The 68,753-nt window shown below is 33.5% G+C and overlaps 7 protein-coding genes across 7 annotated transcripts; 3 read left to right on the top strand and 4 right to left on the bottom strand.

Moving 5' to 3' along the window:
* Positions 1-40: 40 nt before the first annotated feature.
* Positions 41-941, bottom strand: Actbeta (inhibin subunit beta). The gene has a single exon (XM_013306590.1). It carries the CDS (start codon positions 767-769, stop codon positions 41-43), a length of 729 nt encoding a protein of 242 aa, XP_013162044.1. The 5' UTR covers positions 770-941.
* A 10,549-nt stretch (positions 942-11,490) lies between these two features.
* Positions 11,491-18,506, top strand: TTLL15 (tubulin tyrosine ligase-like 15). Its single transcript, XM_013306811.1, has 7 exons — positions 11,491-11,595; positions 12,928-13,685; positions 14,296-14,458; positions 14,814-14,900; positions 15,647-15,870; positions 17,022-17,238; positions 18,376-18,506. Exons 1-7 carry the CDS (start codon positions 11,566-11,568, stop codon positions 18,484-18,486), a joined length of 1,590 nt encoding a protein of 529 aa, XP_013162265.1. The 5' UTR covers positions 11,491-11,565; the 3' UTR covers positions 18,487-18,506.
* Positions 18,507-18,627: 121 nt separating this feature from the next.
* IntS11 (integrator complex subunit 11) lies at positions 18,628-20,961 on the bottom strand. Its single transcript, XM_013306809.1, has one exon. The coding sequence runs from the start codon at positions 20,628-20,630 to the stop codon at positions 18,843-18,845; it is 1,788 nt and encodes a 595-aa protein (XP_013162263.1). The 5' UTR covers positions 20,631-20,961; the 3' UTR covers positions 18,628-18,842.
* A 602-nt stretch (positions 20,962-21,563) lies between these two features.
* Positions 21,564-26,601, top strand: Gmd (GDP-mannose 4,6 dehydratase). The gene is made up of 6 exons (XM_013306459.1): positions 21,564-21,922; positions 22,177-22,371; positions 24,808-25,048; positions 25,318-25,550; positions 25,712-25,927; positions 26,279-26,601. The coding sequence occupies exons 1-6, from the start codon at positions 21,854-21,856 to the stop codon at positions 26,408-26,410; spliced, it is 1,086 nt and encodes a 361-aa protein (XP_013161913.1). The 5' UTR covers positions 21,564-21,853; the 3' UTR covers positions 26,411-26,601.
* Positions 26,602-28,255: 1,654 nt separating this feature from the next.
* Positions 28,256-35,377, bottom strand: LOC106113817 (uncharacterized). The gene is made up of 8 exons (XM_013306812.1): positions 35,157-35,377; positions 34,854-34,955; positions 34,356-34,451; positions 33,853-34,071; positions 30,559-33,151; positions 30,124-30,276; positions 29,654-29,803; positions 28,256-29,125 (listed from the first exon to the last, which is right to left on the bottom strand). The coding sequence occupies exons 1-8, from the start codon at positions 35,229-35,231 to the stop codon at positions 28,938-28,940; spliced, it is 3,576 nt and encodes a 1,191-aa protein (XP_013162266.1). The 5' UTR covers positions 35,232-35,377; the 3' UTR covers positions 28,256-28,937.
* A 150-nt stretch (positions 35,378-35,527) lies between these two features.
* On the top strand, positions 35,528-40,372 carry LOC106113824 (uncharacterized). Its single transcript, XM_013306823.1, has 4 exons — positions 35,528-37,285; positions 37,358-37,415; positions 37,546-37,590; positions 37,872-40,372. Exons 1-4 carry the CDS (start codon positions 35,888-35,890, stop codon positions 38,525-38,527), a joined length of 2,157 nt encoding a protein of 718 aa, XP_013162277.1. The 5' UTR covers positions 35,528-35,887; the 3' UTR covers positions 38,528-40,372.
* A 1,644-nt stretch (positions 40,373-42,016) lies between these two features.
* Aven (Apoptosis and caspase activation inhibitor) lies at positions 42,017-44,892 on the bottom strand. Its single transcript, XM_013306472.1, has 5 exons — positions 44,693-44,892; positions 44,473-44,606; positions 43,986-44,197; positions 42,573-43,245; positions 42,017-42,207 (listed from the first exon to the last, which is right to left on the bottom strand). Exons 1-5 carry the CDS (start codon positions 44,713-44,715, stop codon positions 42,110-42,112), a joined length of 1,140 nt encoding a protein of 379 aa, XP_013161926.1. The 5' UTR covers positions 44,716-44,892; the 3' UTR covers positions 42,017-42,109.
* Between the last annotated feature and the right edge of the window lie 23,861 nt (positions 44,893-68,753).

The raw sequence follows: 68,753 nt of genomic DNA, 5'->3' as shown, positions 1-68,753 counted from the left end.
GGCGGGCGTTGGCGGGCGGCGCGGCGAGTTGCGCGGGGGGCTACGGGCAGTCGCACTCCTCCACCACCATCTCGGGCAGGTCGCGCTTGATGATGTTGGAGTCGGCGCCGAAATAGATGAGCGAGAGCGCGGAGAAGCGCACGGGCGCGCAGCAGGCGGCGCGCTCCAGCCGCGCGGCCTCCACCACCTGCGCGTGGTAGTTCAGGAAGGGCGCGCACGCGCCGCGACAGTAGTTCGCATAATAGCCCTCGGGCGCCACGATCCAGTCGTCCCAGCCCAGCGCCCGGAAGCTCACGTAATATGTCTGCCGGCAGCAACGGCCGCGCGCCGCCGCATCGCAATCGAGCGCGCGTCGTCGGCGCGCGGCCCGCGCGGCCAGTGTGAGGCGTAGCAGCGGGCGAGCTGCCGCCGCGCCGCCCAGCCGCAGCCGCACGCGCCCGGCACACCCACTGCAGTCGAGCAGCAAGCGCAGGGGAGCGCGTGCGCCCCGCGCCGCCCACTGCCGCGCAGCGCGCGTCACATCCAGTCGCTGCCACGCACGTCCTGCGCCGCGCGCCGCACCCGCCAGCGGGCCGACGCGTGTTTCGCTGCCGTTGCCCGCTACAGTGAAGGCCCAGAGCGTGAAGCGCGGCCGGCGAGAGCGCACCTCAGCACGCACCAGCAGCTCGGCGCGCGCCACCGCCAATCCCTGCTCCGATTCCGCCTCATGGCCTAGTCGGAACTCGATCAGTCGCTGCCCATTCAGTGTCTCTCCTGCGACAGATAACATAAGACAGATTATAGTTCATTTAATGTTAACGTCGGACCACAGTCCCACGAAATGTAGTGGCACTATAGGTCTCTACAGGTTTCATTCGGCTTATAGTCTACCTACGGGGTACGGCGAAATGACTCTTAAGAACCAACAATCACGACGTCAGAGTGAGAGATGTTACTAATCTATGCGGGGTGCACGTGGTGGGCGTCCGTGGCTGCAGACTCCGCGTGCGCGGCCGCCGTAGCCGCACGGCTTTGGGGTGAACCGCTCGAGCGACTACGAGGGTTCACGTTTGCGGTGGCCGCGCGCACGCCCGCTTCATCGTTTAACAAGTACCTAATGGAAAACCGACATCGTGATCATCGGTTTCTAAAATAGAAAGTGGTCTGTGTAAAACTTATGCTCCGTTGTTAGGTAATCCAGCTGGACGTATGCTTCCTCGTAGTACGGGCAGTTTTTTTCCTCCCGGATACTCAAAATCTGCGAAAAAAAGTGGCATGTGAATTGATTTTTTAACACAATACATTAAGATAACTAAATGCACCGACTACTGCGTCAACATTAATCAAATAACAAATTTGCCGCAAATTAAAAATAATGCAAACAACTTTAAGTAATTGCTTTAAAGGTTCGTTTGTCTGAAAATCGATCGAGGACACAGTGACAAGGGCAAGTCTTCTGACCGTCAAACGTTCGCTCTAAAAGTGTGAATGCACCTTTAATGGACTGCTTTTGATAATTGAAAATTCTAAATATATATTTTTGTCATCATCCATAATAACTACTATAACATAACTGTCTATGCAATTACTAAAAATCAAAATACGATGCACTCAGGTAAATAATATGACTGCGTAAAAGGTTGGTGGAAACACAAAACAGATAGTACACTACACTTTCAAACCTATAAAACTATTAAATGTAAGCTAAAATTCATTGAAAAATTCAGTGTGTACTAGCCCTTATCCGCAAAACGTCAGGCGATAACGCCAACACTTAGTAAATGGACTCAACCATGATCATTGCGGACTGGACACGCGACGCCGCGCCGATACCACTAAGTTTGCGCCTTATGGAATGTGTGCCGCAAAATTAATGCATCCAGGTCAACTTAGGTGTTTTATAAACATAATTAGCCTCATAATTCGCTGTTAACTTAATCGTTAAAGCATTTCATAAATCAAAGAAAGTCCAACGTTAATTTTAATAGAAAGTAATAATATTTGATTTTTTATAAACTATAGAAATTGAAAGCAAGCTAATAATTTTTAACAGGAACATAATTTCATTAAATTTTTCAACAATATTTATTTTGGTCAAAGCATATTAAAATTATTAAAAGTACAATCTGATTAAGAAAATCGCAAAATGTTTCACAACACATTCAGATAATAAACTTTCTAAAGCCATTTACATCTTAATCAACTTATTTATGGAATCCATCTAAAGTACGCAAATTTGTTATTTTAAACATTAAATATATTTATATAATTTATATTTTAAGCAGTGTATTATTTTGAAGAATAGAATAGTGTATGTTTTAGTATAGACACAGTAGAGTTATTTATTTCGTCCTTGATGTATTTGGCGACATTTGTGAGCAATAAATGTCGATAATGTACGTAACACTGGCAGATCTAGGTTCCGTACTCAAATAGGCCTCACTCACATGTCGTCTAGATACAAATGACAAACATTTACTAACTGAAACAAATTTAGTTATATTAGTTTAGTTATATGACTCACTTATGTAAGTTTTATCTTACTAGCTATCGCTCGCGACTCCTTCCGCATGGAATTAGTGTTTAAGGTAGTTAGTTATTTTATATTGGTACGCTTCTTTGCAAAACAAACTTATGTTACTTGTCAGAAGGGTAAATTCGCATGCAATATAATTACTTAAGTTTGACTTAGAAGGGTTCTTAGTATATAAGTATAGTGTAAAAAGGGATTAAAGGTCTGGGTTAACTTACTCCTTAGTGTTTAAAGGAAACCTTAAAATATATTGTTGTTCCTGAAGGAAAGGCGAGTGACTGGATCAATCTCTGGGATACTTTTAATATTTTTAAACATGGCTGCAATTCGAAATAACTATTAGTTTTTCATATTGCATTATTTTTTCTTTATAATAATGGGAATTGCAAGGGGTTTGACAGAGAAGGGGATGCATAGTAAGGGGAAATATTCTCTTTATATACGTCCTCGGTAGATTAAAGGTAAGGCAACACATCTGCAATTGCGGATATCTATGGGCAGCGGTTACTACGGTATTTCAGCGAATCAGTCGCTTACTCCTTTGCCGCTTTATAATATTTAAAAAAAAACAAGTTGTCTATTTCTTATTTATAGGTTATGGTATTATAGGAAGTTTACGTTTTGATTTGGAACAGCATATAGTTGCGTGTTTGATTGTCATACTGTTGATTTGGAATTAAGAGATATAATTCAGTATTCAGAAGTCGCGACTTTGTTAGCAACTATGTATGTTAATAACGCAACATCACGCGAAAATTATTAGCAAAGTTCGTGTAACAAACACAATTATTTTACATACGTTTGTAATAAAATTATTTGTGAGAATCACCTTCTTACCATCATCGCTTTAAGTCAAAACTAGCTGTTAGCTAGCCCTCAACTACGACTGTGCGAAATTAAAAAATAACAGCCTATGTTATCTTCCAGGCTGTGTTCTATAATACATTTATGCGAAATACATTCAGCAGTTCTAAAGATTACTTCTAACAAACATCCATCCAAAAATTTGCATTTATATTAGTAAGTTTAGTATGTGATTTTAGTGTAATTTTAATACATTCACGATGACGATACTATGGCGATTATTACAAATATTCGTGATAGCCTCACAAATTGGAACTACAAATTTTGTTTTATTTACAAATCATGAAACCCTGAAATACTAGAATTAGTGCATTCCTACGAAACCATAAGCATTTTAATACATACAAATATTATTTGTATGTAAGTTTCGGCTGTGCTTTTACTTACAATGCTACTAATATAGTCAACATATAGCTTCGTATAATCAAGGGCGACCCCTACAAACATTGCTAGTCACTTTTGCATCATAAATTTTCTTCGATTAACTTTATTGTCGTGTTCTTTAGATATGAATGATATTAAGCAAATAATCAATAAGTTTTCTTGTCCTTTTGCAATTCTATACCTAAGTATGCAATATTGCAAAAGAGAAAAGATTTTGAAATATCATTAGAGACAAAATAATATTTTTATAATAGGAAAAATTGTATAAGATTGTACGCTCTCTTGTTTTTTTTTATTGCATTAGTATGTAAATAGAAAATATTTGTTTAAAATACATAAACTATTAAATCCACTAAAGTAATGATCGATTTAAATTATTATATAATATAATTTCCACTGTTCCTTTAATATTTTATAACGACTTCTAAAATGTAGTAATATTTAACTGTAATACGAATAATTTTATCTAAAGTCTTGTTTGAAAAGTTAAGTAAATATAAAAACTTTTTTCATATCTTATATCTTATTTATATAGAATAAAGTTTATTATAATTTAAAGGTCAATCGTAATGTATACATGTATTAATTAGAAGTGTAGTATGTTAATATGAAAGATATGCATTTTAACAATTTCCTAAAAGCAGTCGTATAATCGTTAGCCAAGCCTAGACTTTCACGATAAGAACAGTAATAAACCACTTTGAAAATTAAATATCAATTCTATGAAAGTTAATTCTCAATAAAAAAACTAAATTAAATAAGCAACATTTTAATATATTTTACAATAAATAAATAACTTCTTACCTTTATATCAAGTTGGAAAATTCTCGTCGAGGTTTTCGCGTAAAAAGTTGTTCATTTGTTTGAAGCAGCGTACAACCCTCGCTCTAAGGGTTGCGGATCGCGACTGGCTCGACTCAGGAAACTACCATCCCTTATATACACAGTCGGGGGTAAGTTTTTCTTTAGCCGTGATTCAGTTTGGGAAAACAGAGGGTGGGATGCCCGGATGACGTTACGAGCGGAGTCTTTTTTTTGGCGACGTTTCAAATTATTACAATTTCTATACTGGCAACTGATATGAATTTTTATATATAAAGAAATTAATTAATTATCTATATTAATCTTATATAAAACTAGGTGTCTTAAACTTATTTAGTAACCTATGTGTTCTTCCAGACTATGTTCTACATCTAATTATTATTCATTATGGAGTTTGCCTTTACACAAACATCCATCAATCCATCTATCCATCTAGACTTCGCATTTATAATATTGGTAGGATTTTCGTGTCACAATGTTAGTAACCATACTCCTCCGAAACAGCTTGACCGATTTTAATGAAATTTTATATGCATATTCAGTAGGTATGAGAATTGCCTACAGCTAGTGATAGATAATTTTCTTCAGTTTAACAGATTTTTCTTATGAACTTAATTCTTCGCTACTTATTGTATTTAAGTGTAGTTTTGGTACAACGTACTATGAAGGTTATTTATTCTAAGTGTAGTCTTAAGTATATTATGTAACTTCTACTTAATGTCCTATGTCCCCGTAGTGGGGCAGAGGGCGTCCACAGTGCGCCGTCTTTCGCTCTATCTTGGGCTCTGTGTTTGGTCTCGGGCCATGTCAGCCCGATTGTCTTCATGTCGGCAGGTACTGAGCACCGCCTAATTTGTTTAGGACGACCACGTCTTCTTGTTCCTAACGAGATCCACTCCAGAACCTAACTTTTTTTCCAGAGAGGAATGCTTTATGCATACTCCGCGCCCCGGGGGGGACGCGGTAGTTATGTGGGATTCTCCTCCATAGCGGAGGCATACACACTAAACCCCACTGTTCCTCCAACGCATCGGGACGGGACCACGGGCACGCTTTCGCTCTCGTCCGCGGACTCCAGAACCTCCCTGGGAATATGACTGGGATCCCGATGTAGCATGTGGCCGATCCATGACCACCTGCGGCCTTTTAATAATAATAATATGCAAAGTAGGAATAAATTCTACGTTGCATCACTCGATAAGAAATAAAAATAATTAGTAACAAAAAATGTTGTATTTACTTAATTTAACAAATAAGATACGAATTTATATTCTTAATTCCATATCTGTAACTTTTTTTTAAGTAATTGTACATAACATATTCCATATCATGTATTTTAAGATTCCGATCATTTTCAACAATAAATAACAAAGATAGCAACATTAATAATAAGTTCTAAAAACGGCCATATTGTATTCCAAAGGTCGAAGCTATCAAGGTTTGTTGGATGAGGAATGAACGATGATATACACACGCCATAAAAAGCAGTAGACCTTCGATATTCGTGTATTCTGCGATTGTATGTCGAAGAATACCTATCACTAGTATGCTTAATCTATACATCTATACATATAAATAAAATTGGCGTGTCTGTAATGTTGAAATAATCGCTTTTTACTACATGTATGATAAACCTAAATATTTTTTTTTTACAATTTTTATTTGTCTGTTTGTTCCGGCTAATCTCGGAAATGGCTGGACCGATTTTGACGGGACTTTTATTGGCAAGTAGCTTATGTAATAAGGAATAATATAGGCTACGTTTATTTTAGAAATATCTTACAATTTCGGAAAAAAAAAGTAATGCTGCAATGTCCCAGTACTGTCCAGCACCCGCGAAAGTATTTACGCGGACGAAGTCGCGGGCATAGCTATTCGTAAATCCAGTGAAGGTCTATGTGTCGAAGAATACCTGCCATTAGTGCGTTTAATCACAAACTATTCGAGTTGGGGGTCAATGACCGCACATATAATTTATTACACCATGTCAACCTTTGCTGGAATGCGAAATACTAAATTATTTTAAGGGTATGTACACACTGATCGTATTCAAAATTCGAACTCGATTAGAAAATGGAATAAATAATAGAGAGTTATTATGTTTTATATTTTATTCAATGCTTTATCTTTTTTATCGCTTTTTATATTATATCAACATCTATTAATAAAAAATTTGTCTCTACAGAATATATAAATTATTAATTAGATTTCAAAGTGTCTTAAATTTTAAATTAAACTAAAAAATAAAACTTTTTAATTGTCTGTGTTAAGTAAAAATAAAATACATTACTAAATACTCTTACTCCGTTCTAAATTAAACTTATGAAATCAAAATTATACAATTAAACGTACACTGTACGCACACCTTTATTACAACTTTTCCGGTTAAAATTTTTGAAGGTCACAAAATTCCTATAGAGAAAATGTTAAATAGTTTTCGTAAAAATTGAATCACGCATTAGCATATTTAGCGCTTAATAGTAATACAGTTGTGGAGAAATTTGTATTAGAATTTCATATTTTTAGAATACAGGAAACAACATAAGCCTTGGCCGAATATAATCTTTTGTAACCTTGAAGACGTTATGCATAAAAAAAAATATTTTGTCAATCCATCTCTGGCTTGACCAAAATGGCGGTACAAACTTTGGTCAAACGTTAATTCAATAAAATTAAATCGTTAACCTTATATACTAATTTATTTTCTTAGTAAATACTCGTCACTTACCGTGGGTTTTTGAGACCAAATCTCAACAGGAAACATATTAAACTGATATAAAAACGGCTAAACACTCACGTATATTCGTCCGGTGGCGGCACCGACTAGTTTCGAGCCCATCGGGGGCCCTTCATCAGGATGAGTGGTACTGGTATTATTTCACGGACACGGCCAGTCGCTCACACTAACTAGTCGGTGCCGCCACCAGACGAATATTAGGTGCGCAACTAAGTTCTCGCTGTTTGTCAGTAGATGGCTCTAGCAGTAAGAGCTGGTCGATTTTGACATATCCAAAAAAAAAGCGAGAACTTAGTTGCGCACCTAATACATACGTGAGTGTTTGGCCGTTTTTATATCAGTTTAGTATAATGTCTCACGAAAGTTTGAATAATTTAATGAAACATATTGTTATCTCTCTTTTGTCATTGATAATGACAAGGATGTCGATATTTTACTTCTTACTGGTGTGGATGGATGGATGTTTGTTAGAAGGTATCTCCAGAACGGCTGAATGGATCTTGCTGAAATTTATTATGGATGCAAAACATAGCCTGGGAGAATACATTGGTTACTAAATAAGTTATTTTTGCAATTCCGCGATGATGGAGTCGCGGGCGACAGTTATTATTTTATACAGATATTTTGGTCTCAGAAACCAATGGTTAGTGTATATTTATTGAACTAAACATACACTAAGGTAGCACTTAAGTGATACAATACAGATTTTAAATGCAGTAAATGTAATTTAGTTATTACGTATTTTATTTTGACGTAACGAAAGACCATAAATTACTAAACACGTGTAGAATCAATCATCCGCAAAGCTCGCCAACTGACACAGGAAGTTAAAGCAATGAAGGTTGCGCTACGTTATTCAATTATAACTTATTTTACTCTAAGTTAAGTTGCCAATTTAAGTTATCAATTTCATGACGCATTTAAAGATTAAATGCCACAGTAATCGTCGAAATATAGTAACTTAGATTAAGGATTGTCGTAGTATTATGTGTGTGATTTTCATTTTAAAGTGTTTGTATTACAAGTCGGGTTCAGTTTATTTAAAAGTTATTTTATCTGTGCCAAAAGTGACATGAATACATTGAATGGGCATAAGTTGGCTGGTCCAGGAGACAGGGAGAGCCGGCGCCGGGCGGGCGCGAGTTGCGAATTGTCGGATTGGCGATCGATGGACCTCCGAGACACCGCGGCGCCGCTTGCGTCGACAAACTTACAGCACACAATGGTATGTAGCTGTATTGGTTTTTTATGTTTCTTTTTAAAAGCTACAGTTTTTTGCCTCTTTTTATTTTTTTCACAATGTGGTAAACTTCCTAGCGCGAAGTAAACGTTACCTGCAGCCTTTTGTTACAAATTAAAAATTACAAATTTGACAATAGTAGTTTTTTACTAAATTAACTCTGAGATATTATTTATGGCTAGAAAGAATAGAATACTTAAGTTTTATCTTTCTTTAATATGATCGTTAAATTTAAATCTCTAGAGCTCTGCACGAACAAATGTCACTCTACCTTGTGTCAGATTACCTTACTTCTTACTAAAATTATGAATGCGAATGTGTGGATGGACTGATGCATGCATGAATGAATGGATCGATGGTTATTAGAAGGTACATATCTCAAACACAGCTGAATAGATCTCGCTTTTTGGCGTACTGTAATGAAGGTTTTCTTTAATTCCGCACAGATGGAGGCGCGGATTACAGCTAATATGGGAATAAAAGCAATAATCTCGCTAAATGAATAAAGCAGCTACGTACGTTTGCGCGCGGTGCACGCGGCGCGGCGCCCGCCGGCCCGTCTGCAACAACAGTAAACAGTCGAACTTGCCGCATCCCATTGTCTACGCCACATTATCTACGCCTGTTTACACTGACAATGTCTCGATACACAATCTAATACTATCGCTTAATTAAATTATTGTTACCACATTTTGCTCGCTTATTTAATTTCAGATTCAGATCTTACAGTATTTTAATATACAGACATAAAATTTAATATACAAATATAAAATGTGAATGCAAGTAACTGTAAACAAAAACCTTATTATATCATTTCGATTTAAAGCAAAAATTACGTAAACAGGGCTACGACAGAATCCATACATGGCTGCCATTTTGTTATTTTACATTTTTCGTTGTTAGGTAAAAATTATGAGATACAGCGAAGTTGAAAAAAAAGGTAACTAGTTTTATAGATTGTAACAAAAAGTGTTTTACCTAAAATATTACTTACGAGTTGTACTGCAAATTGTCTATGATTCAGAGTTAAGATTGAAATTAGTTATAGTTCTTTCTGTTTTATCAAGTAATGTCTCACTACATGTATTTTGGTGGAAACCTAAAGCAATACTAATATGTCTTAATGTAAAATATTTAGTATTATAACTAGATAGTGTGTCAAGAATGTCATTCGCTATACCAGACGATTGTGGTTAAGGCAAACATCCGTTGTAACAGAAACTATGCAATGGTAGAGCATTCTATTCGCATTCCTGATTGACTCTGTGTATACCTAAATCGGGGATGTCGATGGCTCAGTGGTTAACTTGACTTGTAATCTGCAAGTAATGGTTTCAAATCCCGTTATGTATTTATTTACATATGTACATCCGAGGTTATACAGTGAAGGAAAACATCGTAATACAAATATCTGAGAAGAAATTCAAAGATATGTGTGAAGTCACACATTGGGCAAGCGTGGTTGACTATGGCCTAGTCGCTAACTTAGTGTAGGCTCCGAGCCCCTCAGTGGAGACGTATAGTGAGCTGATGATACTTAAATATCATCACGAGTACAGACTATACATTTTTAAATAATCAAGTTTTTCTTTTTTTTAACTTAAGAATTACATTTATTATCTCAATTGACTTCACAGTATTTTTTAAGGTTCCGTACCTCGAAAGTAAAAAAACCCGAACCGTTAGTTTTCCATCCGTCTGTCAAGACTCTTATTCTCAGGAACGAGTAAAGGTATCAAGCTTGAATTTATTTACAGTATTGTAACAAAACGAATCCTTTATAATTTGAAAAGGCATTGTTAACTTCTTGTAATCTTTCATAAGACAGAAATAAATTATATTATAAGCTTGTACAATGACATTCAAAGTGGCACTTGTTAATCAAATTTCATGTAACAGTTATTTTCACTTTTCAAGTCTGTTAAATCAACACTGAGAAGTGTCTTTGAGAAAGGTGCGTGGGCGATGTGAAGTAAAATAGCCTTGAATATTCCTTCGCGAACCGAAAACTTTTTAAGTAAACGTTTTGAAGAAAGTGATGCTAAAAATAAGTTTAATAATTTAATAAAGAAATTCTTAGGTTTAACTTATTTGTTATAAGTTTAAATTTTATTTTACAAGTAATAAAATTAAGTATGGGTCTTATAAAAGAGATAATTACCTCGTCTAGAAAATACTATCTTAATTAAAAAAAAAACTTTGTTTCTTTTTTTATATTATAAGGTGGCAAACGAGCGAGCGGCCACCTGAAATCGCTGAAATAGCGAAGTGACCGTTGCCCATAGACATACGCAATTGCATATGCGTTGCCTACCTTTAATCGACGGAGGATGCACAGAAAGAAAATATTTTCCCTTTCCATGCATCCTCTCATCCAGAAAGTCCACTTCCACTTCCCATCGTTTCCTTTTAAGAAAAACGGTGGGAAGAGAAAGAGGACTAAATTAGGCCTCCCGACGCACACTCATCGGAAGAAACGCGAAATTGCTTCCACTTGACGTCTCTCTTCTATGTGGTCGTGGTATTTCGTCGGGCGAGCCGGGCCAATTCGTGCGAAGATGTTAAAGCGGGCTCTACAATGTTGGGATTCAAACCCACAACCAAACTTGATTTACAGTTTAGGTCTTAGTACCTATTTCCTTTAGCCTTGCAAATCACTATTATTATACTAAATTGTACTTTAGTTAAGTGCAAATCCACTGTTCGTCTGTCTCGCGCAATTAATCGCTTAGTGAAAATAGCCATTTATATCAAACCAGCTTAGCGGTACAGCCTACTTAACATCAACTGATGTGACCTTATGTTGGTATGCCGGCTGTGTACTAAGTTTTTAGAAAGTGTACCACGTCTCTCTCACACATTATTAATATGTTTGTTGTCTCTCTCTAACACCATACGGAGTAAAATCAGTGTTACTTGAGAATATGTGATGCGCGTATTGTTTTTCGCAAAGTTAAAAATAAAACAACAATACTGGCTGTTTTAAGTGTTTTTTCAATTTGAATTATGAATCGAAAAATGGATGAGTTGACTATGGTATGTTTTTTTTATTATATTTTTGTGACAGCTTGTTATTACGTACTTGAAGTAAATTTTTTATATAAAAGATGACATATCTTCATACTTGTCAATACTAAAATTTTAAACTAGTTTCTTGTGCAATTTTAAATATGTTTGATATGAAGTAAATCTTACTTCTTGAATGGATGGATCTTTATTAAAAGATATCTACGGAACGTATTATTAATAGTATTGTTATATCTAATGACATGTATTTACTATCCATTTACATAAAATATGTAATATACATAAATAGAAACATTTATCTTACTTCTTACTTATATTATAAATGCAAATGTTTAGATGGACGGATGTTTGTTTGAAGGTATCCCCAGAATGGATCAACGGATCTGGATGAAATTTAACGTACATGTAGAATATAGTCTGGAAGAATACTTAGGCTACTTACTAAGTTTTTTTTTATTCCGCGCGCTTAACGGAGTAGCTGACGACAGCTACTAATAGAAATTTCTTTATTATATTATGAATAAGACATTTTAAGTATTGAATTTTTGAATAAAAAGAGTAAATAAAATAATTTCTTATACTTTTTCATCAAGAGATTGTACAAAAATGTTAAAAATTAAAACACATGATAATTAGATTACTTGATAAAGTAAACTATGATTCATTGTTAATACTGACCGATAATAAGATTAATCTTATCTCTGGACCAAAGATAATGAGGTATTTAACATTTTTTTAGACTATAACCAATCTAACTGACCAATGCCCCATTTTTTTGTGTTAATAAAGAGATTTTTTTATATCATAAGGTGGCAAACGAGCGAGCGGGCAACCTGAAATCGCTGAAGTAGCGAAGTGACCATTGCCCATAGACATACGCAATTGCATATGCGTTGCCTACCTTTAATCAACGGAGGAGAGGATGCACAGAAAGGAAATATTTTCCCTTTCCATGCATCCTCTCATCCGGAAAGTCCACTTCCACTTCACACCTCACACCATCCTCCACTTCCACTTCACACCATATCTCCCACCCTTTTCTTATAAGAAAATGGTGGGAGATATGGGCCTAATAGACTCCTGGCTCTAAGCTACCTCCTCACCAATTTTCAATCATATCGGTAAAGCCGTTCTTGAGTTATAAATAGTGTAACTAACACGACTTTCTTTTATATATATAGATATAGAAATTTCTATGTGATTGTGAAACTAGTAATTGTTCCCTATTCGTTACATTTTCCGTTTGCCAATAAAATACATTAGTTTATTCTACCCTACTAATATTATATTTAACTTATATGTATCAAGGAAGAAAATAATAAATATCTTATTTATTTATAGGACACATCTCAAACACATGAAAAGGAAAAAAATAACAACGAGAATAATAAAGAGACAGATTCCATTCATGGATTATGTCGACATAAATATAATGAAAGAAATCGAAATCTATTTTTATTTATATTTATTATAGCAGTGTCTCTAGGGATGATTATACCAAAAATAAAATTAGATAATTATAAAATCTTAACCAAAGATTATAAAACAGACAGACGGAATTATTGGGTATATTCTGCATATAATGATGTAGATAATAAAAATGGATTATTAAAGCATGTCCATTTGGTTCTTGAAAGATTAGGTTATGAGAAAAGTTCTAACACTACACCATGGAGTCTTCTATGGTCGCATGATTACCCTTTCCGAGTGCTATATCCAAATTTACATAGGTTAAAACCAAAACAAATGGTCAATCACTTTCCCGGTACGGGATTTATAACTAATAAAGTTGATTTGGCAACTTCGAACTCTAAATACATACCGAAAGCGTTCAAATTACCCGCCAATAAAAAAGAGTTTCTTCAATACGCATCAAAGAATAAAGATGCATTATTTTTGGAAAAACACAATCAACACAGAGGAGTATTTCTAAAGAATGTGAGTGAAATAGACCTGTCAAGTGGAGAAAGTTTTGTGCAGGAGTACGTGCAAAAACCGTTTTTAGTAGACGGACATAAGTTTGATATTGGTGTGTATGTTGTTCTCACATCTGTCAATCCTCTAAGAGTTTATTACTACAAAGGTGATGTATTATTCAGGTAAATATGTACAGTTTTTTTTATACGTTAGGATATTGATGTCGTCAGAATATGGGATGCATCTAATGACATGACGATAGCTTTTTGCCATCTGAATCTTACTTAATCTATGTTTTCAAACTATTCCTAAAAACATCTGAATAAAAAAATGCGTAATTTATTCAGTTACATAAATAAACTCTCCTAATAATAAATTCAGCTAAGTTTTAATTAATTTTAGTATTAATGAAATTCAAGAATAAAAATTAAGGCCACTACGTCTGTTCGTTTAACAGTTTTTTTATCTAATTTATTAAAAAGTAAAAGTGGAAAAAAAATCTTCTTTATAAGCAAGATATAATTTTTAATATCATAAAGCTAATTTTCTAGAAGCGACCATGATTACAACAATAAAGAAATATCATTCATTCAGTTGTATAATAACACATCTAGCCACTAATAATAAAATTATACGTAAACAGTTGAACCTAGCTAAGTGAGAATCCTAGGGACCGCAATATTTTCCTCCTCCTTTATATAGGTTTCTCACTTATCCAGATTCGACAGTATACCTATCAACGATTTGATTACAAATTATTACTCTCTGCTGTAACGAAATTCTTTGTTTCAGATACTGTCCAGCAAAATACTATCCATTTGATCCCAAAGTATTAGACAAGTATGTAGTAGGCGACGATTATCTTCCAACATGGGAGGTGCCATCTCTCGCACATCCCTACACTGCGTTAGGGTTCACTATGAAGGAAGCCTTTGATACCTACGTCAGATCTAAGGTAAAATCATAAAACGGAGGGCTATGGACGACCTTGTTACATTTAAAATTAATTAAAAAAAGATTTAAATCCGATATGAGATTAATTTTTAGTAAGAAATCGAAATGGGATATTTTCTAAAGTAAGCTAAGGCATGAAACGGCAATAGATTAGTTAAAGATCACTACCGACCACGTGTAGGTTCGATTCTCGCCATTCGACATTTTAATTTTTACCTTGCTCAAAATTCACCCTTAGAAAGGTCACGAAAATTGTATATAATAAGCGTAAGCGCGTTAAGCGTTCAGCAAATACTGTTATTAAGAATTTCTTATTTATTTTGCTTGTGTATTAATTGATAATCAATTAATGTCAGGGTAAAGATCCGGCAGTAATGTGGGCTGAAGTAGAGCGAGCTATATCTGAAGTATTTCTCAACAAGGAACATCATATCATTGAGGCAGTGAGTATATGTTTTACTTGTGTTTCGTTGTTAATGGAATTTATCTGTTTGTTTACTTCATTTTAATTATTTTAAAACGTGTTATCCATATTATCGCAGTTTAATCAGTTAGTGATTTAAATGTTTATTTCCTTTTACATTCCCTCGTTTTTTTTGTCTTTTAAATACACAAAATCTGGATGACCGAGCTTTGCTCGGTATTTTTTTTTAAATTGTGTTTTTTGGAAATTATATTTAAGTACGAATTACTAATAAAATGATGAAATATGAATAATATTTTTCGATCTTACCGATAGAAAAAGTTAGGTTTATGTTTAAGTTGATTATCGATAAAACACGAATAAAATGACATTTTATAAAAATGATTCCTAGCTAGATCGATTTATCGCCCCCGAAAACCCCTATATACTAAATTTTATGATAATCGTTGGAGCCGATTCCGAGATTCCAATTATATATATACAAGAATTGCTCATTTAAAGATATAAGATTTACATTTAAATGTTCAAATCTTACTTCTTACTAATATTATAAATGTTAATATTTAGATGGAGGTTTGTTTGAAGATGTATTCGGAACGGCTTAACAGAGATCGTTGAAATTTGGCATAGATGTAAAACATAGTCTGGAAGAACACATATGCTAATCATTAAGTTTTTTTAATTCCGCGTGGACGGAGTTCCGGACTGCAGCTACAATTATAAATATAACGGTTAATTATGCCTTTTTATGTTTTTTTCTGCCAGCTAAAGAATTATCCATCGGGAGATAACTTTTTCGAGATGATGCGCTTTGATTTAGTCGTGGACGAGAATCTAAAGGTGTATCTTCTGGAAGCTAATATGTCACCTAACCTAAGCTCTGCTCATTACCCGCCAAATCAGCTGTTGTACGAACAAGTTTTGTATAATCTATTCTCTTTGGTTGGTGTTGCCAGTTATATGAATGGACGTGAAAATACAGATTTAAGGTAAAATGTCTAATTTATGTATCGATTAACATATTGTATGTGTGTTTAATAGTGTGCGTATGTTAAACAAGACACAGATGATTCAATCTGTGTCTCTATTAGTGCTGAGTAATTTCGCAATGATATCTGTGCCCTTCATATTTTTTATATAATGACTATTAAAATTACAATTTCTCTGCATATTATATGTCGACAAATCATTTATATAGATCATTGTTAAATTTTACTCATACCACTCATACCAAAAAACCGTGGATTCTTGAAATTATACAACATTTAACAAATGGTTGTACAAGTGCTCATTTTTATATAGTTTAATAGATTAGGGTAAGGCATATGTTTCATAGATAAGAATCCCTTAGTAAGAAACACCCAAAATATGTATTGTAAGGATCAATCGTTAAAAGTTTTATGGCTTCACTAGGTACGGATCTAGGATTTGTACGAAAGATTTATATTTATAAATAGCATTTACTTTTGGTGTTTTCCGTTGGTTTTTTTAGTCTCGAACAGTCCAACGGGTACTTACTTCGTATTAAATCTATATATATAAAAGAAAGTCGTATTATTAATAACACTATTTATAATTCAATAACGGCTTTACCGATATGGCTGAAAATTGGTGAGGAGGTAGAGGAGCCAGGAGATAGACATAGGATACTATTTATTCATTTTTTTTCGAATTTATGCCTTGAAGAGCTGCTTTTTATTTAACTTACTAATATTATAAATGCGAATGTTTAGATGGATGTGATGAGTATGGATAGATGGGTGTTTGAAGATATCTCTAGAACGGTTGAACAGATCTCGATTAAATTTGGTATACGTATAGAACATAATCTGAAAGAACGCATAAGCTGCAATAGTTAAGTTTTTTATATATCCACACGGACGGCTAGTATTTAAATATAAGAAAGTAGAAAACTTACACTGTTGAAAGAAAAGGTAAATTTTTATTAAAATTAAGTAAACATTACGACACTACTTAATATCAAACTTTGATAGTTACTTCGAAAAAGATCTATTTTCCCGAATTGCCGAAACATCGCTAAAACCGAGATAACAATGTTTTTGCACAGGTGTTAAGTCAAAGAAAACGCATCACAAATATCTCTAATAATCGTATTTAAAATGTTTTACTATTTTTTTAGGGGACAGTCCCAAGCAGAAAACATGGTGTCAGCACAGAAAAATATAGCGGTATGGAGTGACGAATGCAGCACAAAATGCAGAGATCGTTGTGAAATTTCACCAGTCTGTGGTCTATGCAGGCCTTGTCTTGGCGCCAAATTGAGAAAGAGTTTACTTAAAGCTCATAAAGAATTCTTACATAAGGGTGATTTCAAAAGATTATTTCCTCCTGAAATGGTAACATTCTTATCACGTACATGTCTGTTAATAATAGACTTTAAGTAGTGTCTCTAGTCCTGATATTATGCGAATATTTAGATGGATGGATGTTTGTTAGAAGTTATCTCCAGAATGGCTGCATGGATCTCCCCGAAATTTGACATAGATGTCGAACATAACCTGGAAGAACACATCTATTTTCACGCTTACTTAGTTTCGTTCTTAGTTCCGGCGACAGCTTATTTAAAATATGTTTACAATAGCCAAGGACAAATCACGAAATGAATTGCCGGTATTGAATTTGCCAGTCAACGAATATTATTATTTCTTACAATTATAACTGATTTCTCATTAAAACTTGTGTGGTAACCATTCTTATCAGTAACCTACAACTTGTAGACGCCTTATCAAATATTTACTTAAAAAAGTATATGTCAGACAGTTTATGTTCTGGGCAACAAATTGTCGCCAAAAAGATTATACTATGCTGACAATCTGATTGCTATACACCAGATATACGATTGCTCAATTCGATGAGTCATGAGATAAAAAAAAAACAATTAATTTCTAACCAAGATAATCTTACGATGTTAAATTAGTTTACGATTTTCCTTTCTAAGTTTTCGATATAAGATTTAATAATTGTAATTCTTCTGCGTCTATCTCTTTGTTCTTTGCTATTTAATCTTTTTTTTACGTTTTCAATTACCTTCAACCTTGACGTTGGCGAAATCATCGAAATTAAACGATGGGGTCCACTAGTAATTAAAAGAAGAATTGTCAGACCACAGATTTTTAGTAGGCGGTTTGTCAACCACATAAACTAAATCAAAACAGCAAAGTGTCATCCACATTTGCAGATGCGTTCCCTGTCTTTAATCGCACAGGAAAATGACATTTCACCTGTAATTCTATGCGTCGCCATGCACCGATAAATGTACCTCACATTCTTCGCAATAGTGGGATGGAAAAAATGTTTAAAATTAGACCACCGGAACGAATTGACCAAACGAAACGCGGAATTGCGTCCCCTTAACGCATGTTTTCTATGGTCGAGCCGGCCTATTCGAGCAACAAACGCTATTGCTGGCTCTACCACTGTTAAAATGTATTGGTTAAGCAGAACAGTGTCATAGCTCATAAATTTGATTTCAGGTACAAAAACAATTAACTACAGAGCAATTTAAAAGCTTGAATAAAATGAATCAACAGCAATATTTATGGTATCAAGGAAAATGTAACATCGACATCACTTGGTGTAAATAAAATATATTTGTAAAACAAATTATTTATTAAAAGTAACATTTATTTATCAAATTTAAAACAACGCTTTCTTATTCTATTACTATATGAAGTGTCTCTAGACATTTTGCAAAGACATCATCGCCACAACTTCAACACAATAACTCCATCTCATTCTTTCTCATTGAAACAACAAAGGAACCAACATGATTTAGTTTCTTGGTAACTGGCATTCAACTACCCATATGAACATATTTCTCAAGAATATGACAGATAAAAAATCTGATAAGAATGTCATACAGGGCTATAGTAGCACATCTTTAGGTTTCTTTAGAGCACTGTGCTAATAACCTCTGGTATACATCTGTTTGAGGTCTTTGTCATTGAACCATAGATTGAAGGAGTCCTAATATATAACTCCCCAAATCCTCATCCTGACTGGTCCATGACACATATATGTTCTTCGTATTGTCACTATCACCTTCAAACTTGATGAGAACAGATTCTACTGATATATTACCATCAGATATTGTAATAGACCATCCTTGTAATTTCTCTTCAAGTAAAGCTTTAAGTTTCTCCGCAGTTTTAACAGCTGGACCGCTATCTTCAAAACGGACTGTACTTGTAAAACGAATTACATGTCTATTTATGCCAATTTCATTACAAACTTCATCAATATCAAGGAATGAAAGTCTGTTATCCTTCACACATAAGATTCCATGAACGATTCTACGTCTTTTTGGATCTGGGGGCTGTGCGTTATATCTCACAGATTCAGCTTTAAGTAATCTTAAGGAGACATCAATAGGTATCTTTGTTGGAGTACTAATTATACTTGTCTCACCATTAGCTGGCATGTAACAATTGATTTTAAATTCTTTTTCAATTTTGTCCTTTAAAAACTCCATTTTTTGAGCCTCTCCATGTACAAGCAACACATTTTTAGGCTCACAGTACTGTATTAATTGCATTATACCCTTTGCATCAGCATGTGCTGAAAATGACATATACTCTACTGCCATTTTAACATCAACAACTTGACGATTCTCAAATTCGACTTTTTTTGCACCATTAAGAATTTTGTGACCAACAGTACCTTGTACACAAAAGCCGGGCATTATCAACATGTTCTGCTCATAAGGTGCCCATTTTTTAAATATATTCAAAGACAAACCTGCATGTAACATTCCAGGGGTGGCAAAGACAACCATAGCACCAGGGTTGTCTATGTATGATTTATCAAAAGGTTTTATGTGTTTAAAATCAAACATATTCCTTTGCACAAAAGTCTTTCTAATCTTTTGGTTGGTCCATGTTATAAACATTTTGTAGTAATTGTTTGCTTTCTCAGTTAGACCCAAGGCAAAGTAAACAGGGTACTTCAAATTCATTCTCTCCCAATATGTTTCAAGTAGAATACACAATTCTTGGGCCCTACCTAACGCAAACACTGGTATCAACACTTTGCCTCCTTTTTCAACACATTCATGTACCTTTTTAAGGAAATCTCGTTCACGGCAGCGTTTTGAATCACGGATGGTTGTTGCATAAGTTGACTCTGTTATCATTAAGTCAGGTCTGCATTTATCTATCCAAGCGGCTCCAAGATGTCTGTCTGGTGTCATGTTATAATCTCCAGTGTATACAACAGATTGATTGCCAACTCTCACCCAAAACATAGCAGCACCTAAGACATGGCCAGCATAGTATGCTTTTATTTCCAACTCATTGTCCACCATCACAGACTGATGCAATGTTACAGCAGTCACTTTCTTTATGCAATCTTTAATCATTTGTGATGTAAAAAAATTTGACTCTCCCTTCCTCTCTACGATAAGTTTCCTCATGTCTTCTAGCAGTATTGGAGCGATAGCTTTTGTAGGATGAGTCATGTAAATCGGTCCAGTATATCCAACCATTTCGGACATGTAAGGTAAAGCGCCACAATGGTCCAAATGAAAATGAGATATTATAACACAATCTATTTGACTTGTAATCGGACCTTCAGGAACAATGTACGAAAAATCCGGAAATCTACGTTCATCATTATATCCCATGTGCATACCACAATCTAACATAATATTTTTACCGCCCATTGAGAGAAGAATACAACTGCGTCCTACATCCTGACCAGCTCCTAGGGGGGTAATCTTTATGTCAGGCATTTTGATGAAGTGCCTTATTTACACTTTGTAAGTTTTTTGTCACGATCTTTGAATTACTTCCTATGGCGTAATCATTAAATTAAACACCTTTGTAAGTTGCCTTATCTCACGTCTATACTTCGAAACTATATTATAAATTTTTGAGAGTGAATCGTTCACTACATGGTATAGTTTAAAATAGAATAATTAAACAAACTATATTTGCATTACTTGTAATTACACAGCCAAACGAGTTTAACCAAGTTTAGAAACAAATTCTCCTAATTTTTTGTCCTTCTTTATCAACTCAGCACGCAGTTTATAAATCATGACATTGACAAATTCAAAGAGTATAAGCAAAGTATAAGAATATTCGTAAGTTCAATCGTTACATGTTTTTTGACATTTAAAAGACGATATCATACTGATAGTGATGTACAATGAACGTTAACATCGATGAAAATATTGATATGGAATTATACCTTTTGATGGATGCCTGTTAAAAATTTTAGTTTACAAGGATTAGAATTTACAGATTAAAAACATTTTTAAATTTTTCCTAAAAAATATACGAGTCTTCGATCTACAATACGGATTTGCATTAAATTAGCCACCAATTTAATTTTTAGTATATAGTTTATAGTATTATTTTGGTAGTTTAATTCATTAGTCATTTAATTACTGTAAGAATGTAAATATATTCTATTTATAGACGAAAGATTTACATATTTATAATGCGTATTGTTTAATAATGAGAAACACGATGTCATTGTCCATTTCATTTTTTAAATCTCAATATTATGTTTTTGCAAAACGTTTAAAAAAACTTCAATTATTTAAAAGCTTTGAATTAAAAATCGATTAAATTCAATAATTTGTGATTTGACATTACATGAACGACTCATTGTTTACCAATGACAAGTGATGACAAGAGAAGAGACAAGGACAAGAATTTTTTTGTTTATCGACTTGACGCAATTCAATCAATCTTGCTATTTTGCTTCAAATTAAATCAAATTGTATATTAAAAGGTCAATTTTCTACTAAATATAAAAAAGAATTATAATTGATTTTACAGAAAGCAAAGTTATCACATTTTTATTAGAATTTGAAGTGTAGTTCAAACAAGTTGTTAATTTCGTGATAAGCTTATCAATGTTTTACCGGCTTTTCCGGCGTAAGACGTGTTTTTATTGGGTTTAAGATTAAAAAAATATTTGTTATTTATTTAAAAATAAAATACCATGTCGGGCGAAAGTTCTAATTCTAATGGTGATAGAAAAGTGGCACTCATTACAGGAATAACAGGACAGGTACGTAAGACTTCGATAATTACAAACACTTCAAAATTTACACAGTATTATAAATGTGTACGATTTTCAACAATAACTGGCTGTACAAAAAAACCTTACCAGCATTAATACTCTCTCATGTAATAAACTCAAAGATTCAATTCGTTTTATTTTGAACTGAAATTTACTTTTTATCTCTGATGTATTAAGTAGCACAAATATTAATTTTTTTAGACACAAAATATTTATACACAATATAAAACATATTTTTTTAGGATGGTTCCTATTTAGCTGAATTTTTAATAGAAAAAGGTTATGAAGTGCATGGGATTTTAAGACGTTCTTCATCATTTAACACTGGTCGCATACAGCATCTTTATGGTCAGCCAGCATGCCATACTGGTGGGAAAATGCACCTTCATTATGGTGACCTCACAGACACTACCTGCCTTATTAGTATTATTTCTAAGGTAAGTTAACTTAAACAAACATTAAGCCTTTAACAATTAAGCTGTTTAAGGCCACTCAAAACCCGTAACTAATCTTGAAAAGATTATGGTTTTCTACTAAATGTCAGTGGAGTTGGCAATACTCGGATTTAAAAGTTGAATCCATGTAAATTTTTAGTACCGGATGGATAGTTTAAATATAGAATTACCTTACACAGTTAAATTCATGTAGAAATATGCTAAAATACTGGTATATAACATCTTTATATACCAGGTTGAAAATAATATTGGTAGTGATATATTTTGTATTTAATTTGTAAATATAACTAAAATCAATATTGCAAGACTGTTTGTATAAGTGTAAAAAACATGAAAATGTGATAAAATATTTTAATTAGATTGTCTATGCCTTAAATATGTAAAATCTCTTTTACATATGGTAATTACTTTTAATCTATTGTAAGTCAAATAGTATTGTTATATCTAATGACATATATTTACTATCCATTTACATAAAATATGTAATATACATAAGTAGAAACATTTATCTTACTTCTTATATTATAAATGCAAATGTTTAGGTGGATGGATGTTTGTTTGAAGGTATCCCCAGAATGGATCAATGGATCTGGATGAAATTTGGCATACATGTAGAAAATAGTCTGGAAGAACACATAGGCTGCTAATTATGTTTATTTTAATTCCGCGCGAACGGAGTCGCGGGCGACAGCTAGTTGTTTATAAATATTTCCATAAAAAAAACATAGACGTTACTACTTATTTTCTAGTATATTTTGGTTTGTTTTACTAAGTAATAAATGTTTTAGTAAATTTACCACAAAGAAAAAAATAAATGACATTCCAAACGTAATTCGCGCGCAAATAAAGATTTACAAAATGGCGGACTAAACACAAAGTTTTATGCTCCCATTGTAATACAATGTTTAGTATTGCATAGCGATAGTGGCGTTGTTTATCTTTTTTATTCGTTGTTACATCTGGCTCCGACATACGAACGTGATAGTTGTTTTGTAATTATGTTATACAAGCCGAGGTATGAACACGAGGTACGAGGTATGTACTCTCAAAGTAACTCTGTCTCGCTTTCACGCCAAAACTACTGAACCGATTAAAATAAAATTTGTTACACAGATAGTTTAGAGCCTGAGTAACTACATAGGCTATTTTTTAACGCGAAAAAGTATTGGAAATTTGTATGGAAGTATAATCATTTACACAGAAGCATAAAACTTATTTTTTAGGCTGTAAAAATGAAATGCAAAGTTTATAAAAGTTTTGTACCCTTGCAGCCTATAACACTAGGAAACAGGGAATAAATGTTTGTATCGGAATACGTAAAATATGTGATAAAAAGGTAACTAACACTAGCTATACCCGCGACTTCGTTGATATGTGTTAACGATTTCTTAATGTATTCGATTTAAGGCAATTCAGCGAACATCAAAAATGTATAGAACTGACAATACTGACTTCCGATATGTCATGTGATTGTCGTGGGTCCATTTCATACATTTTTAAAATTCGTTATGGAATCGTCGTAGTGTTTGAATTACCGACATTCTATAATTGCTATTAGATTTATCGCGTTAACTATCGATAAGATTATCAATACATAAACATTTAAAACGATTAGTAATGTTATAATTGAAAATGAAAACCTTTTAATTGAGTTCCAAGTATTACGATAGGCATCTGTATTTCATATTAGCTGTGCCGGCGTGAAATACAATATTTGAACTGCGCGTGGTACTGGACAGTACTTGGACATTGCAACATTACTTTATTTTTGTAAAATAAAAGTTTTTTTTTATAAAATAAACGTAGCCAAAGTTACTGCTTTTTATATCAGCTACCTGCCAATAAAAGTCCCGGCAAAATCGGCCCAGCCATTTCAGAGATCAGCCGGAACAAACAGACAGAACAGAAACAGAATTTATATATATGAACTAAAAAACGCTTATTTCAATATTATAAACTGACACTCCAATAACATTTATATGTGTTGTATTCATTTAATCAGTGCATGTAGATTCAAGGCGCCATTTTGTTCAGTAAATACTCAATAAATGCTCTACTTACGACACCAAACTTTACCGTTATTACAATGTCATGTACGAATAACAAATATACCTATTTTAAACAAGTTTCTATTTGACTTTCCAAATTTTTATTTTTAAAAACTATCTCGTCGCCTGCGCTGAATTAAAAAAGAAGCTTAATTAGTAGCCAGTTTGTTCTTCCAGACTAACTTCCACGTCTATGTTAAATTTCAGCGAGATCCATGCAGAGGTTCTGGAGCTATGTAGATATACCAAACATTCGCATTTATAATATTAGTAAATTATAACTTTCCAACAAAATATTCCATTTTAAATCGACACACATAAAGTCGCTGGCCACACCTAGTTAAAACTTATTTGAATAAGTTCTTTTCAGACACGTCCCAAAGAAATTTACAATCTAGGAGCTCAATCACACGTGAAAGTATCATTCGAACTGAGCGAGTATACAGCACAAGTGGATGCTCTTGGTACTTTAAGGTTGTTAGAGGCGGTCCGCGTGGTCGGCTTAGAGAAAGAGACCAAGATATATCAAGCCTCAACATCTGAATTGTACGGGAAGGTGATTGAAGTGCCACAGAATGAAAAAACTCCGTTCTATCCAAGGTCACCGTACGGTAAGTTTTGATTACCCACACATTTGATAGTTATTCATTTATTTTTTTGATAACGCGCGGAATTATAAAAAAAACTTAGTAGCCTATGTGTTCTTCCAAACTGTGTTCTACTTCTATGCCAAATTACAGCGAGATCCATGCAGCCGTTCCGGAGATACCTTCTAAGAAAGATCCATCCATCTAAACATTCGCATTTCTAATATTAATAAGAAAACTTGATTCATGAAATTTGTCAATAACTACTACGAAGTACTTTAACACATTTCCAGCATGCGCGAAGCTTTATGGTTATTGGATAGTGGTGAACTACCGCGAAGCGTACGGTATGTTCGCCTGCAATGGAGTTCTTTTTAACCATGAAAGTCCGCGCCGAGGAGAGAACTTTGTAACTAGAAAGATTACACGAGGCGTCGCCAAGATAACACTAGGTCTTATGTCTTGTCTGGAACTAGGCAATTTGGATAGTAAACGAGATTGGGGACACGCGAAGGATTATGTAGAGGTGAGGTATTTTTTACATATACGCTTTTAATGACGTTTTTTACTATTTTTATTTAGTGGATGTAATCATCAATCAAAGGTCTTCATAGTCATTTAAAATTGAGTTGCGTAGTCGTCGTAGAACATATTAGCAACATCAAGAAAATAACCTAAACATTTTAGGCGATGTGGCTGATGCTGCAACAAGAGCAGCCTGAAGACTTCGTGGTAGCGACGGGTGAGGCGCACAGCGTACGTGAGTTCGTGGAAGCTGCGTTTGCTCACGTGGGGCGCGCGGTGCAGTGGCGGGGGGAGGGGGTGGACGAGACGGGACACGACGCTAACACCGGGGATATACTCGTTAGAGTCAACCCGAAGTACTTCAGGCCTACTGAAGTTGTGAGTATACTCAAAATCACATCGAATCATGTCATAATAAAGTCTGTACAGTCTAGTGCATAGAACAAGTATTTTCACGTCTACTTTAAAGCTAGCTCTTGATAAATAAAGACGTGCTAAGTAAAATTTAAAGCTTGATTCAATCGTCAGCTTTTATTTGCGCAAAAAATGGACTCTTAAGTGTTTAATATTTTTATAGAAATTCATTTAAAATTAAACAATGCAAAATGGATTTCATATCATTATAACAAAAAAATAGGTTTTTTTTTATTTTTTCTTAGCTTTACATGAAATTCTACTTATTTATTCTTATGAGACTATCAATAGTGGCTAATTAATACGAACTTTCAGGATCTCTTGCTGGGCGACTCCAGTAAAGCTAAAGAGAAGTTAGGTTGGACCCCCAAGGTGACCTTCCAGCAGCTCGTCAAGGACATGATGGACGCCGACCTGGACCTCATGAGGAAGAACCCGGAAGCCTAATATGGATTATAGATGTAATATTTTTTATTTATCGTCAGCGCTTGAGTTGGCACGTCGAGCGGTAGAGAAATAGAGTTATCGACGTGTCAACTTAAATGCTGGACACTATTAAGTGTTATTGAATATAATATAAGGATATCTGTTTTATTTATATTAAAATACTTTTATTTAGAAAAAATCATGAAAATGAAATTATGTTTAATGTTGTAACCGAATGGGTTTTAATTTTTTTTTTCTAAATTTAAATTTTAGTTTTTTTTACTAATATATTTTGAATTATTACACAATGTTGGCTTCCCGTTTTTTATAACTACGTAAAGAACAGTAGTAATCCCAAAGAAAATTAACTTTGCTTGTTAAAGTGAACTAAATATAGAAATTATTATATACAAGGAATGTATTTTATAATTACAATAAACTTTATTTTAAGTAAGTTTATTTTATAATAAGTAATATTATTAGCACAAAATATGTTTATGTTTTAATAAAATAATGCGATTATGTATATATATTATGTATTATAATAGGTTATCACAAGTTTTTTTGATTTGCAACTTATTCACCGATTTGAAAAAATTTAAAACATATAAAAATATGCACTTGTTTAGATATCTTAAAAATGGCCAGTAAACATTAAATTTAGGTTTCCTTATAATTGTAGCAAAGATTATAATCAACAACCTGATTATCCTTGAAAAAATTAAGTTAATACTTTCAGGGCTACCGAGTCGCTTAAACTCGGAATCAAAAAATGTTAACATCATTGAATGTGTTGGCAATATGACATCTACTTGCCCGTTTACTTATGTAATGTCTGCAGATTACACTACTAAACATGTGTAAATCACCATCGCCATATACCACATTTACCATTGGTTTCTGAGACGAAAATCTATGTATGAAATATATCGTCTTCCCTGTCATCTTAGAAAAAACATGGATGTTTTAATCGGAGATTTTGGTCTCGGAAACCCACGGTTATTCTAATTTTGTTATTTTTTGCTTTGTTTATGAACATTCCTTAAATGTATTTCTTTTGAATAATGTCATATATTTCATCATCAGCTCACTATACGTCCCATCGAGGGTCTCGGCCATAGTCAACCACGCTGGACAAATGCGGGTTGACTTCACACATATCTTTTGAATTTCTTCTCAGATATGTGCAGGTTGCATCACGATGTTTTCCTTCACCGTAAGAACGTCGGATAAATGTACATGTGTAAATCGGAAATCGAAAAACACATTGGTACATGGCGGGATTCGAACCCAGGACCTGCAGATTGCAAGTCAAATGCTTGACCACTGAGCCACCGACGCTCTATTGTATTTATGACATATATAGATTATTTATTTATGCATTATCATTTTATAAAGCAATAAATATTTTATTCGTTTAATTTTTTTTATTGAAAGTCCTTTGATATTAAGTAAATTAAAACAAAAATATTGAAAAATAAAACTACAGTAAAATCAAAAGTATATTTATTTACATCTATACAAAACTCTAACATAATATTGAATATATTTAAACGCCATTATGACATTTGAAGCGCGCGTTTGCACTGTCGAAACATTGACATGTTTCGTGTAATTCCACAGTGGGACAATATTCTTCATTTTAAAGATAATAATAATAAAAAAAATTGAAGTAGATAACACCTCGGTGCATTTTTAAATTATTAAATAAAACGGGCATTAAAATAAAAATAGAAAAATTATAATATGGCATGACGGGCAAATTAAAAATTAAAAAAAAGAATTTAAATAAAAAAAAAATAATTTATAATTAAAAAATATCTGTAAATTTTTGCTGAAAGCAATTATTTAAATTATAAAATTTTTCATCTTTATGGCTCATTGGGTATTATTAAATTAAAATTGTCATACTTTGATTTAAAAACACTGTCGACAAACGTTAACATAAACTTAAGTTTCCACTGCTGCAACTCAATCTCTTTAGTAGATAAAAACGTGCTTTTCTACAAGTATTTCAGTGAAAATTCAGATTAGATCTAACCAGCGAATACCTAACATAAACAAATACATTAATTTGTACTTTTAAGGTCCATTAAGCTTTCATAAACTCCAAGTAACTTCGGAACATCTGTATATAAACAGTACAAATTGAAGCTCGATTTTTGAATCTGTATTTTTGAAGTTTAATTTATTATTTACAGTCAAACATCGAGAAGCTAGTTTCTTAGGGACAGGTTTTTTTTCTAACCTGAATATATCCCTTAAGAAGGCCATCGGGACTCGCATAACAAAGTTTCTAGCTTATCCAGCTTATCTGAGGTTATTTTTATGATTTTAAGCAAAAACCTTGGAATTCTACTCGGTGACAGTTGGGTTGACACATATTGAAAAACCAGAGACAATATCAAATGTCAAACAAATGTAAACGATAGTCGGATCCAATTGTAAAAATTACAAATAAAAAACTCTTCAATTCATATTAATTGGGAGCAGGGATTTAAGTCACCAGTGACTCTGGCCCTAAATTACGTTGAAGGTTTAAAAAAAATTAAAACAATATATTTTTCTCCAAATCAATCCTCTGACGTAAAACTCCACCTAATATGAACTCGGGATTGACTATGATTGCACCCTTACGTTTAAGTGAGGGCCAGAGAGCTTTATCTTCGATTGTGGATACACAAACCCATTGTGACCCTCCCTCTTTCCAAGTCCCTCCAGAACATTCAACGATCACTGAAACATTAACATTGATAACTATTGTAATGAGAAGATAAGTAAGCAAATTACTTCTCTATCAAAAGGAAATTGGTATAATTTTTATTCATAAGGGGAGAAAAAATGCAGACCACAATAGATGCCAGCTTGATCAAGAGTGATAGTAGCACTAAATATACCATAGATATACAAAAAACATTTTATATACAAACTCTATGGATTGCAGTTTTAGCAGCGACTCCTGTCAAATTTCACTTAAAGAAAACAAAAATAAGTAATTTTTTAAGATAGTTGAAACGCAAATTATAACAAAAAAAAATCCAGTTGTGGATGTATTCCGGCGCAGTCAACAAGCGATTCATTTTTTTTTTAATCGCGAGAATAACGTATAAAATGTTGACAGCTGACAGCCTACTTTTGGCGGGAACGCCACCTAAATACAGCTTTCAGTTTTATTCTCCAATGATGTGTCGCGATTATAGTGGAAATTACCGTAATTATCTTCGATTCGACAAATTATGGCACTGTAATAAAAAACAGACTTACATTTCATCTCATTAGCTCGTGGCTCGACTTTGGGCGTGGAGGAGACGTTGTAACCCTTGAGAAAGTTCCTCTTGCCGGTCAGCGTACGTGCTAAGTCGAAGTCAAACCGAATCTCTCTGGGCTCGTCTTTCAGTAGGTACAGCCATGGGTCTGAAGTCAGGTCACAAGTAGTTAATCGAATCGCTATTTAATAGATCTTTTTATTCTATCCAAATAGTTTAGACGTTTGTTAAAATAGTTTAGATAAGAAAAATGGTTCAAGGTAAACCTAACCTAACTTTCAGGGAGATAGGCAGAGGCAAGAAGACCAAATTAATTGTAGTAGGTACTATAAACCTAACTTATGTCATCGATTGGGTAGCCGATCATTTGCCCATTATAGCTATCATACTCAGACTAAATGTTTAAACTTAGTGTAGATTTAAAGATCAATTATCGACTTGATTGTAAATTTGGTACACAAAACTCACCGACAATCATATTAGCATCACGACAAGCCTGTATCCAAGTCTTGCCTACAATAGGTTTGCCCAGCCCGACCGCACACAACAATTTGAAAGTCCTTTTTAATTCCACAGTGCACACGACAGTACAAGTATTTACATCTGTCACTATAACTGCATCTAGAAAATTTATAATTAATTAAAAAAAACACAGAGTAACACTGGAATTGAACAATTTAGGTTAGATTAGCGGAGAGAAATACAAACATTTGGGTAAAAACTATCAAAACAAATATTAAAATGTTTGGATTCGGCTGCATGAATCTCGCTGAAATTTGGTATAGGTGTAGAACATATCCTGGAAGAACACATAGGCTACAAATAAAATTGTTTTTAATTCCGCACGGACGGAGTCGCGGGCGACACATAGTTTAGTAATTAAAATATAAAAAAATGACTTACTAAGTTTTTCCAATAGATTATACAAGACGTTTATATCTGGATGTGAAAATGCCGTGAATAAAACTTTGTGATTTATATTTTTTAATACAGTTTTTCGTAACGATCTCCTCTCTGTACTGGATGTGGCTTCAGATTTATTCATATTTGTAGTAACATCCTCTTTTAAAGATGATTTAACACTTCTAGGAGAACTTGATCTTGATTCATCGGATAATCTGTATATAACACTTTTTTCTCTTTCGTAGTTTGATATTTCATTGTCTACTTTCTTATTACTTCTTGTTTTCCTTGTATTTTTTATTTCTGTTTCAAATTCTTTCTTAATTTTTTGTCGTTTACTTCTCCTTACTTCTTTTTCAGGTAACTCTTGTTTTTCTTCTTCGTAGCTACGTTTTCCTTTATCTTTCATTATGCAAACTTTAATAATATCTTTCTTAGGTTTACTTTTATCATCTTCATTTCGCTTTATTCTAGCACTTCGTTGTCTGGTTTTATTAGTTTTTGATGTACCCGAGATTTCTTCTTGCTTTGTTGAATCTAAAGTATCATTTTTTTTTAATTTACTTAAATGTTTCGTATCAGTTCTGCTTCTTTTTGTGTTTTGATCTTTGTTATTTTCAGGACTTTTATTTTTTTGTAGAACACTAGCATCTGCTTTTTCTAATTTTGCTGTTTGGTCTTTCTTTGTTAGCGTGGACTTTGTACTATCATTTTGATTTGATTTTTTCTTTTCTTCTTTATTCTTTGTATTTTTTATTTTGGATATATTAGCTGCAATAATTTCTTTATCAACAATTTCATCATGTTCTCCAAAAATTTTAGGCGCAAGTATATTTTTAAGTTCGGAATTATTTTCCACTTTAGCTGTAGGTTTCCTTTTTCTAGTAATCGTTCTCGAAGGAAGATTTTCTAATTCAAATTTCTTTGTCAAATCTAGTTTAGTGTTTTTAATTCTTTTACGCTTGTGGAATAATATCGGTGTATTTTGTTCTGATATATTATCCTCTGAGTCGCTTAACGATTCCATAACGATTGCTTTTGAATTAAACGTTATACTTTTTACGATTTCTTGACTATTTGGTGGTTCAGTAATCATGAATGTTATATTCTTTTGGGAATTATCTGGAGTACTTTCAACATCAGAGTTACTTCCACTTTTATGTTTTAATTTCAGTTCAATGTCAACATCCATTTCTTCATTTTCATTTGTAACAAAGTTATCAACTTTTGACTCTGTATTTATTTCTCTCTGAGAGCATAAATCATTGAATACATCTTGGGTTGCTGTATAAAACTTTTCTTCATCATCATCACAAATGTTTGGAATATTTCTAATGGGAGTATTTAAAAAGTTATTAGTCGTTTCTTTTCTTTTTATACTTTTAATGGACTGGAACGGGACTTTAAATGGACTTTTTTCTTTGCAAGATTCATTTTCTTTTAATATTTCTTCTTTAGTTGTCACCGTTATCACTTGGGTAGGTAAATCTTCGAAACTAGGTGCAATGGGATTTTTTAAACTATCGTTTTCATTATTCACCACTTCAACGACTTGTGTGAGCATATCTTCGAAATTCAAATCATCTGATGTTTGAACTTTTAAATCATCTGATTCATTGGTTTTATTTGTGTTTTGTTTAATTGAATTTATTTCAGATATTTTTATATTATTTGGAATAGAGGTTGCTTTGACTTTGTCATTGTCATGATTGTCATATAAATCATCTTCGCAATCAGTACTATCTTCGTCTATGTTTAGATTTTTATTAGAAGAAGTATTAGGCATATCTTCAGAGGTATTATTTTGATTTATGGTGGGAATTTTTTGTGTAAGTAACATATCATCATCATCACAATCTGTGGATCCTTCAGATTTATTTTCGCATTGTTCTAAAAAATTATTTTCCTCATTAATATTAGTTTCTATGGACTTTTCACTATTTAAAATTGAAACATTTTCTGGACTTTCTGTTGTTTTTTCAAATAACAATGGCTGAGATGCAAAGTCTTCTTCTAATGGCTCCATATCAACTTCCTGAAAGAGAATTTCTTCATCAGATGTACTAAGTCTAGCTTTAGACGGTTCTTCATCATTTGATATTCCTGTATTTTTACCCTTGACTTCATTATCATTGATTACTTTTACTTGTTGTGTATCTGCATTGTATATACTATTATTATTTTCTTTGTTTTCGACGTACGAATCGATTTCTTTTACATTTATTGTGTCATTTTTTGTTTTTAAAATTAATTTATTAGATTGCAAGGAGTTGTTGACACATAATTGTGTGTCAGCAGTATATAAATCATCAGTGTCTTCATTTGTTGCAGGAAAAGGGATTTGTGTTTCCATTTCATGAATATTATCCTCTACTCCTGCAGGATTTATAGGACATGGATCAGTATCTGACTCGTCTAGATTCATGTCAATGGACACTGATTTTTTTGAAGAATTCCAATATATATTGTCAATTTGCTTACTTCCTATCGGTTGTATGGAAATTGTTTTGCCAAATGATTTTATGTATTTCTGTGAAGGGCTTTTAAATACGTCACAATTTTTAGGCTGTGATGGAGCAACAAAAGAGTCATCCTGCAATAAAATAATTAAACTAATATTTACTTAACACAAACAATTTAAAAGATTTTGACTGATTGGTCCATTGTGGCAATCATCATTCATCTCCCGTATCCCATTTATTTGTGGTCCTTCCTTGTTCTAATTCTCCAGACAGTTTGATTTTTGGAGTCTAGTTAGTCAAGGTCAATCTTATGTTACTTATTATTTTAACAACTGCAATTTTTTTTTAGTAATTTTAGCAATAGCAAACAGTTGGATTAAGGGCCCGATACAAAACGCAGTTATCCTAGTAACCGCATGGTTGTTTGAGTCACGGGACTCTGCAGCCGATGGTGCTCTATTTTTAACCCATTAGTGCATAAAGTTTATTAACGCGTTTTTCATTATATATATTTTCATTTCGAGTGTATTTGACCACTAAATTGTATGAAATATTTAATCAATATGAAAGTTTAGATTTTATAGCCCGTTCGATAAATTACTTCCCAGAATGTCATACCAACAGTATTACCACTTCAAATATATATTACACTACTGTTTAAAAAAATAAACTGTTAGTAAAATATATATCTCCTAAAATAACAATTTTATTGGCGTCCGATTTATCGAACGTTATGCACAAATGGGTTAATATAATATATTTTGTATAATTTTTCGTGATGAAATGTAATATATTAAGAATAAGATTAATAAATGAATAAGAAATTACATACTTTGTCACTGACATCCGGAGATTCAGGTATAACTGTATTTGGAAAATTAATTAATTTTGATGAATATTTATTAGTAATTGGTGTGTCTGGTATATCCAAAGCTTGAGTCATTGGTAGATCATTCTCATCTTCAAGCAACCTGAATACACCAAAGATCTGTCCAAATTGTAGTGTATCACCATTTCTTAGTGGATGAGCTATGTATGGTTGAAGAATTTTCTAGAAAAAAACAAAGAAAACACTTTACAAAAAAGGCTTTCATATTTTTCTATACACAATGTAATATATAATATTATAAATGTGAATGTTTGGATGGATGGATCTTTGTTTGAAGGTATCGCCAGAACGACTGAAAGGATCTCAATGAAATTTGACACAGATTTAGAAAATATTCTGGAAGAACACATAGGCTACTAAGTTTATTTTTATTCTGGATGGACGGAGTCCTGGGCGACATGTAATGTTTTAATAAATAAAGTATTTAAGTTAAAAAGATAACTTACTTCAAGTAATTTTGTTTTGTTTGCTGAACCCAAATCCATAATCATGTATTCTTTCGAATTTAAAATATTTATAACAGCATGTTGTCTGGAAACTGACTATAATAAAAATAAAAAATAAACAAAAAAATGACTATCAATTTTTCATACTGGCAGCTTTGATGCCATTTCTTATTTTTCTTGCTGAAATTTTTTTTTTTACTTCATTATAATAGGTAACATTTCTCATTTTTATTGCAAAGCTTATTTATAGGCAAGTGTCATTGTTAGGTCTCAAAGGACAACTTTCATAACCAAATCAAGAGAGAAACCTCTATACATTCCCTAAGACTGGCTTATCCAGGCTCAACTGTAGTGCTAAAGATTAAACATCACATGTATAAATTAGTTCCCATTAACTTCTTGGCAAGTTCACTTTATAACAAATTTATTGTAGTAGCATAGAATGTGTTGAATTTTAAAAATCTGAATTCTCATAATGATTTTTTTAACTATACTTACATTTAAGTTTAAGACAATTTCACAAGTTTCCGGGTCTCTACCTATTTTGTTTGGGCCTTTCCTTATTGGATATTTTGCGCCACAAATGCCTAAGAATCCAATCTGAAAACAAAAGTGGATTTTAGGTAAATATTTTGTGATCAAATAATTATACTTCATTTTTTAATTGATGCTGGTGGTTCATAAACATATGTTTTTTTTTAATATTTAAAATGTAACCACCCAGATTATTTCACTTTCAATTTATATGCTTGTAAACAATTTATATATTTTATACACTTAAATTTTAAATAATATTTGTACCTGTTCAGGAATTATCCTCTCTTGAGGATTCTGATATATCTCTTGCGTACATTCAATCCTCTGCGTACACTCCATTATGCATTTATTTTGAAAGTACACTAACATAAATTATTATTAAAACATAGTTATTGAGTAGAACCACTATAAAAAGTGCCGTAAATTATATAAATAGAGATCATCAACTTTAAACAACACGATAAACAAACCGTAGCCATAGATTTTCAGTGACAGTTGAGATGAGATTGACATTTACTTTCCCATGCCTGTGCCATGGACAAGTTAGGTATAATTGTTTGTATAAAGGTAACCAGACTGCTAGCCAATTACTGTTTTGATTTTTAAATAAGAATTGGAATTTAAAGTTACTAAAAGATTCAGTAATTCAGTTATTACAATAAAGTTACTTTGCTTTACCGAACACTTACATAGAATTCATTGAAATACAAAATGTTCGTTTGGTTTTACTGTATTGATGACCACAGAGCACTGACAGCTGACAGTTTTATGAAGAAGCGGTGCGAGGTGCAAACTGAAGCAATTTTGAGAATTTTTTGGGAAATGTCCAGCCCTACGCGCGGAATAGTTGACTAATATTCTTTAAAATACTATAATTTTTTTATTTCTTTAAATATAGATATTTCCTTTGAATGTTGTTTTTTTTAGTGCTTGATGGTATTATACAGGTAAAAATATAAGGTTAAAGTGATTGATTTCTAGTGTTTTAATTTATAATGAAATCTCCTAAAGAAGACGAAATATCGGATGAGGATATTCCGAGCGACTTTTTTGATGATTTTAATAAAGAAGAATTTATGGAAGGTCTCAGTGTAATAGACAGTTGGGATGTGAAAGAAAAGCCACAATCCAGACGTTCGAGATCTCGAATTAACGCTGCCGCAATTGATGGCGTTAGCGACCTCCGAGAACTGATCGGCGATAGCAGAGAAGACATGGCCGCTAATGATGACGCTGTTATGCTTGATCAAAACACGACAGCCGAACGGCGCGAGTCGACCAACCAAAGGTATTCTAGTAATAGCGGCCATAATGCTCATTCTAGCCAACTAGACGACTGTATAAAGCCTGGAAGTCGTCGAGATCTCCGTAAAACTAACGAAGCTATTAAGAAAGATAAAGCAATGAAAGTCAAAGAATATTTAAGTAAACATCTAGACTCGATCGAGGACCCGAAGCCCCCTGGAACTGAACTTGATGACTTTCTAAATGAACCTCCCACACCTTCAAAACGAAAAGCCCGATCACGAAGTCGTGAAAAACACTCCCGACATTCAAGCTCTAGAGATGCCAAGTTTTTGAAATCTCCCAAAAGAGATTATCAATTTAAAGATAAACGAATTTATTATAATAATAGACATTATGAAAATCAGCATGGACACACGTATTTTAAACCCTATAACAAATTCCATCATCAAAACCTAAATTGGAGAAAAAACTATCATTACAATTACAACTATTCAAGACCAAGTGGTAGAGATGGACATAGTCCAGGATTTCGCAAAAATTCTAGATATAGTCCGCTTCCAATGGGACCCCGTGGAAGAAGTCCTCGACGACGCAGCCCACGAGGACCCAGCCCACAAGGACCCAGCCCCCGTGGACGCAGCCCCCAAAGACGTAGCTCACGAGGTCGCAGCTCAAAAGGACGCAGCCCACATCGGTACAGCCCACGAAGAAAGAGCCCACGTTGGCGCAGCAAAAGTCGTTCACCGAGGTCTCCAAAATATAAATATAGTGATAAAAGAGCATCAATGGAGCGGAAAGATCCATTTTTGTATCCAGTTGAAATGCCACAATTACCAGTTCCATTTTCAAATAGTGAGGTGGAAACTAGGCATGAAGAGTTTTATGGGGATCATCATTTAACTGAATATCCTTCAGGAGTACCAGGGTATCCTTATATGCAAGGACCTTTTACTAGTGCCAGTTTTGATTATGGAACAGCAGCAGATACTATGAACCTTGGATTGTCACAGCCTACGCCGGCACTGATGATGACTGCAACTCCATCAATGGTTCCTCCTCCCATTGAAAGCAGCATAGCTATTGCACAAGCACCTCCTGTTAGTGTGCCAACTTCAAATGAAAAACCGTATGATGCATTGGCTAAAGTAATTATAGTTAGTTATTTAAACAAAATATTCTTTAGTATTTACATTTATTAATAAAAAATCAAATTTCAGTTGGTTGTTGAAGGCAAGCTTTCTAAAGAGGACTATCTGAAGTTGGCCCCAAATAAAGGTGAGGCCAAATTCATAAATATTTATTAAAATTTCTATGCTGATTAATGGAGTTTTATGGTATCTCACTAATATGATATTTTAAATATTAACTCCGGGTTTTATGATGAAATCGATTGTGTTTATTTCAGGTACATTTATGGAGAAGACTACAGCTACACAAATCAGAGTAAAAGGTGGGTTATAGATTCCTTCTTTATCTAATCTATGACTTACATTTATCAAAGAGTAAAAAATGCTTTTTATTTTTTAATAGAATATATTTGATTTTTTTTAATTTTTCTAGTCAAGGTAACTGCACTATGTTACATTTGTATGTTATTGAAGATTTTTCAGTGCTCTAGCTAGTGAGAAGGTGTCAAGGTTGATAAGTTATATTTCCCATAAAAATGAATTTTGGTTCATTTTAAATCTGTCCAAAGTGTTATGTTCTCATATCTATGTTTTGCGTTCACAGTGTTAGACCGCTGCCTCCAAGCTTTGACTAAACTTAGTAAGTTAGAAATGCCAAATCGTTTATTCCTAAACAATGCCCTTATTGAACAAGAACCTAAGAGCTTAACTCCCAAATATTGCTCTCCATTGAAGAGGCAAGCACCTGTGGATTTTTACTTCACAAAAACTGATTGTGAATCGGAGACAGTGCGGAAAAATAGACAAACTATTGATACAATAATTTCAACAATAGGGTTAAGTGAAATTGTTTTGCGCTCAAAAAAGAATAACAACAAGAATATGGCTGATGCGGCAGTTCAAACGACGAATCCGTTTTGCGAAGTGTGTTATATACGTGAAAATACGAAGACCAATAATGCTGAGACTTCAATTGATTTTGAAAGTTTTACATCTTCGGTGCATACTCAAGTTGTGGATGAAGATTTGCTTAATTCCAAATCAGTGTTTAATCCAAGTGGTGGTGCCGGCAACCATGAACATATTTCAATAGCGCATCTTACTCCCGCTCAACTGGTGTCTCAACTCGCGGCCCGTGCGAAGACTTTGAAGCAATCCCAGCCGCAACGTTCTCAGTTCAACAGGCGAGCTCCGGGAAACAGCTACGACTATGGAGGTGGCAGTAAAGATGACAACTTTTACAAGTTTTCTAATCAATAAAGTTTAATTCTATTATTGTAAACGTGAATTTACACTGCCTAAACACATGTACTAAAACATTGTTCGTCATCCTCATATTCTTTGAAAAAAAAAAAGAGATGACTATGTTTTTGTGCACGTGTTTCAGCAATGGAAACTCATAGTCAAGATGTTATAAATAATGTAATAGCTAATCTGTATTAACTGCGCACTAAAACTTTTGTTTTTATAATTTTTAGTCTTCGGTAGCGGGAATCGGTAATTCCAATATTCCTCTTGGAAACCTTATGGGGGTTCAAATATGGATCTGGTACTTAGGTTTTTTTCATGGAGGATATAATTTAACTTTGTCCTTGTATAATTTATTTGTTTATACAATAGATAGATTTTTCAACAAAACTTTTTAATATTTATGTATAATAAAAACTGTGCTGAGCTGATTTGAGTGTAAGGAAAAGAAGAACCAAAAAAGTCCCATAATTCAAGTTGCAAATTATTATAATACAACGCGGATGAAGTCGCGGGCAACAGCCAGTGTGTTATAAAAGAAGAAAATGAAATACAAATACCGGTTTTGATTTTTACATGAATAATGAATGCAAGAAGAGTCAGTACGAGTTGCTACTGCGATGTCGTCATCTGAAGAGCCACAACGAGTGATCAAGATGGACTTGCTTCAATTCTATCACAGAAAGCCGTTACTATTTCAAGGATTTGATAACAATTAATAAAGGTTTTAAAGCATTTATTAGTATTAAATTAAACTGACAGTACTAAAATGCTTTGAAAAGCTACAATATTGCTGTAATGCAGATTGCAACGCATAGAAGTATTCCAATTCTTTTACCTTTGTACTATGAAAATATTATTTGTCCGTTAGCATGTTGATATGGCATTACTATACTGCGATTGTAAAATATTAAAATCTAAAAAAAAATATGTATATTGATGTTTACGTTTCCCTTGAATCTATCCTAGAATGTAAAAACATTGTAATTATAACTTTTTTTTTAAATTGTAAATTAGAAATCCCTTTACGTGTAATTTGTGTTGTACTGTTGATACTATGTCAAATATAGATTTAAATAAAACCAGTGAACTTCTTATTTAACAAGTGACAAAACTATACTGCATAATGTGCGGGTAGGCACATATTATAGACCATAGTTTGCATTTGTTTACATATTCCTTTTGCACATATTTTCTTTTGAATATCCTTTGTTCTTATCATATACCCTTAACGAAGTTATCTTAGCATGTTTCCCGTGGTCGTTCATGTTGCTTTTATACCATGACTTTAAATTTCGATGTTGAAAAGTCCAAGTAACAAGAGCATGCTGGCGCACAAGTATAAATATAGAAGTGGCGAGAGGTGTGTTAGGGCTTGTTTTTGTTTGACTGTTTCGGCAATAGAAACCTGTTGTATGGTCGAGATCATTCATATTTGAAGGTGAGGAAGACAATCGCTTTACTTATATTGGCAAGGACATTACAAAGTAAGGCGCTCATGTTGATTCAATTTAAACAAATGACACTGGACGCATGATTTCTTTTTTTTTTTTGTTAAATAGATAAACAAATGGAATCTCATACATATGTAATTTTTTTAATAAGTGCTTTCTACTTCTTGAGAAGATCATTGATTTTTACGGGAAAGGACCAATCCATTACATAGAACTTGAACAGCAAAAGTCAAACTGCGCAACGATGTGTTTCTGCGATTGTAAAATAGTTGCTGAAGGAGCCTTCAATAACGACGTTGGCTTGTTCGTATCCAGCTTAGAAGACGACGAAGGAATTAACATCAAGAGAGGGCGTAAACTGAAAAAATGCAGTTTCGTCGAGGGTGCAGCGAAGACAGAAAACCGTCATAAAGAAACCCGTCGAAAATCAAAAACTTTGATATAAGAATAACTTTTGTTACATCTGACTGAAATGACAATATTAAGTAATTTTTGTAAACACTTGTGTATAAATGGCATATTTATGTCTATCAAAAGATATCATTTTTTTGATTCCTAAAATTTTGAGTGTGTGGTTACCACATTTCTTTACGAATCAAAGCTGCCGGCAGTAGCACCTACACCGTACTTAAGTGGCGTATAATTCCTTTTGCTACCTAACTATTCCGGAGGCCTGGTCCTCTTTTACTTCTCGTCCTTGTAAAGAAGAATGAGAAGGGGAGGTGTATTTGTCGGAGAAAAGGACGCAGAGAAAGGGAAAATACCCGCTCTGCTTGCATCCCTTCCTCCGTCGATTAACAACACTGTAGTAGGAGCGGTCGCTTTGATATTTCGGCGAATTCAGGTGGCTGCTTGCTCTTTTACCACCTTAGGATATAAAAGACATGGTATCGTCATATTAAGTTTATTCAGACTGACGCTCATTCGTCAATATCAGGTGGATTTGGGGGACGAAAACCTGTTGTGCTGACTCCTAGTAAGCATAGAATGAAGACTGATAGATAATGTTATTGTGTTTTTGGTAAGTAAGGATTCCATGTTATTTAAATAACTTTTACATAAACAAAAAGAACATATTATATATTTGTGATCCTCCTTCAGACTGCAGCTACCGACTTATCGGCAATATTTGTCTTTTTCCAATTTTGGAATCTTCCAGAAGTGACGAGAAAGACAACAAAGACACTGAACATCACTTTCAATTACAAAGCGGGTACGTCAGGAGATCTTCTAATTAAAATTAGAACGAAGTAAAAATTTGAGGGTAGAAGCAAATTTAGATTTTGAAAATTATCTTCATATTTTTCGATATTGCAGGTGTCCCATATTCCCAATAGGGGTAAAGGCAGAGACATCGTTTGTGTTGTAATACAGTGGCATATGAGAAATGGGATACATAGCCTTTTTCCTTTTCTTAACAAACAGGAGGTAAGTCGAAATTTAAGAGGTAGAGAAAGAAAAAAATTACTGTTAATGTAAAATGGGAAGTTAATTACAAAAAACCAATTATTGCTGTGATACTTGGATTTCACTGTACGAAAAATAAACACTTTGAATATATTTATTGTTTTATTTCATACATCTTAAATACTTTTTCTTAACATCGCAGTTTAGGTTTTGTTATTGTTCATAATAAAATTCAATTTCGATTATCAAAATCATAACACTACTAAATTTTTAATTATATACACTATCATAAACTTACCTTTGAATATATAAGCGTATAAATATGAGTTGCGACATTTATAAGAATACACTTTTTATCTATATTAAAACATTTAGAACAGTCCTGACGAGTTAACTTTCATACGAAAAGATCGTAGTGGCGTAGGACGTGTTAATACCACATCTATACTAATATAAAGCGGAAGAGTTTGTTTAAACGCGCTTATCTCAGGAACTACTGGTGCTATTTGAAAAAATATTTTTTTGTTGGATAGTCCATTTATAGACTTTAGGCTTTATAACATTACGCTGCGACCAATAGTTTTTTTTAATTCCGCGAGGACGGAGTCGCGGGCGACAGCTAGTACTATATTTAAATACCCTCACAAAGAAGCAAATAAATATAATACAAAAAGTAGACTTACGAAGGATAAATATGTAATTAAAAAGTATAAGACTATTGGAAGACTATAATTTAGCCATCTAAGAAATCATCAAGCCATTTTTCAAGGTCTTCAGGTGATTCAATCACTGGATTCTTCGTTGGAGCCTCTTCCTTTACTGGACTGGTATCTAAAAATTATAAAAACACATGATGTACTGTTTATTTTAAATGACACTAAAAGAGTAAAAAAATTCCATGAATGAAAACATTAAAACTAGTAGCTAAATCCAGTCATTCTAGTACTAAACTAAAGTTCTAGGTAAATGGGTCAAGTTTTGTATCAAGGTCATGCATCCCCGTCTAATCAAAAGCAATTATCAATATGGAATCTTAATTATATTAAATAAATATTAATTATAATCAAGAAGGCAGTGTATCATCATCTCAAAGGCTGGCAACCCATCTGCGGTTCATCTGGTCTTGTAGATGATAATGGGAGTCAATGAACACCTCCGTGTTGCCATTGCTATTCTTATTAAAAAAAAATACTCACTTTCAATTACTTTCATAGCTGCTTTATTTACTGATGTTTGAGGTTCAGATTTTACTGGACTTTCTATTATTTTGTTATCAACAACAGCTATTATGTCATCAATATCGTCTGCATTTTTATCTACAGTTTTTTGTTTTATATTAACTTTTTCTTCTATTTCAGTAAATGGCTTTTCAGCTTCAATTTCCTTATCAAGAGTTTCAGGTTGTGTTTTAGTTAGATCAAATTTAACAGAACTGGGACTAGAAGTTATTTCAGTATTAGTAATTTCTTGGTTGTCTGTTTGGTTTTGGTTCTCAAGATTAGTAAAATCAATATCTTTTGTCACTTCAATTTTCTCTTCGGGCATATCTTTTTCATCTGATTCTCTTAATTTCTGTAAAATTCGATCTTGTGCTTCCATTTCTGGTGTCGTATAACTTTTATCATTATAGTACTTTTGTTTAAATTTTGTAGCTCTGTTATTCATATTTAAAATGTCCGTTTCACTGAATAATGTTTTATATACAAAATTCCTTTCGTAAAATGGTATTGTATACAAAGCTATGGCTAAATTGTCCATATCAATATCGAAATATTTATCATATAGAGATGGACCTGTAGTAATATCCCATGACTTTTCATGTTTGAATTGAAAATGTCCTCCAACTGATAATGGCGCTTGGATTAGAGCCTGGAAAGGATATTTTTAATTTTATATTATTCTCTTGTTTTGATACATTCACCAGTAAAGTAGTGTTAGGATGATAATCCGAAAATATGCCAGTGTATTGACTTAACACTAGCCTTACTAAAATGTCGATGTTTGTGTCCCGTCACTATTCATTCTGACACTGGACTTTGTAACGCAAGCATGTCATTCATGCCAAATGATTCTCATTAATACTGTCTAAAAGTAGTAATACCTATTATATCAAATTAACATATAGTTATTTTTATATTAAAGTTGAGATTAATACTTAAACTGACATGTGGCATCTTTATAAATTGAATATGAATAGGCTAAAGCTTATATAATTTAAATAACATGAGTGTTAGCCATGTTACATTAAGTTTGAAATGAATGTGAAATAGCCAAACAAGCATCAATAGCCCAATGGTTAAGGGTATGGATTTCCAATCATGAGGGAGTTTGAATCCTGTCATTAGACTATTGTCGTAAACCATATCCTAGCACAAGCATAGAGCTTAGTTCGAATGGTCAAAGATTTTTAAGAAAATAATTAAAAATTAAAATTTTTAAGAAAAAGAAAATTTTGAAAAAAATCTGCTAATATTTTATAAAAATAAAAAACCACTTCAAATATTGTTTTAAAAATTGTTAGTTGTTACCACATAAAAAATCTTGTTCTATACCTATTCCATATAAAGATCTTTTTACATATATTTAATTTGAATAAAATGAATAAATACCTCATAATCGGCACCCATGTTCTCCTGTTCTTCAATTTCATTGTAACTTTCAATTGGCATTTCATATTTAGCCCAATTACTTTGTATCTCCTTTTTCTTATACTTTGAGTTGGCTTCCTCCGTTATTTTGAGGATTTCATCTGTCTCCCTCTTCAGATTTTTATAAAACTCAGGCCCTGGAGGTTCATGGGCAGGGTTATCGGGAACTGGTGCTGAAAAAGAAAATTTTAGTTCAGATAAAATTTGTACTTACTATTAATAAACAGTAACCCAGACACACTTGAGGTTCCACAATAAAATAAAAAGCTTTTGAATTATGTTTCTGTGTTATTGATATTACTACTTGAAATCTTAGAATGTTATGGCAAACATACTGGTTTGAAATTCGAATTATTAACCATTTAGTTATTTTCTTAGAAATATTACCTGAAAAATTTACTTTAAAAAAAAATATTTGAAAATAAAGAGTTTGGAGTTCAAGCTTTACCTGCAGCAGGTTCGGATTCCTTTTGCACTGGTACTGGTAGATCTTTTGATGTTGGTTGTTTATTTTCTTTTTTTTCGACTTGCTTATCGTTACGACGTCTTGATCGTCTCTGTTCTTTTGGGTCATTTTTACGGCTAAAATGTACAGTTAATCGTCTAATGATATAATGGTTCAATTAAATAATAAAAACGTTAAAAGTTTGCTTTAATAGTGCACTTACTTTGATTTCTTATCCTCCGGCATAATTGAATATTCTCTAGGTAAACTATACAATGTAATCAAATTACTTTAATCTAAAGAGGATTTCTTGGAATTAAAGAAATTAAAGGTTTTACTTTGTAAAAGAAAATTGAATTACACTCCAGCTGGTTACTTCGTGTGATTTTTTTTCATTTAAATTTGACATTGACAAATACATTGAATTACAACTTTGACATTTGTGCCATACATCAACATAAAAAAACCCGTAAAACGAAACGTTTTGTGATTTCATTAAATAAATAATTAATTTCCGCTCTACACTCTTACTATTTGCTACACTTCTGATAGAGTTCTTTTTTGACTATTTTGCCAGTTAATCAACCTATTAAATAATGCGGTTTTGCAAAAATCAACTAACAGCGACATCTCACAGAAATTTTGAATTCAACAGTACATTTTGAATTTTTCATGTTGTAGCAAAAGATGTCGCTTTTATTTTTGTTTTTAATTGTATGGAACGCATGCATGTAAAATTCATACACGTATACGTATGAAAATTTTCTTTCAAATTGTGAGAGCAGGTCTCGTCATAACCACAATAAAAATATACCTTAAGAATACTTGACCTTCGGTGACATTTGGTTACACAATTTCGCCTGCAAATTAATGGTCAGGGTTTGAATCCTGGAATTTTGAATAAAGTATCAGAGAGCTTTCGAAACTTGAGTTATACTTACGATATTTGAAAATTATTACGATATATTCTGTCTGATCTCACACGCCAGTTTTACGCAAACTACTAATTATCGAGTAAAACACGAGAAGATTTAAAACCAAAAGCATGTAGGGGTCGTAAAACGCATTCATTGTTTATGCATATGTCGTCCTACGTAAACTTATTCTCGTTTCGGTCGCGCTTTGTACTCACACAATTATGACAAACAACAAAACTTACGACCACCACGGTCTGGGATCACTAAACCAGAATCGGATATACTGAACTAGTTCTGCCTACCAGTGAAAATAACACTTATTGTAGAACGATAAAGTTGAATTTCGCTTAATATAGTAGAGTACTAAACTATAGGCTTCGAAAGGCGTAGGTGTTGTGTAGGCGGTAGTCCCGAAACAAAATGTATATCATAACGAAGGAAGCTCATCCCAAATAGAAAGTTATAGAGGGTAATTTTTTTTAAGTTTTTTATGGCGAGAAATTATGAATGATTGATTTAGAAGACTGTTTCGCTAATACTGCAGAATGGAGAATAATAATGATATCAAATCTTAATGAAAACTAAAATGTGTATACAATTCAAAGGGATGGGTTCTTTTCACCCCTATCGACCTATCGATAAATAAATCAAGCCTTAAATATAAAAGGCGAAAAAGAAAAAGGAAGACACTTTTAGGGACTTGCTGCACTCATAGTCGTTAAGTGGTCCACTTTATTATAGAAATCTACACTAAGGTTTCAGGAAGAAGGAAGTGAGGGCGATATTTGCGGGTGTGACAGGAACATACGGCACAGGGGTGACGCACCGCGCATGCGCCGCGCAAGGGGCGGCCGCGCGCAGTCGCCACGCGCCCGTCCTCAAAACAACATGGCGTACGTTCGCGTCCAAGGACACCGCTGACAGCGAACGATTTTACAGCTGTTATCAATTCATAAATACTCCGTTTTTAAGTGATTAAAGATGTTCAGTGTTTTTTTAGTGGTGTGTTGAACTTTTGTGTTTTTAATTATTGGAATACCGGCGCTTTGCACACCGATTTAAAAAGGTGCGTACGCAAAAACTGTGTGACATTTTTATTGCATTCTTGAAATGCAATTAAATGTCAAATATTTGATTTATGTTTATTTGTATCATATCTGTAAATAAATAAAATCGGTTATACACAAATAATATATTAATTAAAAAAACATTTTTATTCCTACGAAAATAATAAAAAGTTGCTTTAGTCATTTTAAAAGGTGCGACGAATTGACGGTTATTTAATCAAAGTTAAAGTAAACTCAAGGTTTTCAAAACAACAAATACCCAAATAATTTGCATAAATACAAGGCATTGCATTTTAATGTTTACTTTTGAAAAACCACCCAACGACGTACTGATAAGCCCCTCCCATGCTGCAAGTTGGACTTATTAATCTAACTTAAAAGCTCGGATAGTGAATTAAACGAATCTGTCAACTCCAAATGGGTAAAAAAGGGCGAAAAAAACCTTTAAGAAATTATACCTATTCCGCCCCGAGTCGAGGAATTACAAATTGAACTCTTGATTTGTTATTACATAGTTGATGATGTCAAATATAGCAAAATAAATGCTTTATGATATTAACAATTTTAGTCTCTTTCCAAACGAATACATATTTTTAACATATAAATCGCAGATACGAATAATCGTGGCACATTTTTATTATTCTTTACCTATAAAATACCTAATATGTTTATAGGAATTACGCAATACTACTGTACAGAATTCTACACACGGTTTAATGTAACACATATGTCGTAAGTTTTAAAAAGGTACAGAATGTAGTCTGTATGTCCAATTTTACATTACGACATCGAACTAGAATTTCGAGTAAAAACGCTAAATGGTTAGTCTAAAATGTCATTCTCCTTGCACATTTAGTGACTTCGATTTCGTTGAAATGCGTACAAATCTTAATTACTTTGCAACGAGGTATATTACTTTTGTAGGATCAAAGGAAGGAAACAAACAAACCAATGACGGCAATCGTTGACCGCAACGTTATAGGGACTTCCTCGTTATTTCCCAACGTTGGCTGACCAACAACATTGAGCCGATCTAATCAATCACGTACTTCTTTTTAGCGTCTATGGTGTGTTTTACCATCTAATTCAATATAATACAATATTTATTGGTAACGTTTAAATTACAGGTCAAAGAGAATTTACAAAAAAAAAATGGCATTGAAAAAAAAAACAAAAGTTGCAAAATATTAAAGTCCTCTAAGCATTAGATCAGAATAGGTATTAGATTATTGATTATTTTCGCAGTAAACACATAAAAACCAAATAAGGCGTGAACACAGAAATATAAAATCATTCAGCCACCCCTCTCTAATTCGGTTTAATGAAAGATCGATACGATTCAAGGGACAACCGAATCGGATTCAGGAAGACATATTACCTACTGTCCCTTCTTTTAAGACAAGGAAAATACGTCCAAATTCCTAAAATTCAATCATTTGTGATTTTTTTTATACTTTAGGTATTTCATAACTTTATTATCCGAAGGTCATTCATCATCATCAGCTCACTATAAGTCCCCACTGAGGTACTCAGAGCTTATCTTAAGTTACGGGTGACCAACCTTAGTCAACCAAAGAAAATAAAATTAAAAGGACCCGGTCTTAGAAGACTGATCTTATGTTATTGTAGGTTATTCGCGTATTGGTTACTTATACCTTATTGTTTAGTTTTTGATTAAAAGTGATTGAATCGATATGGTCAACGAACCCATTACATACATTTAAGGATGGTACTTCCCGTTTCAAAATTTGCGACTTACATCATCACCGACGTTTCAATATATATTAGCATACTAAATACAGTATTGCACGCGTTCGCACTTTCTTTCAATCAGTACGTGTGAGGTGCTTACGTGCAAATTAAGTAATACGCAATATCCATATTCATTACGCAGCAATTATGTACATGAACGCGTTAATATAACTATTAATCGTTGGATAATGTACGCCTTATGTATTAAAACATAGTTAGATGTATATTAATTATTATTACATATATCAAACCTTAAAAAATAAAATAAATCTTATATAAAAGAGGATGTTTGGATGTATGGGCGCATGGTTGTTAGAAGGTATCTCCACAGCTGCACGGATCTCGTTGAAATTAAACGTAGAAGCCTAGAAGAATACATAGGCTTAGGTTAATTAAGTTTCTTTTTAACTCCGCGCGGACGGAGTTGCGGGCGACAGTTAGTCTTACTAATATACGCTTTTGTTTCGTGGTTTCACGTAAGTATAGATAGATGGAAGGATGGATGTTTGTTACAAGTTATCTCCAAAACGGCTCATCGGATCTCGATTAATTTTGGCATGAATGTAGAACACAGCCTGAGGAACACATAGGCTACTAATAAAGTTCAATTCCGCGCATTGAAGTCGTCGGCTATAGCTAGTAATATAACTGTTGAAAGCCATGACATCTTAGATATGGATATAGTCGTAATATTGATGTAACTAACAGGTAATTACATCGTTATGACTCGATGCACAGAAATGATAACACATGTAAGTTTGTATTAACATGTGTCTAATGTCCACAAAACAAAACCATAACGTACTTAACTGTATACCTCGTATAGATAACTGCCTTTCAGTTTATAATGCTTGTGATAGTAACGAAAGTTCTAGAATTGTTAATGTCAATATCGCTACTAAACGCTGTCAAAATTTTGAAAAAAAATTTATGTACTTACCAAACTGCCAGTTCGATCAGACGAAATTAATTAAGTTAATATTAATTAAGTTAGTTATAATTAATTAAATACAACTGTCTTGATCTAATACATCTATCTTAAAAGTCTCTTTCCACGAAGATAGACCTATGAAGTATTAGTCGCAACAGCGCTATTTTAATTTATAAAGACGGACGATCGTTAGCCACTGGTGGAAAGAGGCACTAAGTAAACTTTAGTTCAGTTTGCTCTTTTACTATAGATGTTTTGGGCATGAGTTAACAAATTAGGCGACCGTTCGTTTGTTTCTTAGTCTAAAAAAAACTAAAGCAATTATTACAAAGTACTAAAAACTTTTTCAATAAGGATATTCGTTGCCTCTATATCAGCCCACCCACGCAACGTTGATAATAACGCGTTTGTTTGACTGAACATATATGTTGTATGTATGAATTATAAACTGATAACAAATAGTTCTAATAAACTGCGCAGGCTTAGGGTAAAATTTCGATTAATATGGCACTAGGTTTTTTGTAGATTTATGTAGTTTTTGTTTTCAAAGAGAATGACAGCGATTTTTTTTTTACTAGTAGATGTAAGTGAGGAACTTATGGTAGGCTCCGAGCGCCTCGGTGGGGACATATTGTGAGCTGATGATGCGAGGAACTTACTGTAAGATACACCTACATTCAATACTAAACTTGAATTTTTTTTTACAAAATTATGATGAAGGTTTAATTATAACAAAGTGGTCACTTTGTTTTAAATTCTATGCGTATAATAAAGTTGTATTGTTCGTGACTTAACAATCAGTTAGTTTATGTGCCGTTAAACTTTGTCGAGCAACCTTTTGTTATTTACAATTAAAATCATATCAATGGTTAAACGTGAAATTGATTTAATAATGAAGATATTATTGTACTTAAACGTGTTACTAATTTATTTTCCACTACTTTAAATAAAATATTCTATTAAATTAGTTAAGTTTTATGTAATTTTATAATAAGTCCTTATTGTAAAATTACATTATCTGTGTCATTGTAATAATTAATAGTCCTTTTTTCTAATAAGCGACAATTTGTATAGACACGTGACTCCGTAAAAGCCGTATGTTGCCGGAGTCGCGCGTTTTTCAGCTTAGTGGAAATATACCTTATGTCAAAAAGTTCGTGAACCAAATATTTATAATTACACAAAATGACCATAACACAAGTATGTGATAATATTTCCGGTGTACAGTTATATCGCATTATGAATACGTAAATAATTTGTCACCTTTATTTTCAAGTATGTGTATGTGGAAAATAAAGTTGTTTATTATGTTTTCCCTAACAAAATACAATATGTTTTCCTTAACCATAGTGATCGCTAAGTTATAAATTACAAGCTGTTGCACGCGACTACGCTGGCACGGATTTAAAAAACCTAATTAGTAAGCCTATGTGTTCTTCCAGACTATATTCTACATCTAGGCCAAATTTTATTGAAGTCCGTTAAGCCGTTCTGAAGATTCCTTGTAAATAAAAAATAATTAGTACTTAGTAATTTTTATGTGTCAGTACATGGTAGTAATTTCGTAACGCGATTTTATATTGCGACCTTAATTTCCATGTTAATTTTTGTATGAAAATGTGTTTTCTTTCGGCTTTTTCTAATTGATTTGAAAGTCGATAGAGTGTTATAAATCGTATTCATACGTCACTTGCATGATTGTTGACGCAGCATTTCCGCAATTTAGGTTATTTACTGATGTAGAGACAGCATAGTGCGCCGTGTCGTAATAGCTGACATAATAAAACAGTTCATAATTAGGTTATTCGCAAAAATATCGAAATAATTTAATGGTATTTTTATACTGATGTCTATATTTTAAACTTATTTATCTCGTTTAGATTGCATAACAAAGAAAGGCGAGTGATTAACACTGACAAGAATCGATATATGAATGTCAAAATCATAAAGGTCTGACTCTTGGACAATTTAAGATTCATAATTTGTTCTTCTTTTGTTTTTGTAGTTTGAATTATCTTACTAATATCTTACAAATGTATGTTTGAAGGTATCTCCAGAAGGGCAGAACGGATCACGATTAAATATGGCCTAGATGTAGAACAGTCTGGAACATATAGGCTAGCTGTTTTATTTCTGCGCGAACGGAGACGTGGGCGACACCTAGTTATTTAGTAATTGACTTATTATCGTATCTTTTATACGTGTATATGATTTTTGCTTCTTAACCATGTCATTAATAAAATGATCGTGTCTGTTATTCTATTCGAGTCAATTGTTACTCAGGCACGCCAGTTAGTCAGTGTGAAAAGCAAGCAAAAATATTACTCACTGGCGTCAAGTGAATGCCTTATTATAGTGTGTAGTCAAAGAATTAAATGCGCTTCCCACTTTGTTTGAAATATATCAGCAAAAGAGTTACCATAAGTTGAATAATAAGCTTGTGTGTATATTCATGTGACTTATTTTCTACGTACTTGGATTGTGAGAGTTAAATATAATTTTGCCGAAGTGGGTAGGAAATAATCGTCCCCGACTACATCAGTTTATTTGCAGCTGAATGTTGTGTCGATGACTATTATTGTGTAAGGAAGTGTTGAGTTGTGCTTTGTGCTATTCATATTCAATCTTACTAATATTATAAATGCGAATGTTTAGATAGTTGGATGGATGGATGGTTGTTAGAATATAGACTGGTAGAACACATAAGCCATTCCGCGCGGAAGGAGTCGCGGGCGATAGCTAATATTTAGTATAATTTTTAAACAAACTAACAAACAGAAGAATAAAATTACAATTCATTTGTTGTCTTTGTATATTGAACAAAGGTTTCATAGATGTTTTATCGTATCTATCTGTCCCTGAACTTGAGGGAGGTCGTAAAGTACGACGTTATCGGTGAGTCGCTCGGTCCTTGAACCCCCCCAAATTCCCCCAGCGGCAACACGGCCTATATTTAGAACTGCACGCTCCGGCCAAAACGGGACCAATAAGTTTGGAGCAAGATTAAATGTAACTTGTTAGTCATTGTCTACTTTATTATATGATATGACTTCGACATGTTGCGCAAGTTATATAGTCAGAATAACTATAGGCTTCCACTGACAAAATCCTCTTACAATGAAAACCCTATTGTAAACATGTTTTGAACTAAAAAAATGCCGTGTAACTGTACTGTATAATGAACTTAATACATGCTCCTACATTTAAATTCATCCGATGAATTAGATATTTGCAAAATTAGCTTAGTTTACTTTAAATTAATCAATGTATAAAAATTCAATGCTTACTTCCAAGGATAGGTATTAAACATTTTATTTGTAGTACTAGCTACTAGTCCGCACGGAATTAAAAAAAAACTTAGTTTGCTCATATAGCCTATGTGTTCTTCCAGACTATGTTCTACATCCATGCCAAATTTCAGCGAAATCCATGCAACCGTTCTGGAGATATCTTCTAACAAATATTCATCTAAATATTCGCAATTATAATATTAGTAAGATTGATTATTCGCTTTCTTGATTATGCTTGCACTTTGACTGCAACATGTATCATTATCTTTTAATGATCCCTTTTATACGTCAGAGGAATGTGAAAAATCTTTGGAAGGAAATTTTTGTTGCTTGACGAAGAGTTATTAATAGCCTCAGAGTACAAGGCTGAATTTAAATTAAGCTGCCGAAGCACAAAAGAAGTCGATTTAAAACAATAAAATGTACTTTATCAATATAAGGCGACATGCACACTTGACAAGCAATATAATTTTATACTTTTTTTATTTGACATACATTTGAAATTCGCGAACATAAAAGCTGTCCGGGAGGTTTGATATTGTTCTCAGATGGTGACTGAATTGAAATAGACTAATCACGTGTTCTGGCTAGTCAACTTTTATAACCTATTTTTGTAGTTAAGTAGTGGTGCATTAGCCTGTGTGTTCTTTCTAGACTATGTTCTATCAACCATCAATCTAAGCATAGATTCAAATATTCGCATTTATAATATTATATTGCATTTATAAGATATTGTCTGTATTTATCGAAAAGAGTAAGAGAGATAGCAATGTCTTTTAATATAATTTGTTTCTGGTAAAATTTCAGATTAGTGTGCGTTTTTTTATAATAATTCTTATGCATCTCTCGTACGGTCCATTACCCGATCACGATGTCGGGACCAGTTTTTTTTGCGATCCTCTTCGCGTACCGGTCTGGATGTTATTGAGACTCTTTTTACCATTTCGTCGATGACGTGATTTGTCGTACACAACTGATTCGTTTTGGATGTTTTGAAGTTACAATCATTGTAAATATGAAATTAGGATGAAATCTTTATAGTAAAAGATGAACCCTAACAGCAACATTTTTTAATAAAATGGATCAAATATAAACACTTTCAGTGCTACCGATTGACTGTGTGATTTCGTACAAAATAACCTTAGTGGCATTTAACGTGTTAAGTGACAAATACTGACAATAATAATTTTAAATATGTAAAGCTACGTACAACTACAATGTCAGTAGGAAAGACGGGATATATGGGAAGAGAGTGGTCAGATAAAAACTCATAAAACACAGATTTTTTTTTTGTATTTTTAATTACGCAAATGAGTAACAAATTATATTAATCAGCGCTTTCATTCAAGTTACTTTCAATACATGCCTTATCTAGTATTATTTATATTGTAGATTTAGTAGACAAAGATATTATAAAATTTGTATGTAGCTATTGTTATCATGAATGATTTAATATGGATGTATAATTTATGCCATGTTTTCACTACGTGAGCTTACTAATTGATTACCGATAAATATAAATACTATTTTTCTTATACGGAACAGTGGCGACGATTATCCTACGATGATATCATGTAATTCAACTCACGTCTCGTTTGATATGATGTAACCCCTTTTTAATGTCTGGGATAGAAATGAGTAATCTGTAGGGACTTATCACTAGATCTAATGTAGACTGAAGAACTGAAGTGGTTAAAATCTTATAGCTGTTGGATAAGTTAACAATAAGATAACACGCTAACCCAGAGGGGTAGGTAGGGAACACAGAGGTCTATTTGGTGCGGTCCCGACAGTCTCGTTTCTTATACTTTTTTACGCATACATACATGTAAGTCGGTCTTGGATGGAAACGTCAAGTTTGTCAAACCAGCTGTCGCCCTCGACAGCGTCCGCGCGGTATTAAAAAAAAACATAATTTGTAGCCTATGCGTTCTTCCTATGTTTAAACTTTATGCCAAATTTCAGCGAGATGCATGTTCTATAGATACTTTCTAACGAACATCCGTCCATCCAAACATTCGCATTATGAGTATCTCTAAATAGTAAGCTAAGGACTCAGATCTTTAGAGATTCAATTGAAACGTGTCATAGAATAATACATTTTGTATAATAGGTAAAGACCTACCACAGATTAAAGAAATTAGAGATGCAACAAAACAAAAATGTCACATGTGTTAAAAACAATGATCATATTACGTAGTGTAACGTGCAAGTGTGCAGAATTTTGAAACCCTATAGGAATTTGAGGCGACGCATTGTGTTCCGTACATGGAAAGCCGATGGAAACTGAACACCGAGCGGTACTGTTTCACCACACTACGCTACAATATCTAACTACGTCTTTAAGATGTTTTAAAGGTTATTTTACGGAAAAAAACGTGCACCATTTCACAGGGCGAATCTAGCTGCGAATTAAATCTTACTATTATTATAAATGCGAATGTTTAGATGGATGGATGAATGGATGTTTGTTTGAAGGTATCTCCAAAACAGTCGAACGGATCTCGGTGAAATTCGGCATACATGTAGAACAAAGTCGGGAAGAACACATAGGCTATAAAGTTATTTTTTAATTCCGCGTGGACGGAGTCGAGTGCGACAGCTAGTAGGTATATAAATATACATTTGCCAAATTCATTTAGGTGGGAATCTAAAAGGAGGTAAGTATCACGTAATATAGAGATTGAAATGTGTGGACTTGTGTTAGATAAAGTTCGTTCAACGATCAGGAAACTTTTAAATAGTTATTTAAAACATGACAAATTTTAGATATCAATGTATGTTAATTATTTTTTTACCCGTTTCTTTGTACATGTAGTTAATAGCGTATGAATATTATGCAATGACAGTTCACCATAACTTCCGTCATTGTATTCGTTCGTATATATTTAAATACAATGCATTGGATATAGATAAATTAACACATTGAATATTAACTAAACATGCGCACGAGTTATTATCTAATTTTAACGGTAAAACTATCTATTAAACGGTTTAGAAGAAATATTTATATAAGATTTTTTATTACAAGCTTACTAATGTTACTAATATTATAAATGCGAATGTTTGGATGTTTCTTACAAGGTGTTGCCATTACGGCTTTATTCCATACGGCTGGAACTTGGAATAGATGTAGTACGTTTGGAAGATCACATAGCCTACTATTTAAGTTTTGATTGATTCCACGCGCACGGAGTAGCGAGTGATAGTTGTAAGGGCGAAGTTTGGATGGATGTTTGTTAGAGGGTACAGATGTAGACCACAGTTTGGAAGAAAACAAGGCTACTAAATAAGTTTTTTTTTGTAATTCGGCGCGGATGGTGACACAGGCGACAGCTAGTAAGCTATGTTTCTACTAATGCTAGAAATTCACACGGTTTATCACCGGTACGAACAATTAGTGAATATTAAATAAGTTCGTTAAGAATAGAAGTATGTGGGATGACTATTATAATTCGAACCAGGAACCCTTAATTTATTTATGTAATGTATTCTGCGGGGCAGATGTGCGTGGCCCTGATCGATATTGTGCAGCTGTTTCAAATGCAATCCCCATCCTTTACGCATATAGTGACAATTTGATTGAAGTAAATCGGAGAATATTTTTTTTTATATTTAGCTCGAAAATATTTCAATGATAATTAAATAGCTGTCGCACGCGACTCCATCCGCGCGGAGTTAAAAAAAAAACTTAATTAGTAGCCTATGTATCCTTCCAGACTATGTTCTATATATAAGTCAAATTTCATCGAGATCCGTTCAGCAGTTCTGGAGATAATTTCAAACAAACATCCATCCAATTTATAATATTAGTTAGAAGTAAGATTCGTTTTGCGAATATCAAATGTGCTGTATACTTTGCAATAAGATTTTTTAAGGTGGTTAGAAAAAGTTACAACAACAACAGTAAGAACAATTACATGTTATCTTCATTGCCATTTTTTTTTTTGGTGAGGATATTAATAATCGCGTAAGTAAGAGTAAATTAGATTGTTTGAACTATATTTTTAATTGGTGTTAGTCACAGAAATAATGTTAGTTTTGTATGATTAATGAAATTAATCTATATGGAACAGACAAATCTCTTAAGCTTTTTTATGAATAATAAACGCCACGTAAACACTTCAGTGTGGGGATAATTTTAGCGCACACTCATCCTTGTTAGGGTTGCCAACCAACGTTAATTTAAATGTATTTAAAAATGAAATACTCCGTTTTAAGTATATACAAAAATTGTTAAAGAAAATTATGTATGTGTAAGTTTTGGTAGTTTAAATAAATTGTTTTTTGTTTCGATGACTTTTGTCTACTTAATTTTGTATGACAAAAGTTTATAGTATAAAAATTATATCATTTCTTCCTATGTGAAGTTTACGCCAGGATATTACATTTGAGAAGGAATCTTTTAATATTGTTAATCAAACTATATGTGTTTATTTCTTTATCACTGAAAATTATTTGTGGCAACCCTAACGCAAAGCGCCGGGACCAAGTCAAATAAATCTCGCGGACTGTTCCTCGAACACGTGAGTCCGTACTAATTGTGTTACGTACGTGTGGTATCTGTAGCGACTTGCAGGAAGCTGCCGTTTGGGCAATGTGCACGTGCCACTACACTAACTATATTAATTTGTATCGTATCGCATAAGCAATAAAGTTTAAATTTCCTTGACATTTAAGAGATGAGTTAAGACTTTGTTTTGCTAATATCTGGTTAATGTAAGGAAATGTAAATTGTATTTAGCTTTGTTTTAAGATCATATTTGATAAACAATGATTAAGATATATAGTATAGAAGACGAAGGAGCTTCTTATATTTGCCTATTCGTTCGTCATCAGCTTACATACGTGGGATCACCTAGGATCTCTGATCTAAATAAGATAGATTTGGCTTTAACTACATTGACATAGTGCGGATTGGTTATTAGTTACACTATGGGTCACTTCATTACTTTATTTACTAGTAGGAACTTATTTATAATATTACTACCAAATTTTTTGGCGTGAGATTAAAAAAAATCTTATGCTCAAATTCCTGTTAAAATCTGTTTAGCCGTTCCCGTGATTACTCGGAACAAACGCGACCTTGCGGACAGTACGATGGAAATGTTTAAAATATGTTTTTGTGATCAGCAATCCATTTTTTTTCTTTAAATACAAACGCTCAAATTTTATTAATATTTAATAAATTTACCCTGATATTATTCGCAAGCATCTAAATGTTATGATCTGCTAAATCCATCTAATATCTTCAGGCTAGTGTTGTCACGGATCGTAATAAGACCGTAAGTAGTATGTCGAGGTCTGAGTCATCTCGTATCCCGATTTATCCCGGTTGTTGGGTTCGCGACCGGAAGCGAGCGCAAGGGGACATCGGGACCGGCTGTTGACTTACTATACGTATGATCTGATTGAAAATAAACTCGTGCGCATCCAACGTGTGTATACGTATTAGGAATTGAGTTTAAAAAGGATGAATGGATATTTCGTATAACAACCAAAGAGTTTGGAAAAGCTGATAAGAGATGGTAATTTCAGAAAATATTTCCTTAATTGGTTCTACAATTTAAAACACGAAAAGTAAAATGATTGATGAAATCATTTTACTTTTCGTGCCTAGAATTTTTAGACTCTTAGGTGGGTCAAGAACCTTTTGAAATTCTAATCGAAATATTGAACTATAAAATTCTAATTTCTATAAAATTTTTCGTCATTTTATTTCCGCGAAAGAATCAGGTCATACTAATATTATAAATGCAAATATTTGGATGTAAGATGAATGAATAGATGTTTGTTAGAAGGCATCTCCGGAACGGCTGGAATTTTGATGTAATTTGAATTAGAAGGAGAACATAGTCTGGAAGAACACATAGGTTACTAATTAAGTTTTTTTAATTCCGCGCGGAGAAACTCGCGGGCGATAGTAACTATTAAATAAAATAGTGTTTTAGTTAAATTTTCGTTTCATAATAATGCAGGAAATTGTTTGCAACATACGATTCCGTGTATTATAACTTCATATTCCTTTGATTTGGTGCAATCATTTCTAGAACAATAGCTTGACATTTCGTAATAACTTATGTAATTGTTTACTGTTGTCCGAGTTACACATTCTTTTGTTTTAATATGTTTAACATTTATTTTATAACATTAATCAATATAGGTCGCTTATTAATGTTACATCCTTAAACAGAGTGCGTCCCGAAGGCCTAATTTAGTCCTCTTTCCCTTCTCATCCTTTTTCTAATAAGGAAAGGATGGGAAGTGGAAGTGGACTTTCCGGATGAGAGGATGCATGTAACGGGAAGATATTTTCTTTCTGTGCATCCTCTCCTCCGTCGATTTTAAGGTTGGCAACGCATATGCAATTGCGTATGTCTATGGGCAACGGTCACTTCGGTATTTCAGCGATTTCAGGTGACTGCTCGCTCGTTTGCCACCTTATGATAAAAAAAACAGATAATTATTGTCGTCGGTTTTTGTCGTTATTAGTTCCTTGTCGTTATTTATCCTTTGGCGCGAATGACGCGCTATCATTACAAAGTCAAGTGTAAGAATGATTAGTGAGAGGACATAAACGTCGACATTTTAGTAAGACTAGTATTGCGCCAGTACACCGGTACAGTGTCGGATTTTCTTCCTAACAGTTGGAAGAAAATGATATACATTTTTTTTGATACTGAGAAGTACTGTTTCCCCTTGCATTCGAATTTCTAAAACTGTCGGTCGACTGAATTATAGTCACACAAATATATCAGGCCTGGTGCCTATTCCTGTAAGTTTTGTCTAAAAATAAATTTACATATTAGGTATTGAAAATGTCACGCAAGACAATACGGCTTCTTTTATTTCTGTCACACGCGCCAGTTAAAATTGTCACATAATACCAATTTCATCCTCGTGTAAACTTTTACCGCTGGTTTCTGAGACCAAAGTCTATGTAAAACATGTCGTCATTCAAACAACAGAGATAACAATATGTTTTAATTTTTATTATGGGTTGGGTTTTTATTTCATGGGCATTTTGGTCTCAGAAACCCATTATTAGTATTTAAGACATTTAAGTATATTTAATGAGGAATAATTATTTGTAATTGACATGGACATATAAATGTGTGATGACCATTCCGATTCTTTTAATTAACTTTCATTGAATTTTGTAGTCGACGAACTTTTTTTGAAATAAACCACATAATTACACGTACGGTGTTTTATTGCGGAACCGGTTGCACATAGCAACAGTTGTGTTCAATATTGTATTTTTACTACGTCGATTAAATTTCAGAATTTAAGCAAAAAACCATTTGTTAAACTGAGAAGAAAAGATTTCAACGCTATTATTTTTAAGATTGGAGTAATTCTCAGCAAAACCTTTAAATGACTTTTCAATTACCATGAGTTATTTTAGTCATTTAAATCATGTGTTTAGGAAAAGAAGAATATTTAGGAGCTAGAAGTAACCATTACAAAATTATTTCAAATTAAGCGCCTGTGCCATTTTTTTCAAACCTTGTTTGTAACGTTTATTGCTATGTTAAAACTGGTAGGCGCTATAGCACGTTTGAATAACATGGCATGTTACGATGTAATTAACAATGGAAGACCATAAATTTAAATTATGGAGAGTCATTCGATATCTGGATTCCTGAGACTGGATTGCCCACCCACTGAGTTGACAACAATAATTTATGGTTTTAATTTTCCAGTATTTTTTTTGGATGACGCATCTTTTGATGAAATTGCTTTAACGTATTATTTTTATTTTCAGGTAATCTGGTTTGGCTTTGCCGTGGATATATTAATTTAGTAAAATATAAATATTAGTCTATAAAACAAATTAAGTAAGTACTAAGATGTGTTAACTTAGTAATCGTACTCTGTAACATTATCTTTGTGATGAGGAAGTAATATATTGCTTACATAACTTACCTAATAAGATAACAGTCAGCCATCTAAGTAGCAAGAGTACATCGTCACCGAGAACCTGGATTATTCCTGAGCTTTAAAATATATAACAAATACTCCCGATATGATTAATATCTTTAAAAGTAATTGTTTAACCATTTATTAGTTTTATTATATTGACCGGCTTAAGACAGAAAGTCGTAGAAATCTGTAAACAATATGTGATATTTAGTAATTGCTCGTCAAAGTTCTTACTTCTCCAGCGCATTTTCGTTATTATATGTTAAGTTTTTTTATCGACCTTTCTATATACCGAAAAGGTGTCTTTTAAAAAAAGACTTACCTCATAACAAATGAAACTCTTTTCGTTCGATGTATCTTTACTTTTCAGCTATTTTTTTTCCTTCATGGTTATTATTAATATCCCGTTGATCTCATTTACTTTTTATTAATTACGCAATTGCCAAAGAAAATCAAATCTTCTATATATATAAAAGAAAGTCGTGTTAGTTACACTATTTATAACTCAAGAACGGCTTCACCGATATGGCTGAAATTGGTGAGGAGGTAGCTTAGAGCCAGGAGCCGGATACTATTATCCATTTTTTTTTCGAATTTATGCCTTGAAGAGCTGCTTTTTATTTTACTTATCTGTATATTAAGTTTTTTTAAATATCCACGCGGACGGAGTCGCGGGCGACAGCTAGTGTTTTATATAAATTATTTCTGTTCGAAACGAATCCGGACCTGTTTAGTGGCAGTGAAAGATTTCAATTAAGACAAGTTACTTGATTTAGACTTAACTTGTTACTTTACCGATAATACTTTGAGTATAGAAAGTTCAAGAGATGGCATAATTAATTTGTAGTTCTTTTTCTCTAAAGGAATTACTTTTTTTTATCTCATTATAATGATAATTGTCGACGTTAGCATTTCGACGTTTCTTAGGTCTGTGTCCAAGTGTAATCGAAATGTAAAAAGTTGTAAAATTTGTATATAATCTCGAGCAAATTAGATGAAACCACGGGGTTTTTAAGAAACGTTTTGCTTTTTCCTTTACCCCGATATTAATATTATAATCAAGGTGAAATTTATTTTCTATTTTTCCTCTAAAAGAGTTGCTCCACTTATTCAGAGTCGGTAAATTTTCGGTCTACATCCGTTTGGCTGCTGACCCCTATAGCTGGAGCACGTCGTGGCCTTCAAACATGTGCGTGTTTGAATGCGTCGCACATCCCAGGCTATTACTAGTGATGGGAAACTGTCGATAGTTTTATTTGATGTTGTTTTTCCGACTGACAAGTTGGTTTGGTTTTTCGCGCATATAAACTTATTTATGATGTGAAATCTTACTGTTTTATTTCTTACTAATATTATAAATGCGAATGTTTAGATAGATAGATGCATCGATGTTTGTTTGAAGGTATCTCCGGAATGGCTACACGAATCTTGCTGAAATTTGACATAGATGTAGAAGATAATTCGGAAGAACAGATAGCCTTACATTAAGTTTGTTTGTAATTCCGCGCGGACAGAGTCGCGGGTGACAGTTAGTATACATATAAAAATAGCTATTATGTTAAAAATAGCCTTATCCTCTTCTCCATGTTCAGTTTAACTGTGTCCAATTTCATATTTATCAGTTTGCATAATTTCCTTAAAAAGAAGTTTAAAACATCTCGTTTTAATATAACAGTGTTTAGTTCAGTTCAGTTCATTGCTTTTACAAGAAAAATGTATCGATAATCGTAATCTAGATTTAAAATACAAAGAAATACATTTAGATACCATTTTCTTGATGAAACTTAGAAGTGTATGTTCATCGATCTTTAGACAAAACATTATTATGACGTCATTGATTTCGTCATCATATTTTAGTGTAAAATGTAACACAATGGGTGTGTATTTAATATCTACATTGTAATAATTTATTGTATTAAGGTTTACGATCTGTTTTTCCTTTTGTATGTAACTTTCACTGAAATTCGACGAGGCAATAAAACTTTATCATTTGACTTATCGCATTATCGATATGTGTCATACATATTGAGTAATGTATCGATGAGCATCGTACATCACTCGGCGCGGACATTACGTACGTACTACGAGGATATAAAATGTATTGTTATGCGCCGGACATGCGATGATGGTCCCCTTTCTCCGATCGCATGTTCCTTTTTTTTACTAAAAAGTTTTTGGAAAAACATTAATTATGGTTGTACAGATTATACTTAAGAGTTAGTTTATTTATTTTTCGTTGAATATAGACAAGTAAAAAAATTTAAATATTTATTATTTAGAAGTTGGCACTACTTTTGCCGATGCCTAAGTGCGAAATTGAATACATAAGGAATTGGCATTTTGTATTGAAATAGGACATTGAAGTAATCGATTTCTTTATGGGATAATATAGAAAAAGTGATTTTGTAAATCTATGATGAGATTTAGTAAAAGCTGCTTTCAACTAAACTTAATCTAAGAATGCCAACACCGCGCCTTCCTCTTTATGGCCAGTGCGTTACATTTGTAAGGCTTCTTTGCTTTGACTAAAGCTTTTCTTTATATAATATATTATCTTTTAAATATTCTTTGCTTATGATTGTCAGTTCCCAGTTGGTATTTTTCAAACAAAAATTGTTATAATAGTTTTAGACAATAGTAGTTATAATCATTTGGAACGGATTGCGCGGTTTGTAACCAAGTCATGTGTCAGATCGATGTAGTGAGGGGACGTAAGCGTTGATATTTTAGTAGGTCTAGTGTTGCGCCAGTACCCCAGCACATTGTCGGATTTCTTCTTAACAGAAAGTTATAAAACTTATATTTACGACTTGTCTGTTTGATTAAAGATGTGTGTCCGTGTTTCTATTCCATAGTTTTATTATAGATTGTTTTATTTCTTTTGAATTTATTATAATATATTTCTCGTTTGTGTAAGCGCGAGCAATGCAAACATGTGTGGAGTTGAATGCATAGTCTATTTTTACCGACAAACTTAATATTTATTCGTGGAACACCCTCTTTAACTTTTCTCTGAATGAGGTAAACGAAAGCTGTGTTTACACTAACTGTAACACGTGTTGTATTATTTCCATGTATCGCAGTTATACAGTTTTGAATGCTCGCTTTGAGATGTATACAACACTAGCAGTTGCCCGCGACTTCGTTCTCGTAGAATCAACGAAGTATGTTCTACATCTATGCTAAATTTCAGCGTGATCCACACTAGATCGGATATCTAAATATACTTTGTAATAAACATGCATACATACATCCAAACATTCGCATTTATTAATTAGAGCTACATAGATTTTTCTTCTGCATTTTAATGATGCGTATTACAGTAATTTAAGTTTTTTAAATACGTGGTTATTCTTTTGAATGTTGCCAGTATCATTTAATATCTGGTTAGTAGTGTTACCGCTTTTTGTTTTAAAACAAAACAATTAGCGACAGTATACTTATTGCAATTTAAGCGGTCCATATTCGGTTGCATTTGGCTCGTGTTATTTTTGCAGGCTTGTGGCGAAACAATAGGCTGTTTAGTTGGAGCGCAACTGTTATTGGCTTCATGTGTACCAAGGTCAGATGATTTGTGCTGCAGTCGCAATGACCAGGAATGTAGGGCTTAAATGTTAGGATGTGGCGATTGTTGAAACGCGTCGGTGGCTCAGAGGGGAATCCCGCTATGTACTAATATATTTTTCGATCTACATATGTGTTATTAGACTATGTTATTAGACGTTTTTATGGTGAAGGAAAACATTGTCAGGCAATCTGCACATAACTTGACTATGGCCTAGTCACCGTTGACGTAGGTTTTTATATCATAAGGTGGCAAACGAGCGAGCTGGCATCGCTGATAAAGCGAAGTGACCGTTGCCCATATACATGCGCTATTGCTTATGCGTTGCCTACCTTTAATCGACGTAGGAGAGGATGCCTTTTTATGCATCCTCTCATCCGGAAAGTACACTTTCACTTCCCATCCTTTCCTTATAAGAAAAAGGTGGGTAGGGAAAGGGGACTAAATTAGGCCTCCGGGACGGCACACTCATCAGACGAAACGCGGAATTGCTCCTGCTTGACGCCTGTCTTCTGTGTGATCGTGGTATTTCAACGGGCGAGCCGGGCCAATTCGTGCGAAGATGTTAAAGCGGGCTCTACCACTGTTGCATATTAATATTGTTGTTTCACTAAAACCCGCTACTCTTTTGTAAATTAAATTCCGTCTGTCACAGCCTTTGTTGTTCTCGTCTCAGTCACACGCCCCTTTCTTGCTCACAAGTCAAATACTTAAGTGTAGACTTTTTTGATGTTTTGACCTTAACAATTTAAAAATCCTAATGATATTAAAATATTTTTAAACGAGATTATTTTTGCTAATGTAAAAATATCTACAGAAAATGTGTAATTACATTTTATTAAATGTGGATGTGTACAGTAAGTTTACACTTGCGAAACATGTATAAAAAGTTGAATAAAATATTTGATTACAGTTGCGTTTGTAAGCTCGTAGTTCGCGGTTACCGCATCCTGTTTGTTGCGGTTGTTGTGATGTCTAAAATTAACCGCAATATTGCCACAAAGTCTGATTCCCAGTTATGAATTGGGCGAACGCTTTTTAAGATTTTAATAGTCTGGTTTTGTACCAAAAGCTTTAAATGTTTTATTTTGTAGTATAGGAAGGATATATTATAAATATAAATAATTTAAAATAGGCAATGCTAAGATAAAGGATTGTGATGTTTAGATCATATAATACGATGCACTACTACTACTCCGCTGGCGCATCGACCCAAAGTGGGTCTTGGCCTCCCACACAAGAGATCGCCAAAGTCGCCTGTCTTGCGCCTTCTCCTGCCAGTCCATCGCTTGTAGCTCCCGCAGATCCAGCACTACGATACACTACGATGTACTAGTGTTAATTAAAACGTTTTATTACTAGGAACCGATTTATCACAAATATTGAGATATTTGGATTAAAAAAAAACATATCGATTGAATGCGGAGGTTTGCAAGGCAAGCGAGTTGTTCAAAGTGTCGACAGATAATGAATTAATTGTCGAAACGAATCGAGAATTGAAAAACGTAGTAATAGATGTCAAATAAAAAACAATGCGTATGAGATCAGATTTAGGAATGTTTGCGAAACTTCGAATATCACCTTCATGGCATATTATCTTAAATAATAATTATTTTTATGCAATTTAAAATTAGAATAATCGACCGAGAATTTGACTTACATTTATTTATGGACTAGCCGTCGCCCGCGATTCCGTATGCGCGGAATTAAAAAAAAAAACGTAATAAGTAATCAATGTGGTCTCCCAGACTATGTTCTACATCTATGCCAAATTTCATTGAGATCCGTACATCCGTTTTGAAGATACCTTCAAAAAAACATCTATCCATCTAAATATTCGCATTTATAATATTACTAAGATGTTTTTGCGGTTTATCAATTGAGTTGGAAATGTAAAGTAGTAAAGTTTACTGATTCAATAATTAAATAAATAAAATAAGAATTCTCTTTCACCACTTTGGTGATCAAAGGATTTAGAGAACGGATGTATGATTTGTTTTTGTTAGGAATTTATTTGCTATACACTTTATCAATATAATGAATATCTTATACGTTAGGTTGAATACTGCGTCTTGTCTAATCGCTTCAGATTATATGGTGCATGTTTTATGACAGTGTTGTCAAAATATTTACAAATAATGATTGGAGTTAGTCGGCTGATTGAGCAATGAGCGCGGCCCACGGGACCTGCATTCCATGCAGATCATGTTGTTTGAATGATTAGCCTCGATACATTAAATAAATTATAACTTACCTTACTTTTGTCAGATCTCTTGGTGTATTGGTGCAATTTTTATAAAGTTAAAGGAATTTAGGAACTTATAAGTAAGTAGAAACTGTAAGTGTAAGAAAATAGACTCTTGGTTAGCCGTTGTTATTTTCTAAAGCGTGTGCAGTAATTTAAAACTAGTAGTTTTTTTGTATCAGTTAGTGTGCCATGAATACTTATGAACATCGATATCGATAAATTTTTTATTGAAATTTGTACAACCCTATCGGGAGTAAAGTATACCGAAAATGTGATACAAATCTTACTAATATTATAAATGTGAATGTTTAGATGGATGGATGTTTGTTTGAAGGTATCCCCGGAACGGATCCACGGATTTTGATGAAATTTGGCACAGATGTAACTCATAAGCTTACTCATATTTTTTTTGATTCCGAACGTACGGAGGCGAGGGAGACAGCTACTTTTAATATAATTGACAATGACGCTACGAAGAAGTTTGTCACAACTATTCGTGCTAGGACCACAGAAATCTATTTCGCTTCATTTGTGAATTACCTAGTGGATATTCGGAAGCGAGTAAACGAATATTTTTTGTAACAGTATTATTGAATTGGAAAGTGCATGCGTATTTAATACCAAACATTGGTAAAGTAGTGTAATCGTTATGCCGCGCGGAAATAACGATAACGCGATTACATCCCTATTGGATGATTTGGAAAGGTGTCTTTTTTCTTATATTACCCGTTTATTACTTCGCGTGATATCAATAAACATGAGTTTGTACGAATTATGCAATTAAACGCATGGTTAATTGAACTGCCGCGTATGTTAGTTAAGTGGTTACTTTATTGTAGTTTTAGTTTATAAATCTACACTATGGGGCTCTTATTTGTATAAAAAGTGATTTCAAAATTAATTAAGTGTCAAGTGCTCAAGGTTATTTAAACCGAAAAATAGTTCATTTTTGAAAGTAAATTTTGTATAGAATTTTAAAACAACTTTGGAAGTATTGCTATACATGTCTTTAGTAACCTCCAGGTTTTTAACAATGAAAGAAAGCGAGAATCCGTGTAAACACGAGAGAAAGGCTTGCATCCTGGCAACACGTGCTGCGAGCGACGAAGCGTTGCTTGTTATGCTAGCTTCACACGTTAGGAAAACAGAGCAATAGGACAATGGCACAATGCAGTACTAATATTTAAACGTTAAGACGAGAGAGAATAGCTCTGTAGTAGTAACATTTCATCATCAACACAGTTAATCGAAAAGTTATAAATGCTTCGTGTTAATTGCTATGCATTTTGACACATTTTAAGGATTCTACTAAAGTTTATGTTACTGTTTTGGACATTATAATTGCGTTATACTATTAGCAATATTCTGTCATGTGTGAAACTACCATGAGTTCGAAAAAGTTTGTTTTGTTCTAATGTGCTGCCTTCGTGTGATACTAGCATAAAGCATTGTCCCTTTGTCAGAGTTCCCTCGCTTTCCTCCGACGTTCCCTTTCATTGCGAGTGAAATATTCACTCGGAAGTTAGTGTACGGGCTAAGTGAAGTGTCGTGTTATACGACTAAATTGAAAATGTATGTCCCAATATTTGGTTGCAGTGAAGCAAGAAGACTGTCGGTGAAGCAGTTGCTAAGCGCTTGTTCGAACCGAAATCAACACATCGTTTTTCGAATTCCATGGTACTAAGATTTAGCACATGTTCCTTCTTCTTCTTGTCAGCCATGAGTCGCCCACAGCTTGGCATATGCATAGACGTTCCTATGGTGAAGGAAAACATCATGATGCAATATGCACATGTGCGTAGAAATTCAAAGATATATGTAAAGTCAATCCGCGTTGGCATAGCATGGATGACTATGGTTATCACACTTAACTTGGGTTAGTTCCGTGCTTCAATGTGGGGGTATTATGAGCTTATTTATCTAAGTAACTGTCTTTAATTAGAAGTTTATAAATAGTAAATCATTTCGAAATAAATTCCACACAAAAATACACCTGCTGGTTCCTAAGTTCCGATTGAAAATATTTGTTGTTGCATTAATGTAATATGTCAGTCATTCAACCTTAATAGTGTTATTTTGTAGCGAGCAATTGCTCAAGTAACATATAATAGAAGTTGCTAAGCAATCACGAATGCACTGAATTATAGTCTGATTAACTTTTTTGACCCGGTGAATGTAAATGATACTAAATTACGCGCAGTATAATAATGAGAAAAATGGTTTAGAGGTTTGATTTCATTATTTTTTAATTCTGTATACTTTTTCCGTATGAATAATTTTCTTCATTGTTCTTGGACGTAACATGGTGATAATGTTGTACTTAAAATGATTTAAATTTCGATATAAAATACTTAAGAGTAAATTGGATTGGATAAAACAGTCGTATAAAATTTTTGTGGTCATGATTATCGACGAAGGTGGTTTGCTATAGACCGATAAAGTTATCTGACCCGGTAAGCGTAAATCAAATTATTACAGCTTACTAGCGCCACCTGTCAATATCAAAATCTAACTAATATTATAAATGCGAAGGTTTAGATGAATGGATGGATGTTTGTTACAAGATATATCCAGAACGGCTAAACGGA

Source organism: Papilio xuthus, unplaced genomic scaffold (genome assembly GCF_000836235.2).
Source record: "Papilio xuthus unplaced genomic scaffold, Pxut_1.1 DF828177.1, whole genome shotgun sequence".
NCBI classification, from domain to species: Eukaryota; Metazoa; Arthropoda; class Insecta; order Lepidoptera; family Papilionidae; genus Papilio; species Papilio xuthus.
Note: the sequence above shows the minus strand (reverse complement) of the source record. Positions and strands in the feature narration are given on the sequence as shown.

Bases quoted from the DNA above. Each gene is read 5' to 3' on its own strand.
- Actbeta (XM_013306590.1), bottom strand. From the start codon at position 769: ATGTTATCTGTCGCAGGAGAGACACTGAATGGGCAGCGACTGATCGAG.
- TTLL15 (XM_013306811.1), top strand. From the start codon at position 11,566: ATGAATCGAAAAATGGATGAGTTGACTATG. The intron at 14,459-14,813 runs GTAAAATCATAA...AATTAATGTCAG, and splicing joins ATACCTACGTCAGATCTAAG to GGTAAAGATCCGGCAGTAAT. The intron at 17,239-18,375 runs GTAACATTCTTA...ATTTGATTTCAG, and splicing joins GATTATTTCCTCCTGAAATG to GTACAAAAACAATTAACTAC.
- IntS11 (XM_013306809.1), bottom strand. From the start codon at position 20,630: ATGCCTGACATAAAGATTACCCCCCTAGGAGCTGGTCAGGATGTAGGA.
- Gmd (XM_013306459.1), top strand. From the start codon at position 21,854: ATGTCGGGCGAAAGTTCTAATTCTAATGGTGATAGAAAAGTGGCACTC. The intron at 21,923-22,176 runs GTACGTAAGACT...ATATTTTTTTAG, and splicing joins TTACAGGAATAACAGGACAG to GATGGTTCCTATTTAGCTGA. The intron at 25,928-26,278 runs GTGAGTATACTC...ACGAACTTTCAG, and splicing joins ACTTCAGGCCTACTGAAGTT to GATCTCTTGCTGGGCGACTC.
- LOC106113817 (XM_013306812.1), bottom strand. From the start codon at position 35,231: ATGGAGTGTACGCAGAGGATTGAATGTACGCAAGAGATATATCAGAAT. The intron at 33,152-33,852 runs GTATGTAATTTC...ATTTTATTGCAG, and splicing joins CTCCGGATGTCAGTGACAAA to GATGACTCTTTTGTTGCTCC. The intron at 29,126-29,653 runs GTAAGTCTGTTT...TTAATGTTTCAG, and splicing joins ACGAGCTAATGAGATGAAAT to TGATCGTTGAATGTTCTGGA.
- LOC106113824 (XM_013306823.1), top strand. From the start codon at position 35,888: ATGAAATCTCCTAAAGAAGACGAAATATCGGATGAGGATATTCCGAGC. The intron at 37,416-37,545 runs GTGAGGCCAAAT...TGTTTATTTCAG, and splicing joins GAAGTTGGCCCCAAATAAAG to GTACATTTATGGAGAAGACT. The intron at 37,591-37,871 runs GTGGGTTATAGA...TTGCGTTCACAG, and splicing joins TACACAAATCAGAGTAAAAG to TGTTAGACCGCTGCCTCCAA.
- Aven (XM_013306472.1), bottom strand. From the start codon at position 44,715: ATGCCGGAGGATAAGAAATCAAA. The intron at 44,607-44,692 runs GTAAGTGCACTA...TGTACATTTTAG, and splicing joins CCGGAGGATAAGAAATCAAA to CCGTAAAAATGACCCAAAAG. The intron at 42,208-42,572 runs GTGAGTATTTTT...TATAATTTTTAG, and splicing joins AGCTATGAAAGTAATTGAAA to ATACCAGTCCAGTAAAGGAA.